General features: G+C 39.2%; 3 pseudogenes; 2 read left to right on the forward strand and 1 right to left on the reverse strand.

Moving 5' to 3' along the window:
* Positions 1-10,079: 10,079 nt before the first annotated feature.
* On the reverse strand, positions 10,080-23,034 carry LOC138390343 (T-cell surface glycoprotein CD1c3-like; annotated as a pseudogene).
* A 3,222-nt stretch (positions 23,035-26,256) lies between these two features.
* LOC138389887 (SWI/SNF-related matrix-associated actin-dependent regulator of chromatin subfamily E member 1-like) lies at positions 26,257-27,834 on the forward strand (annotated as a pseudogene).
* Positions 27,835-44,765: 16,931 nt separating this feature from the next.
* LOC138390345 (T-cell surface glycoprotein CD1b-like) lies at positions 44,766-46,309 on the forward strand (annotated as a pseudogene).
* Positions 46,310-72,089: the final 25,780 nt, after the last annotated feature.

A 72,089-nucleotide genomic window follows, 5' to 3' on the forward strand; every position in this document is an offset into this window, starting at 1 on the left:
TATCTATTTGATTGCCTTAGCCTGATTCCACCAAACCCTTCCCCCCAGCTCCCATCTCCTTTATATGGAGGTATATTTTTTAATTCTGTTAAAATACACATAACAAAATTTACCATGTTTACCATTTTAAGTGTACACTTCAGTGGAGTTAAGTGCATTCACATTGTTATGCAAGCAATCTCCAGAACCCTTTCATCCCTCTAAATGAGAACTCTTTTCCTATGAAACAGCAATTCCTCGTTTCACCCTCCCCCCTTCCTCACCCTGGCCCTAGCTAAGATCATTCCACTTTCTGTATCTGTGAAATTTGACTTCTCTGGGTACCTCATATAAGTGGAATCACACTATAATTGTCTTTTTGTGACTGGCTGATTTCACTTAGCATGAGGCCCTCAAGGTTCATCCACATTGTAGCATGTGGCAGGGTTTCCTTCCTTTTAAATCCTGAATAATAGTCCATTGTAGGTATGTGACACATATAGTTCATCCATTCATCTGTCTATGGACATTTGGCTTGCTCCCACCTCTAGCTATTATGAATAATGTTACTATGAACCTGGAAGTAGAAATACCTCTTAAATACAGCTCTTTGTCTTTGTCATTTTAACAGGTCATTTCAGAATAACCCTTGAGCCCCTGTCCTATCTCCTCTCCCATTTGGAATAAAGACCAAGAAGCCTAGAATCCCAAGATGTGAACCCAGGTGTCACTCTCATCATATTTCATCAAATTATCATCATATTTTATCAAAATGGAGTGTTCATACTTTTTAAGATAAATAATAAATGGAGTGTTCATACTTTTTAAGATAAATAATAAACACCAGCAGAAAAATTATTTAAAACTGTCGATTTATTACAATAGTGTATCAATAGTATGATCTACGTCTTATACATTAAAATGTTGCAAAGAATGTCTCTGAATAAATGAAATAGGGTAGATACACTTAATGGTGATTTCTCTTTGGCTTTCTATTTTAATAATTTTCTTTTTCTGCTTCTACTTAAATATCGTTTGTCAAAGTAGCTAAATATAATTATGTTGGGACAATTGTACCACATAGATGGAAGGCATTTTTTATGTAATATCTCTGTCTCTACCACACTGACTTTCCATCCCTCAAAGCCCAGCTGAGAAGCTACTTCCTCTAGGAGGCCTTTCCCAGTGCTATTAATATAATGGAAGTTACCCTCCCTTGTCTGGTATCACCAAGAGAACCACTTTTTCTGCACCCACAGCATTGCAGTTTTTTTTGTTTTTCTTTCTTTTCTACTTGGAAGTTCCTTGTGGGCAGTGATCCTGGTTTGTGGATCCCTGCCAAGATCTCTTACCTGCAAATGCACTTTCTCAGTAAAAATTATCTGAGTTGTTGACTGTCAAGTTAATGGTCTTCTTTAAGAGTTATCTGCTTCCTTCTTTTTCTCTGTTTAGTTGATATTCTAGATCTTCCTCTTCTTACTAAAACACTTTTCACTTAGCCAAAAAATATTATGCTTTTCTGGTTTCAGCTCTGAACTCCTCTGAAGAAAACCACCTTTGTCCTCATTACAACTACAGTCTAACTTCAAAGTGTCATTGGAATGAGCTCCTGCTTCTCATTTTTCCAGGGAGAATGAGTGAGAGGCACAGTGGGTGAGGAGTAATAGTTCAGGGGGATTGTGCCTTATTCAAGAAACAGAATTAAGAGGGCTGTTCTTGTCCTTAGGGTCCTTGTTTGATATCTGTGCTGTATCATTCAGTTATATTTTTGATTTATATTTACATTTATGCATTTTTGTTTATTCTACAGTTTTCTGGAACAGTCTATCTTAAAACATCCTAATTCATTTTGATTAAAATAGTAGGAGAAAGGGGGATTTGAGGATATATTTTTATAAGACTTAGAAGGGAGGTCAGGGGAAACAATAATTTTGGAGAACACTGGGCTACTAGAAGGAACTCTCCGATCTGTAAATTTTAGGACAATATGGTCTATAGTGTTTGAGAAGTGTAGGAAATGGTTGAAATCACAGCTTTTACCCCCTTCTATTACTACAACTGGTTACATCTCAGGAATACATTCAACTGGACCCCATCTTATAGCCATGCTATTGGTGTGTGCTTGTGAACCATGCAATGTGGAACATGGGAATGTGAACTATGAACTAGCTGCAGCAATATCACCTGGAAGCTTGCTAGAAACACTAATTGCTACCCTCCAACCTACTGAATCAGAAAATATAGGAATGGGAATCGATGATCTATTTTAATACGGCTTCCAGGTGATTCTGATTTCTATTCAAGTTTGAGAACACTTGTTCTAATGGTTTCTCAACCTCTGCATTATTGACATTTTGGACCAGATAATTCTTCTTGAGGAAGGCTGTTCTGTGCACTCTAGGATGTTTAGCAGCATCCCTGGCCTCTACCCACTAGATGCCAATAGTATCTCCTCAGTTGAGACATCAAATATATACTCAGACATTGCTAAATGTTCCCTAGGGGGATAAGTTGACTCCAGATGAAAGCCAAGATCTAAGTTAATGATCATAATTTCATGCCTTCGTTTAGCCAGAATAATTGACTCATAGCCTATATCTGATGTAAGTTGGCCTGATCCAACTGAAGTCTAGGATTTATGTTTGCTGATTCAGGAAAGAGGAGTTCTCACTTTGGCTGGTATGATGTGTTCAACACCCAAAATTGCTATAGAATTTTGCTCCACAGTAAAATCTGGCCCAGGAATGAGGCACACAAATAAAGAAAACAGATAAAAGAGCAAATGATAAGGTAACAGGGCAAAAGCCTGAACCAACTATACCCAAGACTTGAACTACCTCTAGATATTTTCGTGACATGAACCTAATAAGTTTCATTTTTCCTTTTAAACCAATTGAGTTTGAATTTTTTGTTGCTTGAAAATTCTGATATTACTGTGATCACTGTTGTCTTGCACCAGCTTTACTCTGTTTTCTTTACTCCTCTTATTCTTTCTATTCCCAAATTATCATTCCTCAACAGTGGTTTTTTGAACTTATGATTTTCCTGTACATATCCTTACCTTGAGAAACCTTAATTTACCCATGACTTTATGACTTCTGCATGAATGGCTTTCAGAAATAAATCTTAAAACACAAAACACAATGGCTTCCAAACTATTTTTATGTGAGAGTGCACAGGCATGTATGTTTGTGTGATTTTTGCCAATATATAAAAATACAGTAGTTTGCCCTTTTCTATGGCAGGTATATTCCAAGACCTCCAGTGGGTGCTTGAAACCAAAGATGGTACCAAACCCATTTGTTATCAATTGGAACACATTTCTGTTCATGTCTTCCACCCAAAAATTTAATGCCTTTTCCATCTTGACCAAGCAGGGATCATGAGTTGTGACCATAACTTTTTTTTTTTTTCATCTTATTGTTATGGGGGATACAGAATTGCAGGTTACATACGTTGCCCATGTACCGCCTTTCCCCCCAAGTCAAAGCTCCAGGCGTGTCCGTTCCCCAGGTAGTGCTCATTGCACCCATCAGGTAGGTATATGTGCCTCCCCCCCCCACCCCCCTTCCCGAGTCAGCACCTTCAAGTGCATAACTTTTGCAGTTTGAGGTATAACTCCAAAAACAAGCAAGAATTTTCCTCTTCTTCAAAAGTTTATGGATAGAAGATTCACACTTACAGAGGTCTTAGAAACCTCAGCATACATTTTTTTTCTTTCTTTATTTCAGCTTATTATGGGGGATACAAAAGTTCAGGTTACATACATTGCCCATGTACCACCTGTCCCCCCAAGTCAAAACTCTAAGCGTGACCATTCTCCAGACAGTGCGCATTGCATTCACCATGTACGTATATACCCATCCCCCCTCCTCGCATCCCGCCCTCCCCGAGTCAGCACCTTCCAGCGTGACCATTCCCCAGAGGGTGCACAATGCACTCATCATGTAGGTATACACCCATCCCCTCCCTCCTTCCCCCACCTCAGTCTGATATCCCATTGGTATCATTCCCAGATGTGAATTTAGGTGATGATTAGGGAAACCAATTTTCTGGTGAGTACATGTGATGCTTGTTTTTCCATTCTTGGGATACTTCACTTAATATAATGGGTTCCAACTCTCTCCAGGAGAACCATAGAGATGTCGTATCTCCGTTATTTCGTATAGCTGAGTAATACTCCATGGTATACATATACCACAGTTTACTAATCCATTCATGAATTGATGGGCATTTGGGTTGTTTCCACATCTTTGCAATTGTGAATTGTGCTGCTATAAACATTCAGGTACATGTGTTTTTGTTACAGAATGACCTTTTTTCCTTTGGGTAGATGCCCAATAATGGGATTGCTGGATCGAATGGCAGGTCTACTTGAATCTGTCTAAGATACCTCCATAATGTTTTCCACAGGGGTTGCACTAGTTTGCAGTCCCACCAGCAGTGTATGAGTGTTCCTGTCTCTCCACATCCATGCCAACATGTGTTGTTTGGGTTTTCTTGATAAAGGCCATTCTCACTGGGGTTAAGTCATATCTCATTGTGGTTTTGATTTGCATTTCCCTGATGATTAGGGATGCTGAGCATTTTTTCATATGTTTGTTAGCCATTCTTATATGCTCTTTTGAGAAATTTCTATTCATGTCATTTGCCCACTTTTTGATAGGGTTGTTTGATTTTTTCTTGCTGATTTTCCTGAGTTCTAAATAGATTCTTGTTATCAGTTCTTTATCTGATGTGTAGTATGCAAAAATTTTTTCCCATTCTGTAGGTGGTCTGTTTATTCTCGTGACTGTTTCTTTGGCTGTGCAGAAGCTTTTTAATTTGATCAGGTCCCACTCATTTATTTTTGTTGTTGCTGTGATTGCCTTAGGGGTCTTCTTCATAAATTCTTTGCCTAAGCCAATGTCTGTAACTGTCTTTCCTACATTTTCTTCTAGAATTCTAATCATTTCACACCTAAGGTTTAAGTCTGTTATCCGTCGTGATTTGATTTTTGTGAGAGGTGAAAGCTGTGGGTCCTGTTTCAGTCTTCTACATGTGGCTATCCAATTTTCCCAGCACCATTTATTGAATAGGGATTATTGTCCCCAGAGTATGTTTTTGCCTGCTTTGTCAAAGATTGGATGTCTATGTAAGGATGGTTTTATATTTGGATTTTCTGTTGTGTTCCACTGGTCTGTGTCCCTGCACTTGTGCCAATAACAGGCAGTTTTAAGAACCACAGCCTTGTAATATATTTTGAAGTCTGGCAAATTAATACCTCTCATTTTGTTTTTATTGCTTAAAATTGCTTTTGCTATATGGGTTCTTCTCTGATTCCATACAAAGTGTATAATTATTTTCTCTACATCTGTGAAAAATGATGTTGGTAATTTAATAGGGATTGCATTGAATCTGTAGATCACTTTGGGTAGTATAGACATTTTAACAATGTTGATTCTTCCGATCCATGAGCATGGTATGATTTTCCACCTATTTACAAGTTCTGCTATTTCCTTCCTCAGTGTTTCATAGTTTTCCCTATAGAGGTCCTTTACCTCTTTAGTTAAATATATTCCTAGATATTTTATTTTCTTTGTTGCTATTTTGAAGGGTACTGAGTCTTTAATTTGGTTCTCCAATTGACTGTTATTGGCATATATGAATGCCTCTGATTTGTGTATATTGATTTTGTAACCTGAGACTTTGCTGTATTCGTTAATCAATTCCAGGAGTCTCATGGTTGAATCCTTGGGGTTTCCCAGATATAAAATCATATCATCAGCAAAGAGTGAGAGTTTGATCTCTTCTTTCCCTATTTGGACTCCTTTGTTTCTGCTCTCTTGCCTGATAGCTCTCGCAAGGACTTCCAATACTATGTTGAAAAGTAATGGGGACAGTGGGCAGCCCTATCTGGTTCCAGTTCTAAGTGAGAATGCTTTCAATTTTTCTCCATTCAGTTATGATGTTGGCTGTGGGTTTGTCATATATGGCTTGTATCATTTTTAGGTAGGTTCCATCTATGCCTATTTTGTTAAGTGTTCTTATCATAAAAGGGTGTTGAATTTTGTCAAATGCTTTTTCTGCATCTATTGAGAGGATCATATGGTTTTTATTTTTGCTTCTATTTATGTGGTGAATTACATTTATAATTTTACATATGTTGAAACACCCCTGCATCTCTGAGATGAAGCCCACTTGGTCGTGATGGATTATTTTTTTGATAAGCACTTGGATTCAATTTGCTAGTATTTTATTGAGAATTTTTGAATCTATATTCATAAGAGAAATTAGTCTGTAGTTCTCTATTTTTGTTGCGTCCTTTCCTGGTTTTGGTATCAATGTTATATTGGCTTGGTAGAACGTGTTGGGGAGAATTCCATCCTTCTCGATATTGGAGAATAGTTTATGTAGGATGGGCACTAGTTCTTCTTTGTATGTGTGGTAAAATTCGGGTGTGAACCCATCTGGACCAGGGTTTTTCTTTTGGGGAAGGTTTTTTATTGCTGTTTCGATTTCAGTTCTTGATATTGGTCTGTTCAGGTACTCTATTTCTTCCTGGTTGAGCCTGGGAAGGCTATGTGTTTCTATAAGTTTTTTCCATTTCCTCCACATTCTCCAGTTTGTGTGCATAAAGATTCCTGTAGAATTCATAGATGATATCATGTATCTCTGTGGTATCGGTTGTGATTTCTCCTTTCATGTTCCTAATGGAGGTTATTAGAGATTTTTTTTTTTTCTGCTCTTGGTTAGTCTAGCCAGAGGTGTGTCTATTTTGTTAATCTTTTCAAAAACCAACTTTTTGTTTTATTAATTTCCCTTATAGTTTCTTTGTTGTCCTTTTCATTTAATTCTGATTTGATCTTAGTAATTTCTCGCCTTCTGCTGGGTTTGGCGTCAGTCTGTTCTTCTTTCTCCAGCTGTTTGAGTCTATTCATTAGGTTGTCTATTTGCAAGTTTTCTGTCTTTTTGATATAGGCATTTATGGATATGAATTTTCCTCTCAGGACTGCTTTAGCTGTGTCCCATAGATTTTGATAAGTTGCATCTCCATTGTCATTTAATTCAAAGAAATATTGATTTCCATCTTGATTTCTTCCTTTATAGAATAATTATTCAGGAGAAAGTAATTTAGCTTCCATGACTTTGAGTAGGAACGAGGGTTTCTGTTTGGGTTCATTATTACTTTTGTTCCTCTGTGATCAGAGAAGATGCATGGTATAATTTCTAATTTTTTAAATTTTTTAAGACATGCTTTATGGCCTAGGATATGGTCAGTCTTAGAGAACGTCCCGTGAGCTGATGGGAAGAATGTATATTCTGTGGACTTTGGGTTGAATGTCCTGTAGATGTCAGTCAGGCCCATCTGTTCTAGCATTCTATTTAAGTCCATTATGTCTTTGTTTATTTTCTGCTTAGAGGATCTGCCCTGTATTGTCAGTGGGGTGTTAAAGTCTCCAGCTATTACAGTATTGTTATCTATCATTTGGTTCAGATCAAGTAGGGTTTGCTTTATGAATTTGGGTGCACCTAAGTTGGGTGCATATGTATTAAGCATAGTCAGGTCTTCTTATTGAATTGTGCCTTTCACCAGTATATAGTAACCATCTTTGTCTTTTATTGCTTTTGTTGGTTTAAAAACTAAGTTATTGGAAATCAAGACTGCCACACCAGCTTTCTTTTGGCTACTGTTTGCTTGAAATATCGATTTCCATCCTTTATTTTTAGTCTAAATGCATCTTTGCAGGTTAGGTGAGTTTCTTGAAGACAGCAGATACTTGGTTTGTGTTTTTTTATCCATTGGGTCAGTCTGTGTCTCTTGAGTGGGGAATTCAAGCCATTCACATTTATTGAGAAAACTGATAAGTGGGACAGATTTCTGTTCAGCTTGTTGGGTAGAACTTCACTGCTATGTTTTCTCTCTTGAGCCATTGTGGTAGCTGGAATTTGATCTTTAGATCTTGAGTAGTTTTACATTCGTGGGTCTTTCTTGTGCTGGTCCATGTGCAACTCTCTTTTTAGTACTTCTTGAAGGGCTGGTCTTGTCTTGGTGAATTCCCTCAGTCCTTGTTTATCTGAGAATGTCTTGATTTCTCCTTCATATAGAAAACTTAGCTTAGCTGGGTACAAGATTCTAGGCTGGGCATTATTCTGTTTCAGAAGAGTGAGAATGGGGCCCCAATCACTTCTTGCTTGTAAGGTTTCTGTTGAGAAATCTGGCGTAATTCTAATGGGCTTTCCTTTGTATGTTACTTGTCTCTTTTTCCTTACAACTCGAAGAAGGGACTCTTTAGTGGATATTTTGGTCAGTCTGATGACCACGTGGTGTGGTGTTTTCCCATTTGCTATGAATCTCCCAGGGGTCCTTTGAGCTTCTTGAACCTGTATATCAAGAGTTTTAGCAAGGCCTGGAAAATTTTCCTCAATTATGTCTTCAAATAGCTTATCCAGCCCTTGCTTATTATCTTCTTCATCCTCAGGAATGCCAATAACTCTCACGTTAGGTTTCTTCACATAATCCCACATTTCTTGAAGACTCTGATCATTTGTCTTATTTCTTTGTTCTATCTTTGTGACTGACTTATTTAATTGGAAAGAGTTATCTTCAATCTCTGAGATTCTTTCCTCTGTTTGATCTACCCTACTCTTGAGACTTTCCACAGTGTTTTGTAGCTCTCTGAATAAATTCTTCATTTCTAGAAGTTCAGTTTGGTTTTTCTTCGATATTTCAATTTCTTTAGTGAATTTTTCTTCCAAGTCCTGGATCTTTTTTGTGGTTTCTTTGTGTTGGCTATCCATTATTTCTTGTATATTTTTCAGCTTGTTTATAATCCATAATTGAAATTCTTCCTGTAACATGTTGGTATTTTGAGTCTGGTTTGTGTCAATTGGTTGAGAGCTGGTATTTCTCTTTGGGGGTGAGATTTCCATTTTATTTTTTGTGCTCTCCATGTTTTTTCGCTGGGCCCTTCCCATCTAGATCTATCGTTAGATCTTTTCTTACAGTTTGAGTCTGGTTAACAACACACTTTGTACTCTGTTCTTAGGCTGTGAAGCAATCTAGGTATGTTGCTTCCTTTTTCAAGAGGGGGAGACTGTTCTGTATTGTTTAGAGTTTTTTCTACCTCAGTTAGGGGACTGCTTCTGGTGGGTACAGCCCTAGAGGATTGGAGTGACCCAAGACCGCTTTGGCGAGTTAAGTCACTGTGTTGTGATCTTTCAGTAAGCAGGCGGGATCCACACTAGTTACAGGCAGAAATTCTCTCTGTTTTTGTTTGTTGTTTCTTTTTTTTTTTTCCCCCCCTTTGGTTCTTCCTCTATCGGGGTGGTTTCTGTCTCTTTCTGCAGGAAAGACACTGGCTACTGGGAGTGGATGATGTCCTTGCTCGCTCAGTGCCCCAGCTGCTGCAGCTCTCACAGGCAAAAGTCTGCCCTGGTCCAATGTCCCCAGGGACCAGGCTCCACACTCTTGCGTCTCGAGAAGTACTCAGTGTTTACACAGGGATGAGGCCCTTACAGAGGGTCCACAGGCCAGGGGAGGGAGCTGCCCAGGGAGCTGCTCAGCACCCTATGGCTCCGCAGCGGCTAGGCTGTGGGCCCCAAGATGGCAACCGGGCGTCTGCAGATCGCCGACGCTGGGGGTGACTGCTCAGGGTCCAGCAGGCACCAGATCTGGGGGCCTAGTGAGCTCCGAAGCCCACCATGGCTCCCCAGCTAGAAGGCCACAAAAAAAAAAAAACCCACAAAAACAAAACAAAACAAAAAAAATAAAATAAAAAAACCAAACAAAACAACACCCCCTAAAAAACCAAAACACCCAAAGCAAAGCAAAGGGGGAAAAAAAAAAGAAGAAAGAGAAAACAAAACAACAAAACAAAAACAAAAACAAAACAATAAAATCTGTGGTTCAGCGCTCCTATTCTGCTTTTTACCTTAGCGCAGCTCCCTCTCTCCTCACCCAGCACGGTCTCGGCTGAGATCCCCCAGGGTCCAAGCTGTCTCTCAGTATTGTCTCTTGTCTGCAGAGATTATGCAAAGCCCGCGCTCTTGGCTGGGTTCACGTAATAGTGGAGCGAGCCACCCAGGGAGCCGCTCGGCGCCTTATGGCTCTGCAGCGGTTATGCTGTGGACTTCAAGATGGTGACCACGCGCCCGCGGAATGCCGGCACTGGGGGGGGGGGTGGTGACGTTCCGAGTCTGGCAAGCACCAGAATCGGGGGTCTGGCGAACATGGAGGCCCGCCGGGGCTTTCCGGCTAGGGAATCGCCAAAAAAAAGCAAAGAAATACAAAAAGATCTGTGGTTTGGCGACCTGTTGTTTCTTTATGCCTTAGCGCAGCTCCGTCCCTCTTCGCCCAGCGCAGTCTCAGCTGAGATCCCCCAGAGTCTAAGCTGTTTTCCCGAAAATGTCTCCTGTCCGCAGAGCCCCACGTCTCCCGCGGTGATTCTGCACTGGCTTCAGGCAGGTCTCTAATTAAGTGGGTGTGGAGGTCAGTGGGGAGAACAAGCCGCTTTCCTAGGAGGCTGTCCCCGCCCCACTCGATGGTGAGGCGGGTGCAGCCATCCCGCACTCCACTGTTTATTGTCTGTCCCGTACTCTCCAGAATTTTGCGATCCTATTTCCCGTTCACCTCAGACTTTTCTTGCTCTGTGTGTCCCACGTTGATTCTCCGTGGATTCACACTGCTGTTCTTGGGGGGAGTGGTCCTCTAGCATTGTGGTAGGTCGAGATCCATGCCCTCCTCTCCGGGAGCACAAATCCAGACATTCACTACCACTCTGCCATCACTCCTCCTCTCCTCTCAGCATACATTTTTTTTTTCTTTCCTTATTAGTAAAGAACTTTCACCTTTTCATGTAAAGGAAGCACTTTGCAGCTTCACTTTGGCATATTCAAGGGTTTGACCACAAATGGGTATGAGGGGTTATGGAACTCTGTATTTTGATAGTGGACATTTTATGTGGATTTATATATTTCTCAAAATAAATGGAACCCCGTCAATTCATGGATTAATAAAATTTGGTATATGTATACAATGGAATATTACTCAATTATAAGAAACAACGGTGATCTAGCACCTCTTACATTTTCCTGGATAGACTTGAGCCCATCCTCCAAAGTGAGGTATCAGAAGAATGGAAGAATAGGCTCTACCTGTACTCACCATCAAATTGGAACTAACTGATCAACACTATGGTGCTCACACAGTGGGACTATTCTTCAGCTATTGAAGGGTTGAGAGGTGGGTAAACTCACAACTAATGGACACGGTGAGGGTTGTAGGGGGAAAAAGAAACACCTCAAATTATGGTATAGGTGTGGCAAAGTCATACATGTGACCAAAATGTTTATACCCCTATAATATCCTGAAATAAATAAATGAAAAGAACAGAAAAAAAAGGATTTAAAATAAACTGTGATAACATTTTAAAAATAAATAAGCAAATAAATGGAACTGTACAATTAAAATAGAGGCATTTTCCTGAAAATTATTCATCAATAAAGTTGACAAAATTTTTTAAACAAAACAAAAATGAAAACAGTAAAAAGAAAAATAACGTGGACAGATTGAGGAAGCAAACTTCAGGAAGATGGACACAATTTCTTTTGTTTTCTCACCCACAAATTTAGAAACTGTGTTTGCCTGTCTCATATTCAGTGCTTAACAAATGTTAGTTGAATTAGTAAATGAAACCTAAAAGGACTAAAATCTAGCCAATGCTATCTCAGACAGTACAGCCCTTTAGGCGATTTGTCTCCCATATATAGCACATTGGTTTCCTTGATTCCACCCTAACGCTTAGGACCAACTCTGTTGCTTCTTTTTATTAACCACTCTGTGACATATCTGCCCTGACACCCTTCACACGTGACTTTCACTCTCCCCTATTTGTGTTTGTAACAAGTTGGATGGATTTGGCTCTCTGTATTTAGAAAATAAGTATGTCCAGGGACAAAGTTACATTTTTACTTAAAGATTTAGGGAGAAAAGCAGGGAGTTAAGGGAGGCCGGAGTTTCTCACCTAAGTAAGAAGCATTTAAATAAAAGGGAAGAATCAATGTTTCAAATGCTGCAACAATGTCAGGAAGGAATGTAAGGAGACAAAACTATCAATGTGATAATTAATCCAACTTAGATATGATGCTTTTTGTTTTGTTTCATTTTGTTTTCTTTTTTGCTGAGCATATATTACATACAGGAAAGGCACCATTATCATAATTCTTGCCCCCAAGAAGCTTAAAAATGGAAAAGGGAAGAAAGACCCAAGTAGCTGCAAAGCAGGGAGGAAGTGATACATGCACATACCAGAGTACAGTTGAAGTCCTCTCTGGGTTCACAGAAGGGGAAGACTGATTCATTCTTATGGGTCAACAAAGACTGTAGGAGGAAATGACATTAGAAATGGGCCTTGAAGGATGAGTACTACAGAGAAAATGGAGATTGCAAGAAACCCACTCTACATAGAATTACAGAAATTAAATTGGTATATAGTAACAAATGATTGTTAGGCAGAAAGAGAAACAATTCACATAGAGAGTAGAGAGAATGTCATCACTGTGCTGTCCAATAATGGGGGGAGACATGGGGAGAAGTCTCATGGGATGTCCTGATCAGAGCTGTGGAAGAACAGAAATAGGAGAAGCCCCTGGGTAAGTTGGACGTGGTGACTGAGGATAAGGTGGAGCAGTCAGGAGAGCAAAGCTAAGATAGGTAAAAACGGAATATGGAATAAGAAATTGGAAACGTGAATTCATATCTGATTGGTACAATGCACACCACCTGGCTGAAGGGCAGACTTAAAACTTCTACTCAAGGGCAAATGACATGAATAGAAACTTCTCAAAAGAAGATATAAGAATGGCTAACAAACATATGAAAAAATGCTCAACATCCCTAATCATCAGAGAAATGCAAATCAAAACCACAATGAGATATCATTTAACCCCAATGAGAATGGCCTTTATCAAAAAAACCCAAAACAACACATGTTGGCGTGGGTGTGGAGAGACAAGAACACTAATACACTGCTGGTGGGACTGCAAACTAGTGCAACCCCTGTGGAAAGCATTATGGAGGTATCTTAAACAGATTCAAGTAGACCTGCCATTTGACCCAGCACTCCCATTACTGGGCATATACCTAAAGGAAAAAAGGTCATTCTGTAACAAAGACACATGTACCCGAATGTTTATAGCAGCACAATTCACAATAGCAAAGATGTGGAAACAACCCAAATGCCCATCAATACATGATTGGATTAGTAAGCTGTGGTATATGTATGCCATGGAATATTACTCAGCTATAAGGAATAATGAAGATACGACATCTCTATGGTTCTCCTAGAGAGAGTTGGAACCCATTCTATTAAGTGAAGTATCCCAAGAATGGAAAAACAAGCATCACATGTACTCACCAGAAAATTGGTTTCCCTGAACATCACCTAAATATAAATCTGGGAACGACACCAATCGGATATCAGACTGAAGTGGGGGATGGGGGAGGGGATGGGGGTATGCCTACACAATGAGTGCATTGCACACCGTTTGGGGAATGGTAACACTTGAAGATGCTGACTCGGGAAGGGGGGGTGGGGAAGGGAGGGATATATACCTACATGATGGGTGCAATGCGCACTACCTGGGGAACAGACACGCCTGGAGCTCTGACTTCGGGGGAAAGGCGGTACCTGGGCAACGTATGTAACCTGCAATTCTGTATCCCCCATAACAATAAGATGAAATAAAAAAAAACTTCTACTCAAACTATACAAAAGCAAATGATGTAACCAAAACAGATGTACCCCCATAAAATTCTGAAGTAAAAATTAAAAAATACATACCTATTTCTTCTGCATCAAAGTTCATTTCATCTAATATTAATGTAAACATACTAGGTTTATTTTGATATATTTTTCCCATCTTTTTTGTTCAAAGTTTTGTGACCTTATGTTTTGGGGTATGTCTCTTTTAAATACCACAGTTGTATTTTTTTTTAATCTGGGGGGAAAAAAGAAATTTGAAAGAGTGGAGGAAATGCAAGGAACTCACAGCAACTCTTAAACCACAGCACAAGACCTATCAGAAGCATCAGGGGCACTGTCACTGCCAAAGTGACAAGTTCATAGGAAGGTGGTGTCCTGCAGATTTTGGAGACATACAGGTATGTCACTTTAACCCAATGCTGATTCTACTCCACCTGCTGATTTCCCTAGTTGACTTGTGTATTGGATACAAGTCACATCACTCATCCTATTTCAGTCACTCTATTCCCATCCCAAATCAAGAAAGGATTCTGCATCTCCCCACACCCAATATGTTGTGTCTATGTGTCCCCCATGTCCCACTCCTCCATTCGTTGAATTACCTATATTCACTCCTTCCTGTCATCCCTCACCTAGATCTGATATCATCCAACTTTATTCATCTCAAGGACCCCTACTCACACTTTCCACATCCAGTCTCACCCCAGTAGAGGATGATGTCCTGGCCTCCCAAGCCTGTGTAGCTCACTTGACGAGATAGGACAGCTGCCTCCTCAGCTGCCACATCCAGAGTCACCTGAAGACCATGTGCCAAAGGCATTAGGAAAACTATCATCTCGTTTAGGGACCAGTTGGTCCTGCTCACTCCACATCCATGTCACCCAAAGAGGCTTTGGTTACAAACAGGAGACATCACAAACTAGCAATAGGCGGCCAGACCCAAAGGTGGGATTACCTGACAGCCAGGCCTCTGGCCTCACTGCAGAGAACACAAAGGTATTCAGATGAGGACACTCACATGCAGCTAAGGGGCACATCTATCTACATTCATATGCACAGTTTTCTTTTTCCCTCCTCTAGGAAATTGTCACAGAGTAACCCCTCTTCTAGTCCTTTTTCTTGTCCTATCTTTGAAGGAGGTGGGGGCAAGGGATGGATTTGAATAGAAAAATCTTAGAAGAAGGGGTTAAACTGACCTTCTCTCTGGAGGTTCACCTTCCCCACGTCCAGGAGACCCAAGAGAAACCAGGAGCATGTATTTCTTATGAGCCTATATACTATTTCTTTGATGCCTTCATAGGGATTGAGTAGATCACAGACATCTGGGCCCTACTCTCACCCTCTGAGGATGGCACTCATGATGTGTTTTGGAAACTCAAAAACTGATCCCTCAAAAGCTGCCCAGATGAAGATTTTTGGACTCTCTTTGGAGTGCAGCTCACAGCCAAATTTCGTCTGTATTACAAAGGGATCTGGGGGAAGGAAGAAATGAGAAAAAGAGTTAAGTTTAAAAAATAAGAGCAATGATATGAAAATCTAGGACCTTAACAGGAAGTGGAGCAAGAAGGTTTCGTATGGGCTTAAGAGTGAGCCAAAGATGTATTGGATCAGGAATAGAGAAAAATTTCAGAGATAGGGAAGACGGGAAATAAGAGATAAATGCCTTGAATTAACAGGAGATTTACATTAGGAAATGATAGTTGAGCAACATAATTTAGCATACAGGGAGGGGGGGTAAGTTGGTGAGGGAGGTGGCAGTACAGCTTTCGTTCCATGATGCATGACATTGCTAATAATGGCTGTTGGACTATGGACATAGATCTTTGAAGAAATTGAATGAGGGAAGAGATCATATTTTAAGGAAGTCAAGCACAGACTGGGACAATGTGTGCCTCTGGACTATGGGCCACAGAGGAAGACCACAGGGGGAAGGTAACAAAGCATAAGGAAAAAGTATCCCAAAGTAGCAAGTGTCCAGGAAACATGAAGGAGTCAACATTTGGAAGATCCCCTGAGAGGTTTACATATGCAGACGTATATGAGGGGGACAGGATCATGAGAAATGGTCCAGAAATGAGTGGAGAATAATTTCCAGAAATAAAGCAGTGTGAAGAATGCCCTTACTTGAGTTGATTGAACTACATTCAAACTGCAATTGACTGGCAGAGTCTCGAATCTCCCAAGTTAATCCATTGAAGTAAACATGGAACAGCATCTCCAGGTCTAACAACTCCTCATTGCTTAAGTTCCTCTTGGACCAGGTGTGCAGGAAAATTATTGCACCTGATTCACTCTCCCAGCCATGAGTCTGCAACTCATCTAGACACCCTGAGCCCTGATTTTGTGCCCAGGATTGGGGGGCAAAGGATGGCTCTGGCTGAGATGGAATGAGATGTGTTCCTGTACAGCTGTGGGTGGTAGAAGGACAAGCAGTATGAAAAAAGATGGGTAAGCAGAACAAACAGAAGATGAAAAGTGAACCAGTTACCACAGAGAAAGGCATAAATGACTGGCTGTGGTATGACATTTTCCTTACACAGGCTACCACATGCTCTTGTCCACCTTTGCCTGGGCTCTTATCTGGGCATTCCCTGAAGAGAGCTCTCCTCAGAACTCAGAGGACATGTCCCCACCTCACACAGTCTCACATTCTGCTCTGTCACCCCTTTTTCCACCAGCAGAAACCTCACCGCCCACCCACTTCCCCTTTAGGGAAACCCAAAGCCTCCTACAACCACTTGCCTCTTCCTGGGACTTTCGTTTCCCCTTCAGCTCTGATTCAAGTGAGTCTCCCCCTTTCTGGCCCCCAGCAGCAGTTCCTGTCTCTAGCCTGTGTCCTCCTCCCTCTCCCACCTACAACAACAAGGCTTCAGCCTGAGAGCTAGGATAAACTCCTCGATGGGCCCACTTATATAATAGAAGCATTACTCCCCCACTGAAAAATGACGGGATTAGAAGCAGATGATATTCTCTAATTCAATCTCAACTTTAACATTCTTTCACTTGGCCTGTTCAGTTCTGAGTGCGTAATATTTTCTTTCTCTTCTCTGCTTCCTTATTTTTCTGTGATCTCATATTGTTCTCTACTGACTCTTTATCTGAGTCTTTGGGTCTCCTCTCTATGTTATCACCAAGCCTTCCTGAACTCTCTACACATTCATTCTAAGCACACACTGGCTACATTTTGAGACCTAAAGTATTGCATCACTTGAGATCCTTAGATTTCCGTGTGTAAGTATATGAACTACAGACAAGATATTTTTACTTCAAGATAGAAGACAAGGAAAAAAAGAAAACTACAAAACATATAAATGTACTGGGTAAGCTATAATTTTAAAGATTATTTATACATGCATACATTGAATCCACAAGATAAGGAAAACTGCAAAAAGGAAATAAGAAATTAAAACTTAGAGAGGGAAATATAAGCTGATGTTTGAGCTTCCCAGGACATTGTCACTGAGAGTTAGTACACAAAGGGCTTGACTACTGTATCCACATGGGTAATGAGTTAGATATGAGAGAGATATTAGATACATCTAATAGAGGTAGAAGTTGACAGGGAAACCTTGCACCACACTTTTGATAAAATTGGTCTAGGAAAAACTCATCCAATTGAGCTAAAAGATAACAAGGAATCTTGGGGTCACCTTAGGATCTGTTTAGAATTTTTCTAATTGTTCTAACAAAACTATTTAATCACAGCTTTTCCCTCACATGAATTTGGAGTTCAGAAATATTTTATTTGTCTTAAAATGACCAATCCAAAGAATTAGAAATAAAAAATAGACCAAGCTGGTGATAGCACTATGTCACTCAGCAAAAGCAAACACAAAGCTGATTGCTAGGGAATCTACAGTCAATGTAATCATCTTTTTTCTGAATAGATAGTCTTTTCTTTTCACAGTTTCACTATGAACAAATCTCAGTTATCATGGTTGAGTTAAACAACACAAATACCCCAACAAGGCACAAATTTCCATTGCCACAGTATCTTAACTGCTAGTAATTGCATGAAGTACAAAATACTACTAGCTCTTCAGTCCATGAATCACCATGGAAATACAAATGGACATCATAACCAGTGAGCAATTACATCACATATTCCAAAGATTGTCAGTGGCTGTTAATCTTTTCTGTGCAAAGACAGCATAGCTTTAGTTGTGTTGTCTCCTTGTATCTCGGTAATAAATCCATGTGACATCTTACATGGATGGATAATAGAAAGTGAAAATTGGGCAACAAGATGAAAATGTAGAAAAGAAAAGTGGCAATGCTAGAAGTCAGATTTGAATTAAATGTAAAAGAAGTTCCAGAAGAAATAGCTGACTGTGGGAATGTTGATAATGCCACTGTTTCAGAGACTTCTCAATATAACGCTAGAGGAATGGAATGACAGCAAACTTACCACCCTAAACAGGAAAGTGGTTGTTGTGAAAAGAAGGCAGGTGTCCCACGGAAGTGACACCAACAGAAAACTTCCCATTAGAAGCACTCTGAGAGATTCCCCAAGAGCAAAAACTCAGAGTATAAAATATTGGAAGCTGGTACAAACTAAGAAAGGAGGATGAAATTTCACTAAGGCAAAAAACGGTACTCCATTGCTTTAAGATTTATGGTGAGAAAAAAGCAAGTACTATTTAAAACACTCTTGGAAAGTTTTTACAGAGAAAAAAAGTCTTAATTCTGGATGTTTCTAATGTTTTAAATTACTTACTATTTTTCCCTTCTCTATATATTTATAACCAATAGTAAGAGAGTTTTGAGTATTTTGACAAACATTTCTGAAGGTCAGAGGTTGATCCTAATTTTCTCCACTACTTATTTTGGAGAACCTTTTATATGGTTTCAGCTTTTGTGATGAAGTTTTTCAGTCCTGATTAATATGCAAAGCAAAACTAACTTTATCTTGTAGGATTTGTTTTTTTGTTTGTTTGTTTTTATTTCAGAATATCATGGGGGCACAAATACTTTGGTCACATAAATTGCCTTTGTACCACCCAAGTCAAAGCTACAAGCATGCTCAACCTCCAGACAGCACTCCCACACCCATTAGATGAGAATTTAGCCATCCCTTCCTCTCCCCTCCCACCTGACTGATCCTCATGAATGTTACTTCCGTATATGCACGTAAATGGTTATCGATTAGTAAGAATTTAATGGTGAGTACATGCAGTGTTTGTTTTTCCATTCTTCTGATACTTCACTTAGAAAAATGGGCTCCAGCACCATCTAGGATAACACAAGAGCTATTAGTTCACCACTTTTTATGGCCAAGTAGTACTCCATGGTATACATATATCACAATATTAATCCATTCATGTATTGATGGGCACTTGGGTTGTTTCCACATCTTTACAAATGTGAATTGTGCTGCTTTAAACATTCGAGTGCAGATGCCTTTCATATAGAATGTCTTTTTGCCTTTGGGTAAATATCCAATAGTGGGATTGCTGGATCAAATGGTAACTGAGAAGTCTGCTGCTGTCTTGATGGGTTTTCCCTTGTAGGTCAATTGTTGCTTATGTCTACCTGCTTGTAGAATTTTCTCGTTCACTTTGACTTTGGCCAGGTTGAATACTATGTGTCTTGGAGATGTTCTATGTGCTATGAATCTTCCCAGTGTTCAATGGCCATCTTGTATATGCTTGGCTAGATCTCTGGCCATCCCCAATACTGGGTAAGTTTTCCACAATAATTCCCTCAAATAGGTTTTCCATGCTTTTAGCACTTTCTTCTTCTCTCTCAGGGATACCTATAATTTGTATGTTTGTTCACACTGCATAGTCCCATATCTCGCTAAGTGATCGTTTCTGCCCTTGTTCTCTTCTCTGCCTCTATAAATGCTTGTGTTAGTGCAAATCTTTAAACTCTGAGATGTTTTCTTCTTGGTTGAATCTGTTGCTGAAACTTCCTGCTGCATTTTGAAAAACCCTGAAAAGACTCTTTCATTTCCCTAAGTTCTATTATATCCTAATTTTGTCAAGCTTTTTAACTTTTTCATTAATTTCCTGAAATCGTTTTTGGGCTTCTTTTTGCTGGTTTTCAACTTTCTCCCTAATTCCACTCATCTTACTTGCCATCCATATTCTGAATCCATTTCTGTGATTTCAACAATCTCCTTGTGGTTGGAGTTCACTGATATAGCTCCCTTGTGTTCTCTTGGGGGTGTCAATCTATTATGATATTTCATGTTGCCAGGGTTCTTTTTCTGGTTTCTTCTCATCTGAACGCTCCTTTCTGAGTTCTGGGGTAATAGGTTTGCAGGGCTCCTGTTCCTTGCTGGGAACTCTCCAGATATTTGTAGGATATTCAAGTTGGGAGCTGGACAAGACTCTCTTTACTGAGGCTGGTGTTGTGGGGATTGCTCTACCCGGGGTCTCCCCACCGAGTGATCACAGCAGCTGAATAAGGTTGCTGCATGTTCCCCGGTTGTGGGTGTTTGCTCAAAGACGGTACCGAGTGTGCTGGTGGCTTGAGGCTGGCGGGGGGGGGGGGGGGGGGGTCCCTGGTGAGGTATTGGACTTTGGAGCATCTCTTCCAGCCCTGGTTTCGTGGTGGAGGCCCTGAGGTGGGGTCTAGGGGTCCAAAAGTGGCGCTGGAGACTTGGGGATGGTGTCTGGGCCTGGTGGGATTTCTAGAGGCTCAGGGGTGGAGCCTCAGGCTGTGCTTGAGAGCCTGTGAGCTGGGATTAGGAAGGAGCTGTGAGCAGAACCTCTGCCACAAGGCCTCTGTGCCAAAGGCAGGGCTGTGCAGATGGCAGGCTAATGTGACCTGGAGGGCGCGGTCAGGGCCATGTAGGCAGGAGGCAGCTGCGGCCAGAGGGCAGAGTCTCCCTGTACAAGCCTCAGGCGGCTGCTCTGCAGACCAGAGGGTCCCGCCAATGCCAAGTCAGGCAGGCTGAGGTTGGCTCTGGTAGCGAGGGACCGCAGAGCTCTCCACTGTCCATTTAGGGCCTGCCGAAGCAGTCACCCAGAGCCTCTCAGGTCGGAGCCTGCTGGACCCAGCATGAGAGCCTCTGAATAGGAACTGAGGCAAAGCTGTAAGCAAAGTGTCTGACCAGGGGCCATGCAGATGGCAGCCCACCCCACCTGGTGGGCGGAGTCAAGGCCCGGCAGGCAGGAGGTGGGTGGGGCCTAGAGGGCGGGTGGGGGGCCAAAAGGCTGTAGGCTACTTCTTAGGCACAAGGGTCCCACGGGTGCCAGGTCAGACATGCAGAGGTCACAGTTTTCCACGCCCCACCCAGAACTCGCTGAAGTGTCGCCCAGAGACTCTCAAGTCGGCGCCTGCTGCCACAGATCAGTCCAGTCCTTTCCCAGCCAGGTGTAGACCGAGCGCCCTGCACACGGGAGTTCAGGATGGCCTTAGCTGCTGCCTGATCTCCACAGCCCTGTCTAGTGCAACGACTCTGCACAGACTCCAGGCAGGTCGCTGTCTGTGGGGGCGGTTGGTGCCCACTTGCAGTTGAATCCGCACTGCCCCAGCAAGGCTAGCACGGTGTTCCCATGCTTTATTCTCCCATTGTTCTCCTCGCGTTCTCTAATTTTTGTATATATGTGACCCCGTCACCTTTTCCCCACACTGAGTGTCCCACGTTGCTTCTCTATAAATTCAAAATGCTGCTTCTGGGGCGAGTGATCCCTATAGAGGCAGCTGCCTGCACCTCTCGCTTCTTTCCATAGGTGCGGAGAGCTGGCTGGCTGCCTCTAGTCCACCACTGTTTTCCCTGTTATGTAGAAGGATTTGGAGTAAAAATAAAAATCTGTAGTTTGTGAAGCATCAATGATGAAAAGTAATACCACTCTTGTATGATATTTTTAAAAAACCACTTAGAGATAAACTTTTATGATATCTTTTACTACCAAAATTTTAAAAAGAATGTGAATGGATCAAAAACAAGGAACATCACAGATTTTTCTCAAAGATTTTTAAATATTGTCAATTACATTTTAAGTGCATGATGGCATTGTAATATCTCTGAATCTTCAAATCATTTTTCTTTATATTCACCTTTTGTAACTTGTCTGTTGTGTGAAGCCACAACCTGTGCCTCAAAAATCTAAGCAACAGGTAGAGGCATCTTGAGACTATGTAGTGGGAGATGACAACTGAGCCTCTGTACAAGCCACATAAATTCAAGGCTAATTCCTTCACAGGTCTCCTTCTGGACCAAACCTGCTTCAAAATAATATAGGAGACAAAGCACATTTGAGACATCTCATATAGATTGTATCCCTGGTCTGGAATGAAAGTCAAGGCAAACACTGCCACTAAGTTTTTTTGTTTGTTTGTTTGTTTTGAGACAGAGTCTTGCTCTGTTGCCCAGGCTAGAGAGCCGTGGTGTCAGCCTAGCTCACAGCAACCTCAAACTGCTGGGCTCAAGCAATCCTTCTGCCTCAGCCTCCCGAGTAGCTGGGACTACAGGCATGTGCCACCATGCCCGGCTAATTTTTTCTATATAGATTTTTAGCTGTCCAAATCATTTCTTTCTATTTTTAGTGGAGACGGGGTCTCACTCTTGCTCAGGCTGGTCTCGAACTCCTGACCTCGAGCGATCTGCCCGCCTTAGCCTCCCAAAGTGCTAAGATTACGGGTATGAGCCACCATGCCCAGTCAGGCCCTAATTATTTTGCTTCCTGCTGTTTTTAAAGACTCTATGTCTAAGGCTCTGATCCCATTAATAGAATTTCTGTCTCGGGGTTTCATGCTGAGGCAGCCTGGTTGAAGGCCATTGCTGATAGAATTCTATGCACATTTCTCAAGATTTGCTTAGGCCTTTTGGCCTGTGTTTTCAATCCTGGCTCTGTTTCTGAGGTTTGGGCGCTTACTTAAGCTCCGTTAAGAGAATCCTTACTTCCATAAGAACACACTCTTGCTCTAGTGGATGCTGTGATCAGCCATCAGTGTACCCTTTTCAGGACAAATGTGCTTAGTCCTCAGTTTCAGAAAGTATTGACTGCTGACCACTCACAGATAGCTCCCATGCCAAAAATTGCCTTCTTTTGAAGGCACCTACTTTGCCTAAGGGGATTCTTCTTCCTCGGAGAAAGGCCACATCAAATGTGGAAGTAAAAACTATGACCCTATTACCTCATTTTAGGAAACCTCTGAAGGGCCATCCTAGCTCCACAACTCTCTCTGAGATTGGTTAGGTCCTTGTTACACCTGAATGACAGTTCAATTTCTCCCTCAGCTCAGTCCTGCTTTCCTCGCCGTGTTACTAGTGTTGCTCAAGAGAGCTCTGCCCAACAAACATTCTGCAGGCAGATGCCCATCTGAGTCTGTTTCCTCATAAATTTACCTGATACATTCACGTACATAAAAACAGCCACTTGACATTAGGCAGAGTCATCCTAATGGGCAGCAATCTGTCACAGTAAAAAACCTGAAATGGATACTAGATACATAGTCCTACAATTGCCTGTCCGGGCCACAACAGTAGAGAGACAACTGCACCACATATAAAAGCCAGTGATGTTAAACTATATTGTCCACTGCAAGCCAACAAGGTCAAAGACCCATGTTAAACCATATAGGCCACTGCACACCAACGAGGTCAAAGACTCATCCCTTAATTTCCAAAGCCAAAGGTCACTTACATTGATTGTGTCAAAAGATTCCGCATGCATTATTTTATTCTCTGTTTCCACAATTCTTTATTCTCCACAGTTATCTTCTACCAAAGACCCTCAAAGCCTTTGTTGATTCTCTTCTGAATTGAACTGGTTCTCCTAAACTGTAGACATTAACCTTTCATCATACTCAAAATTAGTAACAATGTAGGCTAAAAATTTGTTCAATGTTTTATTATAATTTATTGATATTCCCTGGTTTTTTATTTTAAGTTAAAGCTCTTTTGTAGCATTTTCTCCCCTACTTTAGAAAATATGCAGATTAAGTGAACTTACACACAAATAGCTTGGATGTTATTGCCAAAACTTTGGTTTTGCATTAGCAAAAATTAACTAAACCCTACAGGTCATGACAATGAGAAAAAGAAAGAGTCAAAGATAAACCTCTCATAAACCAAAGTTATCAAAATATAATTGATATTCAGCTAATATCCTGTATTACTTGGAATAAATGTGGCTGCAAGTGACAGAAAACCCAAGCTAACAATATATTTTAAATGATGTAATTATATTTCTCTGACAGAAAGACTGGAAGTAAAAATATTCCACAAGAAAACAAAGAAAATAATCTTTTAGACATTGGCCTAGGAAAGGAATTTATGACTGAAACCCCAAAAGCAAATACAGCGGCAACAAAAATAAATAAATGATATTTAATTAAATTAAAAGGCTTCTGTACAACAAAGGAAATACTCAACACAGAGAAAATACTCAAAAACTATACAACCAAGAAAGGACTAATATCTATTACGGAATCTACCTACAAAGAGCTAAAAAAAAAAAAAAAAAAAAGGCAAGAAAAAAGCAAGTAATCTCACTAAAAAGTGGGCAAAAGACATGCACAGAAGTTTTTTAAAAGAAGATAGACAAATGGCCAAAAAATATATGAAAAAATGCTCAACAACACTAATCATCAGGGAAATGCAAATTAAAATTATTAATACAATGGGATAGCACATTATCCCTATCAGAATGGCATTATTAAAAGGTGAAAAAGATTGGTATGGATGCCAAGAAAAGGAATGCTTATACACTGTTGGTGAAACTACAAATTAGTACAACCTCTATAGGAAGCACTATGGAGGCTGGATGTGGTGGCTCATGCCTATAATCCTAGCACTCTGGGGGGCCAAGGTGGGAGAATTGCTTTAGGTCAGGAGTTCAACACCAGCCTGAGCAAGAGCAAGACACTGCCTCTACTAAAAATATAAATAAATAAGAAAGCACTATGGAAATTTCTCAAAGAAACAAATGTAAACCTACCATTTGATCCAGCAATCCTACTGCTGGATATCTACCCAAAGGAAAAGAAGTCATTTTGTCAAAAAGACACCTGCACTTGAATGTTTATTGCAGCACAATTCACGATTGCAAGGATGTGGAATCAACCTAAGTGCCCATGAATTCATGAGTCGATAAAGAATATGTGATTATACACACACACACACACACACACACACATACACCATAGAGTACTGCTCAGCCATAAAAAAAATTAAAATAATGTTTTTTGCAGCAACTTGAATGGAATGGGAGACTATTATCCTAAGCGAACTATCTCAGCAATGGAAAACCAAACACCATACGTTTTCACTAATAAGTGGGAGTTAAACGATTGTTACCCATGGACCCAAAGAGATATAAGGGACAATGGAAATCAAGAGGTGGGTAGGGAGAGAGGGATGTGAGGCATAAAATCTTACCTATGGGGTATAATGAACACTATTCTGGTGACAGGCACACCAAAAGCCCTGACTTAAGCATTATACAAGATATCCATGTAACAAAAACATTTGTACCACCTTAATATTTTGAAATAAAAAAAGAAAGACTGGAACTAGTCAATGCAGGTTGTTATGACATTCCATGTTATGAGGAACTTTGTTCCCAGTTTCCTCTTTTGTTTGGGGAGAGTTTTTGGGTTTTGGCTTTGTTTTCTTTTGGCATTTACTGTGGCTGGTCCTTATTCCAAAGGTCATCCCATACTCTGAGATGATGGCCAGAGTTCCCCCATCAAACCTCCCTTTCAGCCACCAATAAGGAGGAAGGGAAGAGGTGAGCACTCCCACCTCCCACATGTCCAGATGCCCTTTGCAGAAGTTATACAATCCATTGGCTAGATTGTAATCATATAACCATGGCCAGCTCAAGGAGTATCTAAGAGAGGTAGCTTTTATTCTATACTGTCAATAATTGGGGTTAGGTTTATTCTAGAGAAGAAGAAAAGCAGATTCTGGGAGACACCCGGTGGTTTCTGCCATATAACCCCACTTGGTAAGCCATCTATCCATTTAGGAACATAGGCATACAGTCAATAACCAGTTTTACTTGAATGGGCAATCTGTAAATAATAGCTAAAGGACCCACAATCCTTTTCTCAGGAAATTTTATACCCATATTAAGATTCACACCTGTTTTAAATACTTTCCTGTCTAAAGTAGTATCTGGCAATCTCTCTGAAATAAAATTGGTTGTGCATTAGGATAGGGGTAGTTAGAGTTAAATCAACCAGTGCCTTTTCATTAGAAAAAAAAACAAAATTATATCTCAAGAAGGATCTTGGTGTTCCCTATGGGTGCTAGTCCTTGAGTAGATCTCCAAAAGCCACAAGAAATGTCCAACTGCCAATTCCACCCATAGGTCAACTCATTATGAAATTTGCTGCTCTACATTTAATAGATAACATAAAATAGTTTTACATAAGGTATATGTTAGAATACATAATCCAAAGTTGCTACTACTCAAAAATGAATTAAATTAGTTTAATATTTAATTGATATTGATGGAATATTTAATTCTAATTTTAAAAGGGAAGCAAAGCCAGAGCTGTGGGTGCTTTTTCTGGTCCTGGTGTCTCAGATTCTTTCTTAAGAAACCGAGAACTTACTTAACCTTCCAAAATGTCAAAAAGACCATCTTATGGTCCACTTCCCACTCCAGCTCCTGCAACACAAATGCCCAGCACAGCAGGGTCTGTGTGATACAATCCATACAGTCATCTCACCTACAACTACCAGCTGGGAGGGAACCCAGGCACCAACAGCTAGGTCATGGCATCCTCTTGTATCATGATTCCAAAACCCCAAAGCCATCAGATAAGCTGCTGGTGCCCTACATGTGGTACAGCAGAAAGATCTGGAACCAAGTAAAGGCTTCTAACCCTGACCTAAAGTTGTGGGAGATTGGCAAGATTATTGGTGGCATGTGGCGAGATCTCATTGATGAAGAGAAACAAGAATATTTAAAGAAAAATGAAGCAGAAAAGATAGAGTGCAATGAATCTATGGAGGCCTATCATAATCTCCCTGCGTACCTTGCTTACATAAATGCAAAAAATCATTCAGAAGCTGCTTTAGAGGAACAAAGTCGACAGAGACAGTCTTGCATGAAGAAAGGAGAACTGTATATGAACATTCAGCCTGTTGCAGATCCAGATGATTAAGATGATGGCTTTTCTTTTTTTTTTTTTTTTTTGAAAATAAAGATTATTATTAAGTCTTCTAAGTCATTCTGCCCCTGCATCATGTTAAACGATTAACTTGTAATTTTCAGACTCATATTCTCTCTTATTTCCAAGTCACCTTATGTTTAAGTTCCATTTTAATTTTATGTCATTGTGCACTTTACAAAAACCTTGCTAACACTTCATTGCTTCATGTCAGTGAGTCACCAATATACATTAAACACAATGAAGAAATACCAAGGGGACAGAAGACACATTCTTCACCATCACAGGATTTACAGTCAAGCTGAGGAAACAAATATATGCGAATGAAATAACAATGCCCCATGATGATGGCTTTTCAATGAAGCCTACAGCCACCTCCCATTTCCAGAGAAACCGCCGCCTCATCTGTGAAATCCTTAGTGAGAGTGTGGTGCCAGACGTTGGTCAGTTGTCACAACAGCTAGAATGCAGGTCCTCAAATGACAGGTCCAATCTTTAATGATTCATCAGCACAAATTAGAGGCTGAACTTCTTCAAGTATAGGAACGGCATCACGAAAGGAAGAGGAAATTCCTGGAAAGCACAGATTCATTTAACAATGGACTTAAAAGGTTGTGAGGTCTCAAGGTAGAAGTAGATATGGAGAAAACTGCCTCTGAGATTGCACAGGCAGAGGAGCAGGCCCACAACAGGCAGGAGGAAAGGGAAAACAAGGCCACAGAGCAAGCAGAGCACAGTCAGAGCTGCACTGTTCCCTAGGAAGACCAACCGGCAAATAAAGCTGAGGAAAAGAAAGACGACAAGAACATTCCAGTGGAGACAGAGGAGACACATCTTGAATAAACAAGAGAAAGCCAGCAGAATGGTGAAGAAGCACGTCAACTGCTGAGGACAAGGAGCATGGGCAGGACGGGTCCACAGCATGGCAGAGGAAGGAACCAGTCATGGCAACACTGGCTCAGGGAGCAACAGTGCCACAATGCAGGAGCCACCAACATATCCCACACCAGAAGATGAGAAAAAAGAATAGATGTTGCCTTGCTTTATCTAAATACTTTTTTAAATGAAAAAATGTTTTTTGGTTTTAATGGTGTTATGTGGTCTGCATATTAATTTTTTTCTTGTCCATATCACATTTCCAAAGGCTTTTGGACCATTTAGCATCATGAACTTAACGTCACAGTCACCTTTCTTAAACGTTGTGAAGATGGCTTTTTTCTTTGGATCTTGTTTCTAACCCTCAACTGCTAAAAGCCTCAGAATTCAGATTAATTGAGAAAATACCCACCTCTTTTAAAGAATTATCCTTTGAAGCTGCAGAATCTACTCCTACAAATGCCTTCCTACAGCTCACTTGGGTGCTTACCAGAGCCATAGTTTTAAACCATCCCAGTCCCCATCAACAGCTTCCTGAAAGTCTCCTCTCTTGTTTACTTCTGCAAAGGGTGGCTTCTTGAAAACGTAATCATGTATGAGTGTGTATTTGTTCACTTACCCTTTTTTACTTTTAATCAATGTCAGGTATCAAGAGTCATGTTAAGGAGTTGAGTGCAGCCTGCAACTACTACACTTGGATTGTATTGATCCAGAAATAGTCTCCATAATTAGTTACTAACTTATGAGCGGTCATTAAAATGAACACAGCACATATACATTATCTGATGCTTTTTGTTGTAATTAATATTGGGTATGTTCTGGTGACTTCATCCTTATTGTACAAGAAAAAAAATTACTTTTTTACCAGGCTGTCCAAAGACAAAGCTCAAGGAATTGAATATTCTTGTAATGGACTAGATAACTTCAAAATGATTAGCCCATTCCAGAAGGAAAAGCAGGTGGGAATTAAGTTCATCCACTTGAAATTGTTTTATAATAATCAAAACATTCAAAACCTCAAGGCTCAGATTTCCATAGATCAGAGCCTAACTTTTTGATAAACTCTCAGTAAAGTCTCTGAGATTAGAAAGAAGCAAGATAGTTTGTGACATGTGTGCTTCCCAAAAAACTAGAATAGATTTTTACTGAATAGTGGTATATCTGATGGTATCTGTTTCTTAAAGGTCCAAATGTAATTAAAAAATGAAAGAAAAAAATTCTAATTGTATTTAGAGTCTATTCATTTTTATAGGAAACATAAAATCTACCCTTGAGTTTGCCACAATATAAGAAAGCTGTACCCCTATACCATATCCTGTTGTGTTGTGTTGAGATAATATTTCCAATTTTTACCATAAGCTGACATAACCATCATACCGTAAGAGATTTAATCAAAACAAACATATGGACCTCATAAAATTTACTGAAAGAACTTTCCTGAGAACATTATTCACAACATCAAATAGTTTCTCTGCTATAGGAACTGATGGGAGATATTTCTGTATGGCTTTAGGACCAGGAATAGCTATATTCTCTTGAACAACTGATTGTCTGTTCCTTGTAGACATCGTGAATATGTAACTGACTTTATCTTATTCATGCTATGGTCCTCTAGTAACCAGTGTATAAGGAGTGTAACATGGCACGTTTTAAAAAAATTTACTCCATTCTTGTCTTCATCTTATTTTATTGGCCATGTTATTTCCCTGGACTCTATTCTTATGTTATTATTGGTATATTTTTAATGTTATGTGCTTGCTTTTCTAAGTAATTTTTGAGAGACTTTATCATAATTCCTTTTTTAATTTTGATAGATTTTAAGGGTACAAATGGTTTTTGGTTACATGGTTGAATTGTATAGTGCTGGTGTCTGGGTTTTGTAGTACCCATCACCAGAAGAGTGTACATTGCACCCGTAGTAATTTTTCTTCCCTCACCCTGTTTCGACTCTCTCCCCTTCTGAGTCTCCAATGTCCATTATACCACTCAGCATGCCCCTGCATGCCCATAGCATAGTTCCCGCTTACAAGTGAGAACATGCGGCATTTGGTTTTTCATCCCTGCACTACTTTACTTAGGACAATGGCCTCTGGTTTAATCCAAGTTGCTGAAAAAAAAACATTATTTCCTTCTTTTTTATGTGTAAGTACTATTTCATGCCATATATACATGACATTTTCTTTATCCACTCATCAGTTGATGGGCACTTAGGTTGGTTCCATACCCTTACAATTGTGAATTGTACTGCCATAAACATATGATTGCAGGTGTATTTTAGATGTAATGACTTCATTTCCTTGGCCAGATCACCAAGAGTGGGATTGCTGGATCAAATGGTGGGTGTACTCTTGGGTCATTGAGGAATCCATACTGTTTTTCATAGAGGTTGTACCAATTTACATTTCCACCAACGGCATGTAAGCATTCTATTTTCACAGCTTCTGTGCCAACATCTATTGTTTTTGGACTTTTTAATAATGGTCATTCTGACAGGGGTAAGGTAGTATCTCACTGTGGTTTTAATTGGCATTTCCCTGATGGTTAGTGATGTTGAGAATTTTTTGTACTTTTTTTGACCATTTGTACATCTTCTTTTGAAACATATTTATTCATGCCTTTTGCTCAGTTTTTAATGCAGTTATTTGTTTTTTGCTTGCTGCTTTATTTGAGTTACTTGTAGATTCTGGATATTTATTAGTCCTTTGTCAGATGTATAGTCTGTGGACATTTTTTCCCACTCTCTAGGTTGTCTATTCACTGAACTGTTTCTTTTGCTGTGCAGAAGCTTTGTAGTTTAATTAAATCTCACTTGCTTATTTTTGTTTTTATTGGTTTGCTTATGTGGTCTTATTCATGAATTCTTTACCTGGGCCCCAGGCCAATGACCAATAAAGTTTTCCTAGATTTTCTTCCACAATTTTATAGTTTCAGGTGTTACATTTAAGTCTTTGATCAATCTTGAGTTAATTTTTGTGCCCATTGAAAGATAGGTATAATTCTTCTCCATATGGCTTTCCAATTTTCACAGCACAATTTATTGAACAGGGTGTTCTTTCCCCAGTGTATGTTTTTGTCTACTTTGTTGAAGATCAGTTGGTTATAGGTATATCGTTTTATTTTTGGGTTCTCTATTCTATTCTATTAACATATATGTTTACTGTTATACATGTACCATGCTGTTTTGGTTACTATATCCTTGCAGGATAAATTTAAGTCTCATAATGTGATTCCTCCTGACTTGTGCTTTTTGCTTATGATAGCTTTGGCTATTTAGGCTCTTTTTTTGGCACTATAAAAATTTTATATTCCTTTTCTAATTCTGTGAAAATTGGCATTGATATTTTAATAGGGATTGCATTAAATCTGTAGATTGCTTTGGGCAGTATGCTCATTTTCACAATATTGATTCTTCCAATCCAAAAACATGGAATATCTTTCCATGTATTTATGTCACCTCTGATTTCTTACATCACTATATTGCAGTTGCCCTTGTAGAGATCTTTTGCTTCCTTCGTTAAGTATATTGATAGGTATTTTTATTTTTATTTTTTTGCAGCTCTTGTAAATGAGATTAAGTTCTAGACTTGATTCTCAGTTTGGTCATTATTGGTGTATGGCATTGCTACTGATTTGTGTATGCTGATTTTGTATTCTGATACTTTACTGAATTCATTTATTAATTCTGGGAGTCTTTTGGAAGAAGCTTTAGAGTTATCTAGGCATAAGATCATATCACCTACAGACAGAAATAGTTTGGCTTCCTCTTTTCCAATTTGGAAGCCTGTTATTTCTCTTGCCTGATTCCTGTAGCAAGAATGTCCGGTACCATGTTAAATGAAAGTGATGAAAGTAGGTGCTGTTGTCTTTTTCCAGTCCTAAAAGGGAATGCTATTGACTTTTCCCCATTCAGTATGAAGTTGGCTGTGGGTTTGTCATATATGATTTTTATTATTTTGAGATATGTTCCTTCTATGCCTAGCTTTCTGAGGGTTTTTATCATGAAGGGATGTTAGATTTTATCAAATTCTTTTTCCCCATCTATTGGAATGATCATTAGTTTTTTGTTTTTAATTCTGTTTATATAGTGAGTCACATTTATTGATTTGCATATGTTGAACCATCTTTGCATCCCTGGGATGAAATCATCTTGACTGTGGAGCATTATTTATTTGATGCACTTTTGGGTTCAATTCTCGTATTTTGTTGAGGATTTTTGCATTTAAGTTCATGAGGGACATTGGTCTGTAGTTTTCTTTTTTGTTGGGACCTTTCCTGGCTTTAGTATCAGGGAGATGCTGGTTTCATAGAAGAAGTTAGGGGGAATTCCCTCCTTCTTGATCTTTTGGAATAGTTTTAGTAGAATTAGTATCAGTTCTTCTTTGAACATCTGGTAGAATTCAGCTGTGAGTCATCTGCTCCTCAGCATTTCCCCCACCCCTAGGAGATTTTTTATAACTGATTCAATCTCACTAATTCTTATTTAATCTGTTCAAGATTTTCATTTCTTCTTGGTTAAAATGTGAGAGATTGTATGTTGTTTCCCCTAGATTTCTACTTCATGTATATGAAGGTGTTCATAGTCAGATGATCTTTTATATTTTTATGATATCAGTTGGAATGTCTCCTTTTTCATTTCTAATTGAGTTCATTCAAATACTCTCTCTTCTATTTTTGGTTAATCCAGCTAGTGTTCTATCAGTTTTGTTTATCTTTTCAAAAAATCAACTTTTTCTTTTTGAGACAGGGTCTTGCTCTGTCATCCAGGCTGCAATGCAGTGGCACGATCATGGTTCACTGCAATCTCAAACACCTAGGCTCTAGTGATCCTCCCACCTCAGCCTCCCAAGTAGCTGGGACTGTAGGCATGCATCTCCATGTGGCCAGTTTTTTTTTTTTTTTTTTTTTTTTTTTAGAGATGGGGGATCTCGATATGTTGCCCAGGCTGGTCTCAAACTCCTGGCCTCAAGCAATCTTCCTGCCTGAGCCCCCATAAGAACTGGGATTACAGGCATGAACCACCACAGCTGGCCTCTAACTTTTTGTTTTAATGATACTTGAATTGATTTTTGTTTCAATTTTATTTAGCTCTGCTCTGATCTTTGTTATGTTTGTCATTTATTTTCTTCTGCTAGCTTTGGTTTTGATTTGTTCTTATTCTTCTAATTCCTTGAGGTGAGAGGTTAGGTTGTCAATTTGTAAACTTTGTGTCTTTTTGAGGTAGGCAGTTAGCATCATAAACTTTTCTCTTAGCACTGCTTTTGCTATATGGCACAGATTTTGATGACTTGTGTCACTACTGTCATTAGTTTCAAAATTTTTTAAATTTCTATCTTGATTTCATCATTCACCCAAATAGGAACAGGTTGTGTAATTTCCAAGTATTTGTATACTTTTGAGATTTCCTCTTGAAATTGATGTCTAGGTTTATTCCACTATGGTCGGAGAAGACACTTGATATGATTTTTGATTTTTTTAATTCACTGAGACTTATTTTGGGGGTTATCATATGTTCTATCATAGTGATTGTACCATGTGCTGACGAGAAGAAAGTGTATTCTGCAGATTTGGGATAGAATGTTCTGTAAATATCTTTTATGTCCATTTGTCCTAGAATCCAGTTTAAGTCAAGTGTTTCTTTGTTGACTTCTGTCTCAATGACCTGTCTAATGCTTTTAGTGGAGTGTTGGAGTCCCCATGAGTATTGCTGTCTATCTCTTTCCTTGTGTCTAGTAACATTTGTTTTATGAATCTGGGAACTTCAGAGTGAGGGGAATATATATTTATGTGGTTATATCTTCTTGTTGAATTATTCCTTTTACCATTATATACTGATCTTCTTTGTCTCTTTTTACAGCTGTTGATTTAAAGTCTGATTTATTTGATATAAGAATAGCTACTGGTCCTCACTTTTGTTTACCATCTGCCTGGAAATTTTTTTTCAACATCTTTACCATATGTCCAGATGAATCTTTATGAATTAAGTGGATCTCTTTAAAGCAGCAGATATTTGGGTTATGTTTTTGAAAGGTGGTCTTACTAATATCCTATCTAACAGAAAGAAGCAAACTATCAACAGAAAGTAGGAGAAATAAACTCACAACACAACTACACTTTGTTTAATTGAAACACATGTGGCCTAACTTGTTATCTCTGAATTCTTTCTTGGCCTTGAAAATGTTCCTGAGCAGACAGTAGGAGTGTGAACTTCCCCTGCTTCCTCAAGAAGAGACAGTACTAGATACCTCCTGCTATCAAGAAGAAAGAAGAAACTAATTTCTGCTATCAATCTGCTATTTGAGAAACAGAAAAAGCCAACACAGCAGCTTCATAGCTGCTTTTGTTATCAGTCCCCTGAGGCAGAGAAAAAAAGCCATTTATACCTTTTAAAAGCACCAAGCAACTTTCCTTGCAGCCAGACATTTCTTTTCTGCCTCTGTGTGTCATGGCCTCTCTCTCTCTCTCTCTCTGTTTCTCTTCCTTCCTTCCTTCCTTCCTCCCTTCCCTCCTTCTTTCCTTCTTTTCTTCCATCCTTCTGTCTTTCCTTCTCTTTCTTTCTTTCTTTCTCAGAAAAACAAATAAACTTTTACCTTTATATATGCTAATCACTCTCTGAGAATTTTTTCTACCCTGTATACGGACTTCACACCCTACCAGTTTTTTTCATCCATTCTGCCAATCTGTATTTTTTAAGTGGGATATTTAGGCCATTTGTATTTAAAGTTATTTTATTCATGTGTGAGATATTATTCCAGTCATCTTGTTGGGTTTTACTTTATTTCTTTGTATTCTCCATTGTGTTGCTGTTTTATAAGCCCTGTGAGTTTTATACTTTTGAGTGTTTTTATACTGTTGAATATGAACCTTTTATTTTGATATTTAGGACTGCTTCAAGTATTTCTTAAAGTGAAAGTCTACTGGTAACAAATTCCCTCAGTGTTTGCTTATCTAGGAAAGGCTTTATTTCTCCTTCATTTATGAAACTTAGTTTTCCAGGACACAAAATTCTTGGCTCAAATTTTTTGGTTTAAGAAGACTAAAGATAGGACCTCAATCCCTTGTGCCTTACAAAGTTTGTGCTGGGAAATCTCCTGTTAGTCTGATAGGTTTTCCTTCATAAGTTATTTGACATTTTTGTCTCTTTGCCATTGGAATTTCTTCCTTGACATTGGCTTTCCTTCACATTGGCACAATGAATATATGCCTTCCTGATGTCCTTTTTTTTTTTTTTTCTTTTTTTTTCTTTTTTATTTTTTCCAATTTAATTTTACAGAATCAAAGAGTCTAACAGTATATCTTGTTAGATACAGTATGTCCTCATAATGTATACATTATTTCTTGTACAATGATATGAAATAATATGGGAAATATTCATGATAAATTATTAAGTGAACAGTGCAAGTTAAAAACAATAGTTTCATATTTTTTTCCCCAGCCCCCCTTTCCCGAGTCAGCACCTTCAAGTGTTACCACTCCCCAAACGGTGCGCAATGCACTCATTGTGTAGGCATACCCCCATCCCCTCCCCCACCCCCCACCTCAGTCTGATGTCCAATTGGTGTCGTTTCCAGATTTGTATTTAGGTGATGATCAGGGAAACCAATTTTCTGGTGAGTACATGTGATGCTTGTTTTTCCATTCTTGGGATACTTCACTTAATATAATGGGTTCCAACTCTCTCCAGGAGAACCATAGAGATGTCGTATCTTCATCATTCCTTATAGCTGAGTAATATCACCCAGGTGTTCTTTGAGCTTCTTGTGTCTGGATGTCTCAATCTCTAGCAAGACCAGGGAAGGTCTCCTCAATTATTCCCTTCAATAGGTTGTCCATACCTCTTGCTTTTTCTTCTTCTCCCTCAAAAATACCTATTATTTTTTGGCTTGGGTTTTTTACATAATCAGATGCTTCTCAAAGATTGTGTTCCTTTCTTTTAATTCTTTTTTCTGTGATTCTGTCTGACAGGGTTAATTCAAAAAACTTCCCTTCAAGTCCTGAAATCTTTTCTTCAGCTTGGTATATTCTGCTGTTTGAGCTTTCAACTGAATTTTATAAATGTATCAATATGTCTTTTATTTCCAGAAGTTCTGTTTGATTATTTTAAATATATCTATCTATTTAGTAAATTTTTCATTCATGTCCTTTATTATTTGGACCCTGGTTACTTCTCCACTGAGAAAGCTGTTCCTTCTTATTTTTGACTACACTTTCATTTGAATAAAACTTTTAAAGCTTTTTATTATTTTTTTTATTTATTCTTTTTTACCCCCACTGAAGAGTGTGTCTGAGTTGTGTGTCATGCTTGTTTGTTTAGCTTTCACTTGGGATACTTTCCAGGAGCCAAGGCTCTGTCTATATTCCTTGGTTATTGACAGTCTTTGTGCAGTGAGCAATGCCATTCTCAGATGCCAGCTATGGTAGAAAAAGTACTAGGCTGCAGTTCAACCACCAGGCCAGTAGGTGGCACTTGTGTAAGAGCTGGCTGCAGCAGTAGTGGATGTGTGCTTGGACTCAGTTGGTCTAGTGGTCATGTAGCCTGTGGAATACTGCTGTCCTAGTTCCCTGCTCAGCCGTAGTGGGGAGGGGTGGGGAACAGGCAAAGCTGGGCAAAGCTGGGCTGCCAAGCTCCATCATACACCCCAATGATAGGTGTAAGTACCATCCTGGTGAGGGTAGTCAAGGAGCTTGTGTTGAATTTCCCCACATTATCTGTCAGGAATTGGGGGAGGGAGAGGAGGAGTGAACCAGCTCTCAGGCCAGGTAGGCAGACACAGCTCTCTCTCTCCCCATCACACTACTGTCCTGAGACTCCTGAATTTCAGTTCAGACAACTTTCAGTTCAGATAGACACTGTCTTTTTCGTCCAGGACATAATGTAGCCACAGGCCTCAGAAAGGGCCTGATGTACAGGTTTCTGCCCAAACTGATTCTGCCCAAAAGTCCTGAAACGGGCAGCTTTTGGCTTGCCTGTACTCCACTACAGGAAGCCATGGCTTTTGAAAGGAAAAGGCATAAGCCCTACTCTCCATAGAACTCTGGGTGTGGTAGGCATGTCGTTGGGGGTATAGCCACTCCCAGTGCCCTAGTTTGGGCTCCTGTCCCACACAGGAACAGCTGTGGCTGTGCTGGCAGCAATGAGTTGGCGTGGGGGGGAGGAGGAAGAGAAGACTCTGAATGGAGGAGAGCTAGCTCTCTGGTCTCCTTTGTCCCTAAAGGGCCCTCTGGCTTACTGTACTCGCCTCTCCCCTGGAAGTGGCCTGCCCTGATTGTCCAAGCTCTGGGAATTGCACAGTTCCCCTGGGACCCACCAGCCTTCTGAGGCTACTGCAGTTCAAGTGTGTGCTGCAAATTTTAGCTGTGGAGCTAGTGATGTGGAAACCCAAGAGCTGAGATTCCCTGGTCAGAACACCTGCAAAAAAACACTGCCTCTCTGTGAAGGGAAGGAAATAAGCTGCACCCTCTATGCAAAACCCAGGTGCAGTGGGCACAGTACTTCCGGCTTGGGACTAGCCTGGGGTAGGAACACTCTGCTGCCCTATGGACTCTGTTCTGCACCTACATTTCCACTGGGAGGGGACAGACAACTTTGGATCATGAGCAAGGGGCTCTCAGGTGGAGGAGAGCACATGCTCTGTTTTCTTTTGTCCCAGAAAGCATTGTGGCTCACAGCACTTTCCTATCCCCTAGGAGCAGGAGAATCCCAGAGCTCTCTTGTGTCCCCCTGGAACCATGTGGGTACTGCGGAATATTTCTGTGGGGTCCAGTGAGAAGAAGACAGAAGGGCTGAGGCTCCCTGGGCAGGACAGAGGCCTACAATTGGTGCACCTTCAGTATGGTGCCTGCTGTCTCACCTTGGGTCTGTGGTGGGGGGAAGCAACCCTGTGCAGGCTGGCAGCCCAGCACTCTGTTCTTAAGAAGTTCTCAGTTCACTGCTGGTAGCAGCACTTGGACTCACGAGGGTAGAGGGGCTCTCCAACAATTCAGGACCTGGCTGTCTGCCACAGGTGCAAGGGAAAGACAAATAAACACCAGCACCTACACTTTCGGTAGGACTCCAAATTTTCCTGGGGTTTGATCTCTGCCAAAGCTTTGCTCCTTCTTGTTCTGCTCTGCAACGGGATCTCTGGTAGGTTCTGGCACTCTTCCCTCAGTATTCCACCTGGGCTAGGCTTTCTCACCTGAAAGTTTCTCTTCTGTCTGAGATGATCTGGTGACCAATGTCTCTAGTCAGCCATCTTGCCAGGGTTTTCTGGTAAGTAATTTTTAATTATTTTTAGAGCTGACAAGTTATTCTGAATGTAAGCATGGGCTCTGAGCTGCTGAAAGATTTGGGAGCCTTAAAACATCAACTTATAAGTAATAACAAGGAGGTTGAAAATTCATTTTAATCTCTACTGCCACATAGTGGTACAATATAAACTTTATCTCAATGTGCAGTTTTTGATAACTACAAAAAAACCCAACATTTTCAACCAGAGTTTTGATGTCACAGATATGTTGATTCTCTACTTATATAAATATTTTATACTGTATTGTGCATTTTTGTGATTTTTCCCTGAGAAGGCACCAATGGTACAACCCATTAATCCCAATTCTGTCTTTTTCTTCTATACAGCATAATTTTCCAATTTTTGTTTTGTAGTATTGTCTTCTGTCTTTGGAATATTAAGTGCATATTGTGTAGCTAACCATTCTCTTCCATTTCGAGCTGATGGATATCATTAGATCTGAGCAGGCTTCTTTTGTAAACTATTTGATTTCTTTATTTATCCCTTACTATCCCCATTTCCTTTCCTTCTCCATATTCATGGTGAAATCTTATAAGTCAGTTCACTTAATCCTGACTAAGATGTGAATCACACCTTGGTCCAGCTTATCCACATTGTATACACTACCCACCCATTAGTCACTTAGTAGCTAGCTCTGTGGTCAGATCAACTGTAATGGTCTCATGGTACTTGTGTTCAAGTAACTCCTATTTTACTTAGTAATGGCCCAAAAGCATAAGAGTCATGATGCTGGTGATTCAGATGTGCCAAAGAGAAGCCATAAAGTGCTTCCTTTAAGTGAAAAGGTGAAAGTTCTCAACTTAAGGAAAGAAAAAAAAATTGTACACTGAGGTTGCTAAGATCTACAGTAAGAACAAAACTTCTATCCATGATATTGTGAAGAAGGAAAATAAAATGTTTGCTAGTTTTGCTGTTCCACCACAAACTGCAAACATAATGACCAGAGTACATGATAAGCACTCAGCTAAAATTTAAAAAGGCATTAAATTTGTGGGCAAATGACAGGAACAGAAACATGTTCCCATTGGCAGCAATTAGATTCAGTATTATTCCAGGTTTTAGGCATCCACTGGGGGTCTTAGAAGATATCCACTATAGATAAGAGGAGACTACTTTATCTGCTACTTTGTATCCTTTAACCTACATCTCACCATTTCCTCCACCACCACCCCATTCCCACTCCCAGTAATCACTGTTTTATTCTCTATCTCTGCATATTTAACTCTTTTTTAAGATTCCACAAATAAATAGGATTATGCAATCAATATCTGAAAAAGCCTATGTCTTGAGGAGCTTATGGGAAGTATACATGGTCTCTAGGCCCATAGGAGGACGTGGCTTAGAAGCATCAATAAACACTTCCATTTAGAAATGAGCAAATGTTGCATGATTATATGTATTGTGGGTTTTTAAGATTTAGTAGGAAAAAAACAGAATGAGTGATCTCATTAATTGTTTAATATTGATTATATGTTGAAATAACATTTTGGATTTATTGGGTTAAACAATAAATACAACATATTTAAATTAAAAAAAAAAGAAATGAGCAAATGTTGATTTTTGATTTGGAGCAAATATTGGCACCAGAGAGAATCTTCCTCTAGAAGGCAGGGTTCATATGCCAAGCCACAATGGTACTAAGGCACAGTGGAGCTAGCTATCACACCATAGGACAAAGAAACCTAGTCACAGCATAGTATGGAGATGTCATAGACACTGCCATCACCATGTAAGGGTTAAGGGTACCGGTGGCCCTCTGAAAGCTCACTGAAAAATCACTGACAAGATCCAGATTATTTGGAGAAAATGGATACAAATTTATTTAATGTGTATACATGGGAGACTTCAGAATGAAGACCCAAAAATAGAGTAGAAATTATCCATTTTTATGCTTAGGTTCAACAAAGTGTGGACAGCTGTGTAGAAATATGACTGGACAAAAAGGCTATGATCTAATGCCAACAGACTGAGTGGGGAAACCCAGCAAGACCTGTATGTCTGTATTCTTCTTGGCCTCTGTGAGTATGCATCCTTTCCTTCTGGGTGCAGGGCAGGACCTCTCTGGCATAGGGGTTCTTATGACCTAGATCCAAAAAAAGGTAGTTAAATCATTTCTTTACAGCCAGTTTTCACATAGAATAATTTTAGGTCTTATAGTTGTCTTTCAAGAAAAGGGGTTCTGGTTTTTATGACCCAACTTGGGGAAGAGAGATTCCAGTTTCTATGGCTGGCCTTGGGGGAAAGAATGGAACTGAAAGACAGGAGGATAGAAAAGTCAGAGAAAAACATTTGCTTCTGAGGCTGCTTCTGGGGTCTTTATTTTTGGGTACTGTTTTCTGAGACCCAACACCCATTTCTACACTTTTGAAACAGAAACAGAAAGGGGAAGTGAATATGAGAGGCTGCATAGACTGTGGGCATGAATGTAACTTGAAAACCTGGTTAATTTCTAAATCTTTCAAACTGTTTCAACTGCTGCTGTTCCAGAGAGAAGCCACATTGTATAAGGTGCATTTTTCTCTCAAATATATTTGAATAGTTCCAACATCCTCATTTTGTTTGGAGATTTTCCTTACTGAGTTGAAACTTGCAGTCATATTCTTGTGAAAGTTGTCAGCATGAAAATGAGTCACAATGCTAAAAAAAAAAAAAAAAAAAAAGTTCACAAATACACCTGAGGAAGGTCATGCAGAGAGGGTTCTTCTCATGCTTGTATGCCTAATAACAAAAATGATCAAAAAGACTCTGCAAAACTCAAGATGTTGAGAAAGGCTCATGGGGATAAGATCACCAGGGCTTAGGGACCCCATTTCTGAGGCCATGGGAGGAGAGGATGTGGAGGAACGCTGCCTGAGCAGGAGCCGGAGATAAGGGAAGAAGTTAACTGCCTAGTTGGGGGACATTCCAGCAATCTGGAGATACAGCAAAGCAGACTCCCACCTTAAAGCCTGAGGGGCCTCATGCCTAAAAAGCCATGAAGCAGCTTGACATGAAAGCCACCCATGGCTGTAAAGGAAGACTGCAAAATGTCAGCCTGGGAGAAGGGACACCAGGCTCCAACTCTTAAAAAGCACCAGGTTGAGTTCCTTCCCTCCCCTTTCTCAGTAGAACGCCTCAGTTAATGGGGAGCTAACCTCCCAATAACAAGTACTAATCTCTTTGTTTTTCAATTGAATGGTCCACAGCTGCTGAGTTCAGAGATACTACCTGTACATACCTTAAGGTGTAGTTGTGCTTAGTAACGAGCTATGTGTTCCTGCTTCTATAGATAAAAGAGTAATTAGCTAAGACATCTTGTGACTATTAGGGGAGACTTGAAACTTCTACACATTGTAACCCACGAGCTTTTCACATGAAATTGTTGTAATCTATAACAAGGGAAAGAGAATAAAAAATGGGTGCTAGATTTCAGACAGTACCACCTGGTTCACAGGAATGCTGGTGGTCCTCTGATCTCCCTACACTCTTTCACCTTACTTTTTTTTTTTTTGGTATAAAATGAATATTTATTTACAATGAGGAGAGAAATAAAAATTATACTTCATTCTTAATAAGACAAACATTAAGTGTTTTCTTTTTTGCATGGTTGATCAGAATTCAGAATTTATGATTGTAGTATTCTACAGTATATGCCCCCCTAAATAAAATAATTTTAATAAATTCCATATTACATGACTTTTTTTTTTTTTTTTACTTCATCTTGTTATGGGGGATACAGAATTTCAGGTTACATACGTTGCTCCTGTTCCACCTTTCCCCCCAAGCCAGAGCTCCAGACGTGTCTGTTCCCCAGGTCGTGCGCATTGCACCCATCATGTAGGTATATATCCCTCCCTTCCCCACCCCCCCTTCCCGAGTCAGCACCTTCAAGTGTTACCACTCCCCAAACGGTGCACAATGGACTCATTGTGTAGGCATACCCCCATCCCCTCCCCCGCCCCCCACCTCAGTCTGACATCCAATTGGTGTTGTTCCCAGATGTGTATTTAGGTGATGATCAGGGGAACCAATTTTCTGGTGAGTACATGTGATGCTTGTTTTTCCATTCTTGGGATACTTCACTTAATATAATGGGTTCCAATTCTCTCCAGGAGAACCATAGAGATGTCGTATCTTCATCATTCCTTATAGCTGAGTAATATTCCATGGTATACATATACCACAGCTTACTAATCCAATCATGTATTGATGGGCATTTGGGTTGCTTCCACATCTTTGCTATTGTGAATTGTGCTGCTATAAACATTCAGGTACATGTGTCTTTGTTAAAGAATGACCTTTTTTCCTTTGGGTATATGCCCAGTAATGGGATTGCTGGGTCAAATGGCAGGTCTACTTGAATCTGTTTAAGATATCTCCATAATGCTTTCCACAGGGGTTGCACTAGTTTGCAGTCCCACCAGCAGTGTATGAGTGTTCCTGTCTCTCCACACCCACGCCAACATGTGTTGTTTTGGGTTTTTTTGATAAAGGCCATTCTCACTGGGGTTAAGTGATATCTCATGTGTCCATGCCTTTGTCTCTCCCATCTTTTGCAGAGCACACTGCCTGCAGACCCGGTTATATCAGGGGTGTGGCAAACCCCTGATAAAAGACCATCACAACCTTACACAAAAAGTACTTCTGCAAAGACATCTTGCTATTAATCTTTGTAACCATGAATAATTATTTCAAAACAATTTTGTAATCATTTTTTTCTTTAAAAATGTGTCTTCCTTTACCTCCCTGAATATGTATGTATAGTTTACTACATCACCTGTATTCCACTGCAATGCTCTATTCACAAATAAATATATTTTTCTTCTACAGAGCCTCTTTCCATTTGTCATTTAGGTTGACATTCTGCACATATTTGGCACAGACTTACTGACATCCTGTTAAAACTGAAACCAAGATGTGTCTATCCATCTTCCTGCCCTCAGACACAACTCAGTTTCTAACATTGCCTTTGGTAACACTAAGTATTCTCATCTGGTGAAAGAAATTCCACTGAATTACTGTTGTCATATTTTAGGCTTAACTTGTTTAAAAATTTGGTGAGTATAGGGCCAGTGTTGTGATAGTCTTTTGTGCCCTGGTAACTCCTTTGGATTATTTTTAAAGATAAGGAACATTGAAGACTTAGTTTACGTCAATCCCACTTTGGAAGTCTTACAAGAATTCACTCATTTTAATGGAAAATGACCCAGTTGACTACCAGATTTCCCTGAATTCTGTATTTGGTGTTCTACCAAAATAAAAGGCTTATGAAGAAAAAAAATAATGTTCAAGTCAGTGACAGCTAATATTATGTCTCTGCTGTTGTCTATGGCTGGTACCCAAAGAGTGGATTAGCTTCTATCATGTCTTGGAGTCTGGGAATATTGTTAAGAGATAAATACTTAGAAATTTGGAGAGCTATTCTGGACTTTCCAATTAGGCAATAATTTTGGATGAAGGTTACTCTTATTAATATTGTGAACCATTTCTTTCCAGGAACAGAGAGTGCCACATTACTCATTTTTAATTTTCTTATCTACATAATAGAATCAGTTAGTGATACACCCATACATTTGATATTATTTGCCACCACATTTCTGTATGGTATGTAGATCTATGCATGATCATGCATAGTCTGTAATTTTTTCCTAATTGCAGAAAATTTAAAAATCATCCTTAAAGCAACGTATTGGTTAAAGTCCAAATTTTTCAGTCTGTGGATTCTAAACATATTGTCAAAATTTGTGACATATAAAGAGAAGATAGGAGATAACATCGTATAACAAACATCTCTGAATTTTTGCTATAAAAAATGACAGCCTCTTTGCTCTCTTATTAATGCCTTATGTGGTGATAGGAAGGTATAACTGTAGACAGAGCTTGTGAGATACTGCAAAAAGAGAATAAGTCTCTAATGCTTATAGAAACTTATCCAAAATTTATGTTTGACTAAGACTGGAGGTACACACAGAACAGCTCCTAAATCTCTGCCTGTTTCATAAATATTTGTTAATCAAAACTCCAAAGGTCAAGAGCTACTAAAGAGAAAATCATATACCAATAGCAAATGCCATTTGCCCCTCAATAATTGCCATAGTATAAGATAATTTTGTGTGGCTTATAAAGGGCAGCATTTATGATACATGATTCTGGGATTTAGGTCTGTAGTTCTAAGGTACACATGGCATTTTAAATGCTTTCCTTCATGTAAGTGAATATCAACACACACACACACACACACACACAAGCACACACACACACACACAGAGCCAGATTAGAATGTAGAGTAAAAGACATCGGGAAAGGAGGGTGAGATAAGAAAGAAGAGACATTGAGGACATTAGGAAGGAGCAATGACAGAGGGCCAGAGAGGACAGGGCAGCATGGAGGGAGGAAGACTGACTTTGGTGGAGAAACCAAAATGCTCCTTCTAAGTTAAAGCAGACTGGAAGGTAAGTGATTGTTCAATATCAACCTCTTTACAGATGTGGGAATAAGGGCCAAGGAAGGTGAAAAGACCTTTCAGAATCATGTGGGGGATTTTCCAAGGTGGTCTGAAAGAAGTGGAGGACTCAGATAGCAGCTGGAGGTCAGGGAGGTAAGAGAAAGTCTAGAAGTCAGGGCTGGAGGGGGAATGAGAGGCGGGGTATAAGGCTCAGGGCAATGGGCAGCACATTTTTTACCTGAAATCCAATTTGGATGAGGAAGACATTTGTCAGTTGGAAGACAGAAAGTCACTACACTTACTGAGAAAAGAAGTTTCCTAAAATCAAAGATCAAACACCAGCTCTGCTAGTCAGAAGTTCCATCTCCCAGTGAAATGATGCTTCTACCATTTCAATTGTTAGCAGTTCTCTTCCCAGTTGGTGACACTGAGGATGGTAAGATTCACTCTGGCAGCTCCCAGCACTGGTGCATGGATCTTGGATAAAAGCATGCTGCACTTACCCAGGTGCACTTGGACATGAAGGGTCTGAGTCCTGCTGTCTCCAGCCCTCTTTTCCCTTTCTGGGTGTTGGGGCTGGAGCCTGAGACACTGGGGGCAGTCAAATGTGTCAGGCTTTATGTGTTCTTCAGACTATAGGTTCTTGTTCTCTGGATCTTTCCCATTTCCATTCTCTCTCACTCCCTCCTGCTTCTCCCTTTCTCTTCACAGTCTTGTTCTTCTACTCTTCACAGCCTTCCAAGGACCAAACTCTTTCCATGTTATCCAGATCTCATCCTTTGCCAACAGCACCTGGGCACACAATCAAGGTTCAGGCTGGTTGGATGATTTGCAGATTCATGGCTGGGACAGTGACTCGGGCACCGCAATACTCCTGAAGCCCTGGTCCAAGGGCAACATCAGTGAGGAGGAGTTTGCTGAGCTGGAGGAGCTATTCCAAGTCTACTTTTTTCTATTTACTCAAGAAATACAGGGGTATGCCAGTGAATTCCAGCTGGAATGTGAGTCCAGTCCCCTGAACTGCAAAGATTCCCAAGGACATTCTTCTCTCTCTTTTTGCAAGCTGCCAATCCCACTGATCTTTCTCCCTTCCTTTCTGCTTTACCCAAGTGCATGCACACACCCTTCAAGAGAAGTCTCTCACTGACTCCACACCTCCACACTATATTCTAGATTCTGGCTGCTTCTGACTCTTCTCTGAGAGATTATGGCTTCCTGTTGATAACCAACTCCTGCTTTATCTTATGTGGACTTTGCTCTTCAAGGGCTCTTACTTTTGCCCTGTGCCTGAGTGACCTAGAGTGTGGCTTCCTCCTCTGATCTGTCTCTTCAGTCATCTCCTCTCTGTGTACCCTCTTGCTGTGGTCCTCTGGCTCATGCTGAAATGCTGCTCTCTGGAATGCGTCACGATCTGCCTCCCTGCTACCCCACTTTTACCATATCCCCCATTCATGACATGCACAGCTTTCCCAATGCTCTTCTTTCTGAAAATCTCTACGTACTGTAATTGGGGTTTGGTTCATCATTTCACATCCAAGAACTTAAACCCCTCAAATCTAAAATCCTAGGTCCTTTTCTCATGCCTTTCTTTCTTATTTGTGTTTAATAGCTTCTTCTATGTTTTCCTTTGACTGAGACCCCTTTGAGATCCAGGGCATAGCAGGCTGTGAGCTACATGCTGGAGCTTCCATAGTAAGCTTCTTGAGGGGAGCTTTAGAGGATTGGATTTCCTGAGCTTCAAGAATGATGCCTCTGTGCCCTCCCCAGGGGATGGCAGGAGGACACATCAATTCTGCAGAAGCATCATGAAATATCAATATGTCATTGATACTGTGAAGAAGCTCCTCTTCAAGACCTGCCCCTGATATCTCTTGGGCATCCTCGATGAAGGGAAGGCAGATCTGCAAAGGCAAGGTTAGTCTTGCTCTGTATTTCACTTCCCACCACCTCCTCTAAGCTCATGAGTAGGAAGTGAGGACAATGGCCTTTCAGACAGGAGTCTCCATCCTCCTTTTTTGCTGGCAAAGTAATAAAAACATCTCTTTCCTCCTTCCTCAGACCACTTGTCCTCATCTTGATTCAGCCTTCTGGACAAGTGGCAGAGCTTTCAATAACAAATTTGGCATCCCTTGTTTGGGCCATGGCTTCCAGGCAATATGAAATATGAACAAGTCTGTGTCAATGGAACAGGATTCCAGTCTTAGGTCCCTGTCAGCTTTCTCACACAGCCTGGGTATCCTCCTTAGGTCTTCCCCAGGCCCATCCAGCCTAAAGCCCCTTGACAACCTTACAGCCTTCATGAGACTCACAGCAAACCTGAGCTTAGGGTTCCCCCTAGTGCTGAAGTGGCTGCAGCAGTCATGGACTCTAACAACATTCAGTCTGCTTAAATTTGAGACAGGCCAAATGAAGAAAAATAGGCCAGACTATGAAGTCTGGAATAAATACCTAACTCTTCAATACAGAGACATTAATATACTCCACAAGCATTAAAAATAATCAGGGAATTATGACCTCACCAAAAGACAAAAAAAGACACAAATAATGGACTCTACAGTGATGGAGATATATGCTTTCTCAGACAAAGATTTCCAAACAGCTGTGTTAAATAAGCTCAGTGAACTTCAATAAAACGCAGAGAAACAATTCAGAAAGTTATGAGAGAATTTCAAAAAAGATTGAAATAATTTTCAAAATCACACAAAAATTCTAGAAATGAAAAATACAATGAATGAAGTAAAAAATGCAATAGACAACATAAATAGTAGACTTGATCAAATAGAAGAAAGAATCAGTGAGATCAAAGGTACACTATTTGAAAATACAGAGCCAAAGGAGAAAAAGAATAAAAAGGTATAAAGAAGGCTTACAGGATCTATGGAATACTATCAAAAAAGTAAATATTTTGGTCATTGGCATTCCAGAGGGGACAGAGAAGACAAAGGGGTAGAAAATTTATGGAAAGATAACAGAAAATTCTCTATACTGGAGAAAGACATGAATATTCAAGTAAAAGAGGGTCAAAGGACATCAATCGGATTCATTCCAAATAGAACTATCCCAAGACATCCTTTTTAACTCTCAAAGGTCAAAACACAGGATTCTGAGAGCAGCAACAGAAAAAAAAGCAAACAATACCTAAGGGGATTTTTAAATAATGGGCAGAAGACTATTCATCTAAACAGAAACCTAGAAATCTACATTCTTTGCAAACTTCCCTCTCTTTTGGTACCACAGTCACCATGTCATTTCTGTCTTTAATTTCCATAATCTGGCTTTTCCTCTCTGACTTCAATGACACATAGTCCTTCTTTCATCATGTGTGACATAGATCATGGTCACAATCCCTACCTGTATGTTACAATCCATTTCTATGCATCTCTCTACCTTAGAGTTGCTACAAGAAATGAGAACCTGAGTATGTCAATGTCATGCTTAAAATACTTCAACTTCTTGCATGAAAAAAATAATCCAAACTCTTAAGTGTGCCAATTTTATGTGCAAAGATTTGTGCATATCAAACACCAAAAAGAGAGAAAGAAGGGACTGCAAGAAGTGAAACTCTGGCCAAATGTGGTGGCTTACACCTATAATCCCAGCACTTTGGGTGGCCAAGGCAGGAGGTACAGTGAGGCCAATTTAAGACAAGCCTGGGCAAAATAGCAAGATCCCATCTCAAAAATAAAAAAAGGAACTCTTTGTACTACTGAATACTTCTAAATATCAATACTACAATCTGAAATTTATATAAAATTCAATGGAGAGAAAAGAAAGAGTCTAGTTAGACTATCTGGACACACAAAATCCTTAAAAAATTATCTGAGATGAGTGTGACACACTATGATTAGAACCTGAGCAGGAGGTCTCAGCTATCCTGGGGGAGCTCCGTGTTCTTCCTCTATGACCAGACTTTCCCAAGTTCCCTCTCCTTACCCTGTCAAGACACAGGACACAGGCATCCTTGTGTCCACCTTTGCCAGGGCTTTTATCTGGCCACCACCCCCCCATAGAGATAGTTCTCCCCAGAACTCAGACAACGTATCCCCACGCCACACAGTTTTACACTCTGCTCTGTCATCCCCTTTCCCACCAGCAGAAACCTCACCCCTTCCATTTTGCTGTTAGAGAAAGTCCGCGGCATCCCAGAACCACATGCCACTTACAGGACTTTCATTTACCCTTAAGTTCTGATTCAGGTGACTCTCCCCCTTTCTGGCCTCCAGTAACAGTTCCTCTTTCTAACCTATGTCCTCCTCCCTTTCCCATCTAAAACAACAAAAGTATTTCAGCCTGAGAGCTAGGATAAATTCCTGGATGGACTACTTCCAAGAAGCATTAATCCCCCAATGTAAATTGACAGGATTGGAAGAACTTGATATTCTCTAATTCAATTTCAACATTAACATCCTCTGACTTGGCCTGTGCTCCTGTTCATTTCTCTTTCCATAGGCTTTTCTTTCTCTTCTCTGTTTCCTTGTCCTCATTTGAGACCTAAAGTATTGCATTATTACTTGATCCTTAGATTTTTGTGTGTAAATATATGAACTACAGGAAAGACATGTTTATTACAAGATAGAAGAACAGGAACAAAATAAAACTATAAAATATATGGATATACTGGGTAATAGTCTCAAAATTAGTATTTTTAAAATATTATTTTAAAAATTATTTATACATGCACACATTGAACTCACAAGATAAGGAAATCTTCAAGAAGAAAAAATTCAAACTTAGAGAGGGAAACAGAAGCTGACATTTGAGCTTCCCAGGACATTGTCACTGAGAGTTCCCAAAGAGTTTGACTACAGTATCCACATGGGTAATAAGGTAGTCTTGAGACCACCTAATAAAGCCATAAGTTGAAAAGGAAAACTTCCACCACACCTTTGATAAAATTGGTCTAGGAAAAAACCAATCCAATTGAACCAAAAGATAACAAGGAATCTTGGGGTCACCTTAGGCTCCAGGTAGAATTTTTTAATTGTTCTTATAAAACATTTTAGTCACAGGATTGCCCTCATGTGAATGTAGTGTTAAAAAATATTCTACTTGTTTTAAAATGCCCAATCCAAAAAACTAGCAATAAAAAGAAGTACCAAGCTGGTAATGGCACTGTGTCACTCAGCTGAAGCAAACACAAAACTGATTTCTGGGAGTCTACAGTCAACGTATTCATCTTTTTCTGAATTAGAGAGTCTTTTCTTCACACAGTATCAATATTCACAAATCTCAATTATCATGGTTCAGTTAAATATCAGAAATCCCCCCACAACGTGGCACAAATTTCAGTTGCCACAGTATCTTAACTGCTAGTAATTGCATGAAGTACAAACTTCTACTAGCTTTTCAGTCTGTGAATCACCATGAAAATACAAATGCACACCATAATCAGTGAACAATTACATCACATATTCCAAAGGTTGTCAGTGGCTGCTAATTTTTTCTGTGCAAAGACAGCATAGCTTGCAGTTGTGTTCTCTCTTTGTATGCCAGTAATAAATGTATGTAACCTCTCACATGGATGGATAATAGAAAGTGGAAATTGGGTGACAAAAATGAAAGTGTAGAAAAGTGACAATGCTAGAAGTCAGATTTGAATTAAATATAAAAGAAGTTCCAGAAGAAATAGGTGACTGTGGGAATGTTGATAATGCCGCTGTTTCAGAGACTTCTCAATATAAAGCCAGAGGAATGGAATGAAGGCAAATTTACCAACCTAAACAGGAAAGTGGCTGTTGTTAAAAGAATGCAGGTGTCCCATTGAAGTGATACCAACAGAAAACTTCCCATTAGAAGAACTCTAAGAGATACTCCCCAAGAACAAAATCTGAGAGTATAAAATATTGGAAGCTGGTCCAAACCTAGAAAGGGGAATGAAAATTCACTAAGGCGGCAAACGATACTCCATATCTTTAAGTTATATGGTGAGAAGAAGGCAAGTACTCTTTAAAACACTCTCGGTAAGTTTTTACAAAGAGAAAATCTTAATTCTGGTTGTTTCTAATGTTTTAAATTACAGTATGGTAAGTAAACATTAGTTTTACTATTTTTTCACTTCTCTATATATTTATAACCAACAGTAAGAGAGTTTTGAGTATTTTGACAAAAATTTCTGAAGGTTAGAAGGGGATCATAATTTTCCCCACTATGTTTTATTGAGAACCATGTGCATGGTTAAGTTTTTCCATCCTGCACCAACATGCAAACAAAAACTAACTATATGTTGTAGGATTTGGAGTTAAAATAAAAAAACTATAGTTTGTGAGACATTAATGATGTCTTCTTATGGATATTATCCCTTCATTTGTATTTAAAGAATTTCTTAATCCTTTGAAGCTTATAAGAAATTATATACATTGAATTGGAATTCTAATATCATTCTGCTTATCGTATTTATTTTACTTAAGTATCATCCCAAACCAGTGCTAGGCACATCAATTTAGAAGTAAACACTTTAGAAAATACATACACTTTGGCCTGTTTTGTAGAATCCATCATTTTATTGATATCTTCAAAATTTCTAAAGAAGTAGTGCAGACTACCACAAACTGAATTACTAGTGACATGATGGTATCAGCTTAACTTCCTCATCATATGTTCAACAATGGCTTTAATTGTATATTTGTATTTGCAATACTATCCAATGTTGTGTTAAGATGGAAAAGCAATACTACTTGTATGATATTTTATAAACCATTTAGAGATAAACTTTTATGATGTCTTTTACTACCGAAATTTTTAAAAGAAGGTGAATGGATCAAGGAACATAGAAAACCATAGAATTTTCTCAAGCATTTTTAGATGCTGTCAATTATATTTTCCATGCATGATGGAATTTTCATATCCTTGAATCTTCAAATCATTTTTGTTCATATTCACCTTTTGTAACTTGTCTATTATGTGTGAAGCCACAATTTGTGTGTCAGAAATCTAAGTATCAACAGGTATGGGCAACTTGATATTATTTAGTGGGAGATGGCAACTGATGGCACTTTGCAGAAGTGATACATTCCATTGGCTAGATTATAATCATCTGACAATGACCAGCTCAAAGAGTGGCTGAGACAGGTAGCTTTTAATTTATCCAGAAAATAATTGGGGGCTGATTTATTCTAGATAAGGAGAAAAAAAGATTCTGGGAGACACTGGTCTCTGCCATATAACTCTACTTGGCAAGCCATCTATCCATTTAGGTACATAGGTATATAGTTGGTAACAAATTTTACTTCATTGGGTAATCTGTAAATAATAGTTGAAGTACCCACCATGCTTTTCTCAGGACACTTTATACCCATATTAAGATTTATACCTGTTTTAAATACTTTCCTGTCTAAAGCAGTATCTGGCATTCTCTCTGAAGTAGAATTGGGCATACATTCAGATGGAGGTAATTAGAATTAGGTGAACCAGTGCCTTTTCAATAGAACAAAATCAAAATTATATCTCAAGAAGAATCTAAGTGCTCCCTATAGGTGCTAGTCCTTGAGTAGATCTCCAAAAACCACAAGTAATGTTCAATTGCCCATTCCACCCATAGGTCAACTGATTATGAAATCTGCTGCATTTAATAGATAATATAAAATAGTTTTACATAAGGTATATGTTAGAATACATGATCCAAAGTTGCTACTGCTCAAAAATGAATTAAATTAGCTCAATATTTAATTGATACTGATGGAATATTTAATTCTAATTGTACTTAGAATTTATTCATTATTATATAAAACACAAAATCTACCCTTGAGCTTGCCAGAACATCAGAAAGCTGCACTCCTGGACCAGATCCTGTTGTGTTGTGTTGAAATACTATCTCCAATTTTACCCACAAGCCGACTTAAAGAGAGTTAATAACTGATGAGCATACATGCACATAGACAGAAGTAAAACTCAATGGAAATCAAGCAGTGAGGAGGGGGCAGAAGAAGGAGGGGTTGGCAGAAAACCTATCTAAGGGTGCAATGAACATTATCTATCTGGATGACAGGCACATTTACAACCATTACTCAAGCATTATAAAAGTAATCATGGAACCAAAAATATTTGTACTCCCATAGTACTTTGAAATAAAAACAGAGACTTATGAAGCCAGCATCATCCAGATACCAAAACCAGGAAAGGAAGCAACAAAAAGAGAAAACTACAGACCAATATCTCTTATGAATATAGATGCAAAAATTCTCAACAAAATCCTAGCAAACCAAATTCAGGTGCTTATCAAAAAAATAATCCATCATGGTCAAGTGGGCTTCATCCCAGAGATGCAGGGATGGTTCAACATATGCAAATCTATAAATGTAATTCACCACATAAACTGATGCAAAAACAAAGACCATATGAACCTCTCAATAGAGGAAGAAAAAGCATTCAACAAAATACAATACCATTTTATCATAAGAACACTTAACAAAATAGGCATAGACGGGACTTAACTAAAAATGATACAAGCCATATATGACAAACCCACAGCCAAGATCATACTGAATGGGGAAAAATTGAAAGCATTCCCACTTAGAACTGGAAACAGACAAGGTTGCCTTCTATCACCTCTTTTATTCAACATAGTGCTGGAAGTCCTAGCCAGAGCAATCAGACAAAAGAAGCAAATCAAGGGCATCCAAATGGGGACAGAAGAGGTCAAACTATCTCTCTTTGCTGATGATATAATATTATCTCTAGAAAACCCCCCAAATTCTGCCATGGGACAACTAGAGTTGATAAACAAATTCAGCAAAGTCTCAGGTTACAAAATTAACATACAGAAATCAGTAGCATTACTATACACCAACAACCGTTAAACTGAGAACCAGATCAAAGACTCACTACCCTTCACAATAGCAACAAAGGAAATAAAGTACCTAGGAATATATTTACCGAAGGAGGCAAAAGACCTCTACAGGGAGAACTTCAAAACACTGAGGAAGAAAATAGCAGAGGACGTAAATAGGTGGAAAACCATACCATGCTCATGGGTCAGCAGAATCAACATTGTTAAAATGTCTATACTACCCAAAGTGATTTATAGATTCAGTGCAATCGCCATTAAAATACCAATGTCATTTGTTGCAGATCTAGAAAAAATAAAACCTGCGCTTCATATGGAACCAGAAAAGACCCTGAATAGCCAAAACAACCTTAAGCAAAAAGAACAAATCAGGAGACATCAATGTACCAGATTTCAAGCTATACTACAAGGCTATAGTAACCAAAACAGCATAATAATGACACAAGAACCAAGACATAGACCAATGGAACTGAACCAAGAACGCAGATATAAAACCATCCTCATATAACCATCTAATCTTTGACAAAGCAGACAAAACATACACTGGGGAAAAGAACCCTTGTTCAATAAATGGTGCTGGGAAAACTGGATAGCCACATGTAGAAGACTGAAACAGGATGGGTACCTTTTACCTCTCACAAAAATCTCACAGTGGAAAATAGACTTAAACCTAAGGCATGAAACTATAAGAATTCAAGATGAAAATGTTGGAAACACTCTTATAGACATCGGCCTAGGCAAAGAATTTATGAAGAAGACCCCAAGGGCAATCACACCAACAACAAAAATAAATAAATGGGACCTGATCAAATTAAAAAGCTTCTGTACAGCCAAGGAAACTACCATGAGAGCAAACAGACAACCTACAGAATGGGAGAAAATATTCTCATGTTACACATTTGATAAAGGGCTGATAACTAGAATCTATAAGGAACTCAGGAAAATCAGCAAGAAAAAATCAAACAACCCTATCAAAAAGTGGGCAAAGGACATGAACAGAAACTTTTCAAAAGAAGATAGACTAATGGCTAACAAACATATGAAAAAATGCTCAACATCTCTAATCATGAGGGAAATGCAAATCAAAACCACAATGAGATCTCACTTATATACAGTGTGATTGGTTTTTATCTAAAAATTCCCAAAAAATAAATATGGACATGGTTGCAGAGAGATAGGAACACTCATACACTGCAGGTGGGACTGCAAACTAGTACAACCTCTGTGGAAAGCAATATGGAGATACCTCAAAGAGATACAAGTAGAACTACCATTTGATCCAGCAATCCCATTACTGCACATCTACCAAAAGAACAAAAGACATTCTATAAAAAAGATATCTGCACTTGATTGTTTATAGCAGCACAATTCACAATTGCAAAGATGTGGAAACAACCCAAGTGCCCATCAATACATGAATGGGATAGAGGAAAAGATGGCGGAGTGGTGGTGACGGCCTGAATCTGCGCTCCCCAGGAGGAAGGCATCGATCCGGACTTGCCACAACGCTAGAGGACCGCTCCCACACAGGAACAGCGGTGTGAATCCACGGAGAATCAGCGTGGGACAAACAGAGCGAGTGAGGTCTGAGGTGAACGAAAATTGGGAACGTGGGATAGACACTAGCCAGCGGAGCGCGGGTCGGATACACCCGCCCCCAGCCGGGGTGGGTGCAGCCTCTTGGGAAAGCGGCTTGCCCTCCGCTCCCAATTGAATAGAGCCCTGACCCAGGCCAGCGCGGAATCACTGAGGGATACGTGGCGCATTGCAGACAGGAGACTTTTTTGCGAAATTACCATAGAACCTGGGTGATCTCAGCTGAGACAGCGCTTGGCGAGGAGGGACGGATCTGCACCAGGGCGCAAAAACACAAAAGATTCCCAGACAGCAAATAGCGTTGTACCCCGTGCTGCCTTTTTTGGCAGTTTTCCAGCCGGTCACCCCCGGTGCGTGTCCTTGCTGGCCAGCCCCTGGGCAGTGGCGGTCTCTGCCTGCCGGGGAGCCGGTCCCCTCCAGCCCCAGAGCTCGGCAGGCGCCATCTTGAAAGCGAGGGCGAAACGGCTCGGGAGCCAAAAAGTGCCTAGCGGCTCTTTCTGCCCGTGCTGCCTTTTTTGGCGGTTCTCCAGCCGGTCACCCCCGGTGCGTGTCCTTGCTCGCCAGCCCCCGGGCAGTGGCGGTCTCTGCCTGCCAGGGAGCCGGTCTCCTCCAGCCCCGGAGCTCTGCAGGCGCCATCTTGAAAGCGAGGGCAAAACCGCTCGGGAGCCATAAAGTGCCGAGCGGCTCTCTCTGCCCGGCGCCCTCCGCTGGTCTCTGAACCAACGCCAGGAGTGCGGGATATGCCGGGGCCGCGCTCGGGGTGAAGGGGCAGAGCTGCGCTAAGGCAAAAAAAAAAAAAAAAAAAAAAAAAAAAACAAAAACAAACAAGAAGAATAGGCTCGCCGAACTGTATATTTTATTCTTGGTAAATTTCTTCTGGGTATTGTTTGTTTGTGTTTGTGTTTGTGTTTGTTTTTTTTTTTTGGTTTTTTCGTTTTTTTTTTCTTTTCTTTTCTTTTTCTTTTTCTTTTCCGGCGGCTCACCAGCCAGACAGCCTTGGCGGGCACCTTTGCCCTCCGGGCCTCTGGCTGCCGCGCCTTTTTGAGCGTGGAGGTTGGATCCCCATCACCCTCGGAGCAGTGCGGGTGCACAGACGCCATCTTGAAATCCACTGCGAAACCGCCCGGGACCCAGCCAGGCGGGCGTGAAGGGGCGGAGCTGCGCTAAGGCGTAAAAACAAAAACATTTAACGGCCGCTCCGGACCCAGCCGAGCAGAAGTGAAGGGGCGGAGCTGTGCTAAGGCGTAAAACAAACAAACAAACAAAAAAACATTGAGTCGCTGAATTATATACTTCAGATTTGTGTATTTTTCTGCCTTGCGGTGTGGTGAGGTGCTATGTAGTTTGTTTTTGTTCATTTTTGTTGGCGTTTTTGGTGTTTTTTGGTTTGGCTTTTTGCGTTTCTTTTCTTCTTTTTTTTCTTTTTTTGTTTTTTCTTTCTTTTTCTTCTTTTCTCTTTCATTTTTTCCTCTTTCTTTTCTTTCTTTGCTTTTTTTTTCTTTTTTCTTTTTTTTTTCTTTCTCCTCTCTTTTCGCCTTCTAACTGGGGAACCACAGTGAGCTTTGGAACAGGCAAGGTCCCTGGCTCTGGTACATACTGGATCCTGAGCAGTCACCCCCAGGGCCGGCGATCTGTGGGCATGCAATCGCCATTCTAGGGCCCACAGCCAAGTCACTGCGGAGCAATAGGGTACCAAGAGGCTCCCTGGATGGCCCTCTCCCCTGGTCCACGGACCTTATATAGGGTCCCCGCCCAAGTGTAAACACTGAATACTTCTCCAGAAGCGAGAGTGTGGAACCTGATCCCTGGGGACATTGGGCCAAGACAGACTTTTGCCTGTGGGAGCTACAGCAACTGGGACGCTGAGCAAGCGAGGTCACCGTCCTCTCCCCATAGCTAGTATCTTGCCTGCAGATAGAGACAGAAAACTCCCCTATAGAGGAAGAACCAAAGGGAAACAAACAAACAAACAAACAAAGAGAATTTCGGTCTACTATTAGTGTGGACCCTGCCTGCCTTCTGAAAGACCACAACACAGTGTCCTAACTCGCCAAAGCGGTCTTGGATCACTCCAATCCTCTAGGATTGGACCCATCGGAAGCAGTCCCCCAACGGAAACAGAAAAATCTCTAAACAATACACAACAGTCTCCCCCTCTTGCCAAAAGAAGCAACATACCTAGACTGTTTCACAGCCTAAGAAGAGAGCACAAAGAGTCCTGTTAACCAGACTAAATCTATAAGTAAAGATCCAACGATAAATCTAGATGGGAAGGGCTCAGCGAAAAAACACGGAGAGCACAAAGAATCAAATGGAAAGCTCATCCCCAAAGAGAAATACCAGCTCCCAACCATTTGACACAAACCAGATTCAAAACACCAACATGTCACAGGAAGAATTCCAATTATGGATTATAAACAAGCTGAATAATATACAAGAATCAATGGATAAACAACACAAGGAAAACACAAAAAAAATACAGGATTTGGAGGAAAAATTCACTAAAGAAATTGAAATATTGAAGAAAAACCAAACTGAACTCCTAGAAGTGAAGAATTCACTCAGAGAGCTACAAAACACTGTGGAAAGTCTCAAGAGCAGGGTAGATCAAACAGAGGAAAGAATCTCAGAAATTGAAGATAACTCCTTCCAACTAAATAAGTCAGTCACAGAGATAGATCGAAAAAGTAAGAGAAATGATCTGAGTCTTCAAGAAATGTGGGATTATGTGAAGAAACCTAACTTGAGAGTTATTGGCATTCCTGAGGGTGAAGAGGATAATAAGCAAGGGTTGGACAAGCTATTTGAAGACATAATCGAGGAAAATTTTCCAGGCCTTGCCAATACTCTAGACATACAGATTCAAGAAGCTCAAAGGACCCCTGGGAAATTCATAGCAAATAGGAAAACACCACGCCACGTAGTCATCAGGCTGACCAAAATATCCACCAAAGAGTCACTTCTTCGAGCTGTAAGGAGAAAGAAACAAGTAACTTACAAAGGAAAACCCATCAGAATTACGCCAGATTTCTCAGCTGAAACCTTACAAGCAAGAAGAGGTTGGGGCCCCATTTTCACGCTTCTGAAACAGAATAATGCCCAGCCTAGAATCTTCTACCCAGCTAAGCTAAGTTTTCTATACGAAGGAGAAATCAAGACATTCTCAGATAAACAAAGGTTGAGGGAATTCACCATGACAAGACCAGCCCTCCAAGAAGTACTCAAAAGAGAATTACACATGGATCAGCACAAGAAAGATCCACGAATGTAAAACTACTCAAGAGCTAAAGATCAAACTCCAGATACCACAATGGCCCAGGAGAGAAAACATCACAATGAAGTTCTACCCAACAAGCTGAACAAAAAACTGTCTCACTTATCAGTTTTCTCAATAAATGTGAATGGCTTGAACTCCCCGCTCAAGAGACATAGACTGGCCCAATGGATAAAAAAACACAATCCAAGTATCTGCTGTCTTCAAGAAACTCACCTAACCTGCAAAAATGCATTTAGACTGAAAATAAAAGGATGGAAATCGATATTTCAAGCAAACGGTAACCAAAAGAAAGCTGGTGTGGCAATCTTAATTTCCAATAACTTAGCTTTCAAACCAACAAAAATAATAAAAGACAAAGATGGCTACTACATACTGATTAAAGGCACAATTCATCAAGAAGCCATGACTATACTCAATATATATGCACCCAACCTAGGTGCACCTAGATTCATAAAGCAAACCCTACTAGATCTCAACCAAATGATAGATAACAATACTGTAATAGCTGGAGACTTTAACACCCCACTGACAGTACAGGACAGATCCTCTAAACAGAAAATAAACAAAGACATAATGGACCTAAATAGAATGCTAGAACAAATGGGCATGGCTGACATCTATAGGACATTCTACCCAAAGTCCACAGAATATACATTCTTCTCATCAGCTCACGGGACAGTCTCTAAGATTGACCATGTCCTAGGACATAAATCATGTCTTAAAAAATTCAAAAAAATAGAAATTATACCATGCATCTTCTCAGATAACAGCGGAATAAAAGTAACAATGATCACAAACAGAAATCCTCACTCTTACTCAAAGTCATGGAAGCTAAATAACCTTCTCCTGAATAATTATTCTATAAAAGAAGAAATCAAGATGGAAATCAAAAATTTCTTTGAATTAAATGACAATGGAGATACAACTTATCAAAATCTATGGGATGCAGCTAAAGCAGTCCTGAGAGGAAAATTCATATCCATAAATGCCTATATCAAAAAGACAGAAAACATGCAAATAGACAACCTAACGAATAGACTCAAAGAGCTGGAGAAAGAAGAACAGAACGATCCCAAACCCAGCAGAAGGCGAGAAATTACTAAGATCAAATCAGAACTAAATGAAAAGGACAACAAAGAAACTATAAGGGAAATTAATAAAACAAAAAGTTGATTCTTTGAAAAGATAAACAAAATAGACACACCCCTGGCTAGACTAACGAAGAGCACAAAAGTAAAATCTCTAATAACCTCCATTAGGAACATGAAAGGAGAAATCACAACCGACGCTACAGAGATACAAGATATCATCTATGAATTCTACAAAAATCTTTATGCACACAAACTGGAGAATGTGGAGGAAATGGACAAATTTTTAGAAACACATAGTCTTCCCAGGCTCAACTAGGAAGAAATAGAGTACCTGAACAGACCAATATCAAGAACTGAAATCGAAACAGCAATAAAAAACCTTCCCAAAAAGAAAAGCCCTGGTCCAGATGGGTTCACACCCGAATTTTACCATACATACAAAGAAGAACTGGTGCCCATCCTACATAAACTATTCTCCAATATTGAGAAGGATGGAATTCTCCCCAACACGTTCTACCAAGCCAATATAACATGGATACCAAAACCTGGAAAGGACACAACAAAAATAGAGAACTACAGACCAATTTCCCTCATGAATATAGATGCAAAAACTTTCAATAAAATACTAGCAAATCGAATCCAAGTACTTATTAAAAAAGTTATCCACCACGACCAAGTGGGCTTCATCCCCGAGATGCAGGGGTGGTTCAACCTACGTAAATCTATAAATGTAATTCACCACATAAATAGAAGCAAAAACAAAAACCATATGATCCTCTCATTAGATGCAGAAAAAGCATTTGACAAAATTCAACACCCTTTTATGATAAAAACACTTAACAAAATAGGCATTGATGGAACCTACCTAAAAATGATACAAGCCATATATGACAAACCCACAGCCAACATCATACTGAATGGGGAAAAACTGAAAGCACTCCCACTTAGAACTGGAACCAGACAGGGCTGCCCATTTTCTCCATTACCTTTCAACATAGTATTGGAAGTCCTTGCGAGAGCTATCAGGCAAGAGAGCAGAATCAAGGGAGTCCAAATAGGGAAGGAAGAGATCAAACTCTCACTTTTTGCTGATGATATGCTATTATATCTGGAAAACCCCCAGGATTCAACCATGAGACTTCTGGAATTGATTAACGAATACAGCAAAGTCTCAGGCTACAACATTAATATACACAAATCAGAGGCATTTATATATGCCAATAACAGTCAATCGGAAAACCAAATTAAAGACTCAATATCCTTCAAAATAGCAACAAAGAAAATAAAATATCTAGGTATATATCTAACTAAAGAGGTAAAGGACCTCTATAAGGAAAACTATGACACACTGAGAAAAGAAATAGCAGAACTTGCAAATAGATGGAAAAATATACCATGCTCGTGGATCAGAAGAATCAACATTGTTAAAATGTCTATACTACCCAAAGTGATCTACAGATTCAATGCAATCCCTATTAAATTACCAACATCATGCTTTACAGACATAGAGAAAATAATTATACACTTTGTATGGAATCAAAGAAGACCCCGTATAGCAAAAGCAATTTTAAGCAACAAAAGCAAAATGGGAGGTATTAATTTGCCAGACCTCAAACTATACTACAAGGCCGTGGTTCTTAAAACAGCCTGGTATTGGCACAAGTGCAGGGACACAGACCAGTGGAACACAACAGAAAATCCAAATATAGAACCATCCTCATATAGTCACCTAATTTTTGACAAAGCGGGAAAGAATATACTCTGGGGACAAGAATCCCTGTTCAATAAATGGTGCTGGGAGAATTGGTTAGCCACTTGTAGAAGACTGAAACAGGACCAACAGCTTTCACCTCTCACAAAAATCAAATCACGGTGGATAACAGACTTAAACCTTAGGTGTGATACAATCAGAATTCTAGAAGAAAATGTAGGAAAGACTCTTACAGACATTGGCCTAGGCAAAGAATTTATGAGGAAGACCCCCAAGGCAATCACAGCAGCAACAAAAATAAATGAATGGGACATGATTAAATTAAAAAGCTTCTACACAGCCAAAGAAACAGTCCAGAGAATAAACAGACCACCTACAGAATGGGAAAAAAATTTTGCATACTACACATCAGATAAAGGACTGATAACAAGAATCTATTTAGAACTCAGGAAAATCAGCAAGAAAAAATCAAGCAACCCCATCCAAAAGTGGGCAAATGACATGAATAGAAATTTTTCAAAAGAAGATATAAAAATGGCTAACAAACATATGAAAAAGTGTTCAACATCTCTAATCATCAGGGAAATCCAAATCAAAACCACAATGAGATATCACTTAACCCCAGTGAGAATGGCCTTTATCAAAAAAACCCAAAACAACACATGTTGGCGTGGGTGTGGAGAGACAGGAACACTCATACACTGCTGGTGGGACTGCAAACTAGTGCAACCCCTGTGGAAAGCATTATGGAGGTATCTTAAACAGATTCAAGTAGACCTGCCATTTGACCCAGCAATCCCATTACTGGGCATATACCCAAAGGAAAAAAGGTCATTCTGTAACAAAGACACATGTACCCGAATGTTTATAGCAGCACAATTCACAATAGCAAAGATGTGGAAATAACCCAAATGCCCATCAATACATGATTGGGTTAGTAAGCTGTGGTATATGTATACCATGGAATATTACTCAGCTATAAGGAATGATGAAGATACGACATCTCTATGGTTCTCCTGGAGAGAGTTGGAACCCATTCTATTAAGTGAAGTATCCCAAGAATGGAAAAACAAGCATCACATGTACTCACCAGAAAATTGGTTTCCCTGATCGTCACCTAAATACAAATCTGGGAACAACACCAATTGGACATCAGACTGAGGTGGGGGGTGGGGGAGGGGATGGGGGTATGCCTACACAATGAGTGCATTGTGCACCGTTTGGGGAGTGGTAACACCTGAAGGTGCTGACTCGGGAAAGGGGGGGTGGGGAAAAAAATATGAAACTGTTGTTTTTAACTTGCATTGTTCACTTAATAATTTATCATGAATATTTCCCATATTGTTTCATATCATTGTGCAAGAAATAATGTATACATTATGAGGACATACTGTATCTAACAAGATATACTGTTAGACTCTTAAAAAAAAATATTTGATAAATTGGATTTTATTAAAACAAACAAAAAAAAGAAAGTAAATAATAAATTTGAGATCAAGGTGACTGTTTTGAGGACTATTTTAGGTTGCCTAAAGAGGACAAATCTAGCAAAGACTTGAAGAGAAGTCAGCTAGTGAAGAGTTTGGGAATGGCACTCTAGACAGGGAATATGGCAAGGCTGGGAGGTAGGAGAGCTTGGAACTCAGGGAACAAAAGGCAGCTATGTGGGCTTGCATTAGAAGAGCACAGTTGGCGGAGGGGAAATCACGGTTGGAGGCCACGTAAACAAGCGTGAATTTTACATTAAGTGAAATGGGCAGTCTTTGAAAGTTTTTAGGTAGAGAGAAAACATGTGATTTAGGTTTTTCAAAAAGAAAACTGTGGCTCCTGTGGGAGAATGGATTATAGTGGGGGCAAAGGTGGAAGCAGAAAGATCAATTAAAAGTAATGGTTCATTTGAGATATTTTGGTGATTTGGACTAGGGTGATGGCAGTGGAAATAAAGAGAATTGGATAGATTTAAGGTATAAGAGAAATCATTCCCACATACCCCAACCCTGGAAGACATGTCATTGACCTGTCTTCAATTTCTCCATCTTCTCTATAAAATATGCTACTGACACTTATGGCACCCTGAATGCTCATGACTGGTGGTTTCCATTTTAGGACACCTGCATACTCTGGTTCCCCCGAGAGAGGTATGATTATTAAGAATTAGTTGTTCCCAAATTTGTGTATACCAGCTGTATTTGACAAATTTAAATGTTTACTAATGGTATATGAAACAATACTACTTGAGTAGGCTGGAGCTGATCCTTCTGCTTGGTATGCCCTTCTATTCCACTTTTAAGAAGCAGCTAAAAAGTACTAGACTTCTACTTTTTGTCAATCTTGCCCTCTTTTCCGGGTCTCACATCCCCGTAATTCACCATGAATACCTGTGCCATATTAACCACAATGATGCACAGTTGTATATGTGGTTTGCTGGAAGGAGCCTTAGAAGTTAAGGCACCTTGATATGTCTAACAGATGTTTCTCTCCCCTTTAGCTTTTAAAAGAGAAACAATTTTTCCACCTTTTCTTTGCTAACAAAATGTAAAATATTTTCCCAGACAGATGTCCCTTCTTTCATACAGATCAGTCTGTATAAAAAGCCTTATTATTCTGAACTCCTTGAAGGGATCATGTGTTTCTTAATTTTTATAACCCAGTGCCAACACATAGATCACTATTTGTTGAGTGAACAAATCAAAGAATAGGCTAATTTTTTGAACGGAGACTATCTTTGTAAACATTTAATGACACTACTTCCATACTATACTGTTAAGGACTGAGTGTTTATGTCTCCTCCCAAATTCGTAAGTTGGGGCCCTAATTCCCAGTGTGGCTGTATTTGGAGATGGGGCCTCTCAGGAAGTAATTAAAGTTAAATGAGGTCATAAGGGTGGGTCCTTGATCTGATAGGACTGGTCTCCTTATAAGAAGATACACCAGAATGCTCCCTCAAAGCTCAAGCATACAAAGAAGAGATCATATGAAGATACAGAGAGATGGTGCCTGCCTACAAGCTAAGAGTAGAGGCCTTAGAATGAAACCTACCTTTCAGAGCCTTGATATTACTTCCCAGGCTCCATAATTATGAGGAAATAAAATTCTGTTGTTTAGTCCACCCAGTAGTCCGTGGCATTTTATTACAGTAGCACAAGCAGACTAATATATATTACTATAATAATACATACACATATGTAGCTCAATAGATTTTGTTTCATACATATTTCATTTGCCAAAAAGGGCCTCAGAAGGGATTTTTAAAATTTCTAATAGATGGTTTCTCCCCTTTAGCTTTCAAGAAAATTTTTTTCTTCTTAAATTTTTCTTTGTAACAAAATGTATACTATTGTAAACAGAAGTCTTTTTGTGAAAATCTTTTTTTGTCTTGAGCTTACAATCTACAATACATTTAAGATAGCTCTTATCTTGATACAATTAATACAAAACCTACAACGTGCAGTGGCTTAACAAGTGGCTAAGTCTTTGTGATTCTCTTACCCTTCCCTCATGCTTGTCACACCTCATGTTTGCAAATGGTTGCAGTAGCACCTCTGAACATCCATCTGAGATGAAAACAAGAGGAAGAGGGGAGAGGCTGTATCAGCAGTGTGTTTGTCTTCTTATAGGAAAAGATTTCCCAGAAGCTTCCAGCAGACTTCCATTTATCTCATTGTTCATAACTGTGACACAGGCTCAAACTTAGCTACAAGTGGAGCTGACAAAAGAGGTATTTAGTTTTTCTAATTTCTATCTTGGAGGTGGCAAAGCAGAACAGGAATGCAAATATCTTTTGAGTGAGCCAATCAACAGTGTCTGCTATCCAAAGGAAGTAGAGGCTTGGACTGGTAGATCAGTTAATTCTAGAGAAAGAGTTCTCCAGAGTTCTTAATAACTTGAAGGTGGGGCTTTACATTTCACACTTCGGCAAAGGACTTTAGCCACTATTTGACTAACATTAATAACTCTTTGATTACAATTAGATAGGCTGCAAATGTTATATTAGGGTATTTAAGATTTATTCTCATTCTCACAATATCTATTACAATAAAGCACTACTTTTCATTTATTGAGTAAAAAAAAAAATACATGAATGGATTAATAAAATTTTTTATATGTATACCATGGAGTTCCAGTCAGCCACAAAAAACAATGGTAATATAGCACCTCTTGCATAATCCTGGATAGAGCTGGAACCCACTCTACTAAGTGAAGTATCCCAAGAATAGAAAAATAAGCACAACATCTACTCACCATCAGATTAGTTTTAACTGATCAACACTTAAGTACACATATCGTAGTAACATTCATCGAGTGTCCAGCAGATGAGAGTGGGGAGAGGGGATGGGTATATACACACCTAATGGGTGCAGTGCACACCATCTGGGAGATGGAAACGCTTGAAGCTCTGACTAAGGGGATAGGGCAAGGGCAATATATGTCACCTAAGCATTTGTACCCCCATAATATGCTGAAATAAAAAAAATTAAAAATAAATAAATAAATAATTTAAAAAGAGGCTTAATAACAAGCAGACCTATAGACCTCATAAAATGTGCTGAAAGAACTTTCCTAAGAATATTCACTACATTAAACAGTTTCTCTGCTATAGGAACTGATGGGAGAAATTTTCTTGTGGCTTCAGGACCAGGAGTAGCTATATTCTCCTGAGCAACTTATTATCTGCATCTTCTAGACATTGTGAGTATGTAAGTGACTTTATCTTATTCATCTTATTGTCCTCTAGTAACCACTGTATACGGAGTATAACATGACACGTTTTAAAAAATTTACTCCATTCTTGTCTTAATTTTATTTTATTTGCTATATATTTCCCTGAACACTATTCTTATATTGTTATTGACATATTTTAATATTATGTGCTTGCTTTTGTAAGTAATTTTTAGAGACTTTATCATTTTATTCCATTTTTAATTTCAATATATTTAGGAATACAAGTGGTGTTCCGTTACATGGATGAATTGTATAGTAGTCGTGTCCAGGATTTTAGAGTACCTGTCACCAAAATAGTGTACATTGCAACCATAAATAGTTTTTCTTCCCTCACCTTATTTCCACCCTCCCGCCTTCTGAGTCTCCAATGTCCATTGTGCCACTTAGCATGCCCCTGAGTACCCATAGCTTAGTTCCCACTAAGTGAGAATATGTAGTATTTGGTTTTTCATCTCTACATTACTTCACTAAGCATAATGGCCTTCAGTTCAATCCAAGTTGCTGGAAAAGACATTATTTCATTTTTTTATGTATGAGCACTATTTTATGCTGTATATATACCACATTTCATGCTGTATATATACCACATTTTTATGCTGTATATATAACACATTTTCTTCTTTTTTTTTTTTTTTTACTTTATCCACTCATCAGTTGATGGGCACTTGGGTTGGTTCCATAATCTTGCAATTGTGAATTGTGCTGCAATAAAAATATGAGTGCAAGTGTCTTTTGGATAAAATGACTTCTTTTCCTTTAGGTAGATAGCCAGCAGTGGGATTGCTAATCTAACGGTAGGTCTACATTTATTCCTTTGAGGAATCTCCATACACCTTTCCACAGAGGTTGTACTAATTTGCAGTCCCACCAACAGTGTATAAACATTCCCTTTTCACTGCATCTGTGCCAATATCTATTGTTTTTTGACCTTTTATTTATGGCCATTCTGACAAGTGTAAGGTAGTACCTCGTGGTTTTAATTAGCATTTCCGGGATGATTAGTTAAGTCGAGCATTTTTTCATGTTTCTTGGCCATTTGTATATCTTTTTTTGAAAAATATATATTCATGTCTTTTGCCCACTTTTTAATGGGTATATTGGTCTTTTTCTTGCTGCTCTGTTTGTGTTCATTGTAGCTTCTAGATATTAGCCCTTTGTCAGATGTATAATTTGTGAATATTTTTTCCCACTCTGTAGGTTGTCTTTTTACTCTGTTGACTATTTCTTTTGCTGTGCAGAAGCTTTTCAGTTTAATTAAATTTCACTTATTTATTTTTTAATTAATTAATTTATTTTTTATTTCAGCATATTATGGGGGTACAAATTTTTAGGCTACATATATTGCCTTTGCCCCACCTGAGACACAGCTTCAATCCTTTCCATCCCCCAGACAGTGCACGCTGCACCCATTAGGTGTCAATATACCCATACCCTCCTCCCCTGCCATCTGCCTGACACCCAGTGAATGTTACCCTATATGTGTACTTAAGTGTTGCTCAGTTAACTCAGTTAATGCCAATTTTATGGTGAGTACATATGATGCTTCTTTTTCCGTTCTTGTGATTCTTCACTTAGTTTAATGGGCTCCAGTTCAACATTCTAATCATCAGGGAAATTCAAATCAAAACCACAATGAGATATCACTTATCTCCAGTGAGAATGGCCTTTATGAAAAAGACCCAAAACAACAAATGTTGTCATGGATGCAGAGAGATAGGAATGCTCATACACTGCTGGTGGGACTACAAACTAGTACAACCTCTGTGGAAAGTAATATGGAAATATCTCAAAGAGCTACAAGTAGAATTATCCCTTATTTATTTTTGTTGTTTTGCTTTTGGGGTCTCATTCACAAATTCTTTGCCCAGGCCATAGGCCAGTGACCAATATAGTTTTCCTAGGTTTTCTTCCAGAATTTTATAGTTTCAAGTGTTACATTTAAGTATTTGATCAATCTTGAGTTAATTTTTGTGCACAGTAAAAGATAGGTATAATTCTTCTCCATGTGGCTTTCTGATTTTCACAGCACCATTTATTGAATACAGTGTTTTTTCCCCAGTGTATGTTTTTGTCTGCTTTGTTGAAGATCAGTTGGTTATAGGTATATGGTTTTATTTTTGGGTTCTCTATTCTGGTCAATTAATATGTATGTTTACTTTTATATCAGTACCATGCTGTTTTGGTTACTATCGCCTTGCAGTATAAATTCAAGTCTCGTATTGTGATGCCTCCAAATTTGTTCTTTTTGCATAGGATTGCTTTGGCTATTCAGGCCCTTTTTTTGGTCCTATACAAATGTTAGAATTGTTTTTCTAATTCTGTGAAAATGGCATTGGTATTTTAATAGGGATTGCATTGATTGTCTAGATGGCTTTGGGCAGTATGCTCATGTATACAATATTGATTCTTCTAATCCAGAAACATGGGATAATTTTCCATGTATTTGTGTCATCTATGATTTCATTCATGAGTGTTTTGCAGTGTCCTTGTAGTGATCTTTCACTTTCGTGGTTGAGTATATTCCTAGAATTTTTGGTTTGTTTGTTTGTTTTCTGTTTATTTCTAGCTCTTGTAAATGGGATTGAACTCTTGACTTTATTCTCAGCTTGGTCATTGTTGGTGTATGGCATTGCTACTGATTTGTGTATGTTGATTTTGTATCCTAAAACTTTACTGAATTCATTTATTAATTTTAGGAATCTTTTGGAGGAGGCTTTAGGGTTTTCTAGTCATAAGATCATACCACCTAAAGGCAGAGATAGTTTGACTTCTTTTTTTCCAATTCGGGTGCCCATTACTACTTTCTCTTGCCTGATTGCTCTGACAAGAACCTCCAGTATTGTGTTGAATGAAAGAGGTGAAAGTAGGCATCCTTGTCTTTTTCAAGTTCTATTTTTCTTAAATCACCTTATTTTTGTATTTCAGAATATGACAGGGGCACAAACGTTTTGGTTACATGAATTGCTTTTGTGCAGTTTGACTTAAAGTTATATAACTGTGCTCATCACCCAGATAGCATGCATTGTACCTGTTAAGTGTGAACTTACTCGCCCCCTCCTTCCTCTTCCCACCTGTTTGGTTTCTATTCAGTTTAACTTAAGTATATATCCATGATTGTTGAATGATTAGTTCCAATTTCATATGCATATATGTGCTATTTGTTTTTCCATTCTTGCAATACTTCATTTAGAAGAATGGTCTCCAGTTCCATCCAGGTTAGTAGAGAGGTACTAGTCCACCATTCTTTAAGGCTGAATAGTATTCCAGGGCTAAAGGCGGACTGGAATTCCAGTTATTTTCCCCATTCAGTATGATGTTGGCTGTGGGTTTGTCATATATGGATTTTATTATTTTGAATTATGTTCCTTCTATGCCTAGTTTTCTGAGGGCTCATGAAGGGATGTTGGATTTTACAAAATGCTTTTTCTGCATCTCTTAGAATGATCATAAGGTTTTTTTTTTTAATTCTGTTTATATGGTGAATCACATTTATTGATTTGCGTATGTTGAACCATTCTTGCATCCATGGGATGAAACCTACTTGACTGTGGTGAACTCTCTTTTTGATGCACTTTTGAATTCAATTTGTTAATATTTTCTTGAGGATTTTGGCATCTGTATTCACGAGGGACATTGGTCTATAGTTTTCTTTTTTGTTGTCGCCTTTCCTAGATTTAGTATCAGGGAGATACTGCCTTCATAGAATGAGTTACAAAAGATTCCCTCCTTCTTGATCTTTTGGAACAGATTTAGTAGAATTGCTGTCAGTTCTTCTTGAACATCTGGTAGAATTCAGCTGTGAATGGTCAGGTCCTGAGCTTTTGTGTTTTTTCCAACAGATTTTTTATAACTGATTCAATTTCGCTACTCCTTATTTGTCTGTTAAGTGTTTCCATTTCTTCTTCATTCAACTGTGAGAGGTTGTATGTTTCCAGGAATTTGTCCACTTCCTCTAGATATTCTAGTTTGTGTATATAAAGATGTTCATACTCACTTAAAAATATAAAAACCACTCTTAGCTCGTGGGCTGTACAAAAATAGATATCTGGGAATGCATGTCACTTTTCAACTTATGTTGACTATTAGAATTCTACTGCTCTAAGATGATGCTGTTTTCTTCCATTTACCAAATGCTTTTGCAGCAATAAAGTCAATTATAATTTCATATTTAACATCCTTTTGTTAAGCAAATAATGTAAAAAGGCTTTTCACAAATTATGTAAAAAGGCTTTGTTTTACTAGATAAAAAACACTTTGGTAACGACTCATCTCTATGTGCAAAACCCAAAGAATCCATAATTTACTGTGTGAACTACTGTTGAAAACTTTGCTTTCATTGCTAACTCTGGACATGAATAAAGCCATACAAATGTCTTCCTTTAAAAAAAAAGTTCATAGTACTCTCAGATGATCTTTTATATTTCTAGGCTAACAGTTGGAATGTCTCCTTTTTCATTTCTGATTTAGCTTATGTGAATCCTCTCTCTCTCTCTCTCTCTTTTTTTTTTTTTTTTGTTAATCCAGCTAGTATTATATCAATTTTGTGTATCTTTTCAAAAAATAAACTTTTTCTTTTTGAGACAGGGTCTCACTCTGTCACCCAGGCTGCAATGCAGTGGTGTGATCATAGCTCGCTGAAACCTAAAACTCCTGGGCTCAAGTGATCCTCCCACCTCAGCCTTCCAAGTAGCTGGGACTATAAGCATGTACCACCACGTGGCTAATTTTTTTTTTTTTTTTTGGTGGGGGAGCAGAGATGGGGTTTCATTATGTTTCCAAGGCTGGTCTTGAACTCCTGGCCTCACGTGATCCTCCCACCTCAGCCTCCCAAAGTACTAGTATTGCATAAATGAATCACTGCACCCAACCTCTAACTATTTGTTTTATTGATACTTTAAGATAAATGACTTTTGGTTTCCATTTCATTTACTTCTCTTCTGAACTTGTTATTTCTTTTCTTCTGCTAGGTTTAGTTTTGCTTTATTCCTGTTTCTCTAATTCCTTGGGGTGAGAGGTTAGGTTGTCAATTTGTTGTCTTTTTGATGTAGGCAGTTAGCAACATAAACTTTTAGCACTGCTTTTGCTATATCCCACAGGTTTTGATACCTTGTGTTACTGTTAGAATTACTTTCAAAATTTTTTAATTTCTATCTTTGTATCATCTTGACCCAAAGATTATTCTGGAACAGGTTTTTAATTTCCAAGTATTTGTAATACTTTTGAGATTTCCTTTTGAAATTGATGTCTATGTTTATTCCACTGTGCTCTGAGAGGACAGTTGATATGATTTATATTTCTTTTAATTTATTGAGACTTATTTTGTGGTTTATCATGGTGAATATTCCATGTGCTGATGACAATAATGTATATTCTGTAGTTGTGTAGAATATTCTGTAAATGTCTGTTAGGTCCACTTGTTCTAGAGTCCAGTTTAAATCCAGTGTTTCTTTGTTGACATTCTACCTCAATAATGATCTCTCTAATGCTGCCAGTGGAGTGTTTAAGACTCCCATGAGTATTGTATTGCTATTTTTCTCTTTTCTTCAGCTTAATAGTATTGGTTTTATGAATCTTGGAGCTGCAGAGTTAGGTGCATATATATTTCTGATGTTTATATCTTCTTGTTGGATTGGTCCTTTCATTGTTATATAATGACTTACTTTCTCCCTTTTTACAATTGCTGATTTAAAATCTGCTACAATAATAGCTATTTCTGCTCACTTTGGGATACCCTCTGCCTGGAAAACATTTTTGAACACCTTAACCTTATGTTCAAAAGAATCTTTGTAAATTAAGTGGATCTCTTGAAGGCAGTCAATATTTGAGTTATGTTTTTTCATCCATTCTGACAATCAATATCTTTAAGTGGGGTATTTAGAACATTTACATCTGAAGTTATTATTCATATGTGAGGTACTATTACAGTCATTTTGTTGGTTTTTGATTAGTTGCTTTGTATTCTCCATTGTGTTACTCTCTTTAAGCCCTGTGAGTTTTTTCCTTTCAATTTTTTATTTTGATATTTAGGACTGCTTTGAGCATTTCTTATAGGGAAAGTCCAATGGTAACAAATTCCCTCTTTGTTTGCTTGCATAGGAAAGGCTTTATTTCTCTTTCATTTATGAAAATTAGTTTTGCAGTATGCAAAATTCTTGGCTGAAAATGTTCTGTTTGAGAAGACTGAAGACAGAACCCCAATCCCTTGTGGTTTGTAAAGTTTCTGATGAGAAGTCTGCTATTAGTCTGATTGGTTTTCCTTATAAATTATTTGATGTTTTTCTCCCTTTGCCCTTGGAATTCTTTCCTTCACATTGGCTTTAGATAACCTATATGCCTTTGTGGTGTCCTTTTTATTATGAATGACCCACATGTTCTTTGAGCTTCTTGCATTCAGATGTCTAAATCTCTAGGCAGACCAGGTAAATATTCCTCAATTCTTCCTTTAAGTAGGTTTTTCTCATCTCTTTCTTTTTCTTCTTCTCCCTAAGGTATCGGGGGTTCACGACATCCCCAATAAAGA

This window comes from Eulemur rufifrons, chromosome 8, assembly GCF_041146395.1.
Source record: "Eulemur rufifrons isolate Redbay chromosome 8, OSU_ERuf_1, whole genome shotgun sequence".
Taxonomy (NCBI): Eukaryota; Metazoa; Chordata; class Mammalia; order Primates; family Lemuridae; genus Eulemur; species Eulemur rufifrons.